The sequence below is a fragment of the Talpa europaea genome (genome assembly GCF_964194135.1).
Source record: "Talpa europaea genome assembly, chromosome: 7".
In the NCBI taxonomy this organism is placed as follows: domain Eukaryota; kingdom Metazoa; phylum Chordata; class Mammalia; order Eulipotyphla; family Talpidae; genus Talpa; species Talpa europaea.
The window spans coordinates 107,210,645-107,281,144 of record NC_140074.1 but is presented as its reverse complement, the minus strand read 5'-3'; the positions used below and the strand labels follow the sequence as shown (position 1 = coordinate 107,281,144).

The 70,500-nt window shown below is 43.8% G+C and overlaps 4 protein-coding genes across 7 annotated transcripts in view; 3 read left to right on the top strand and 1 right to left on the bottom strand.

Moving 5' to 3' along the window:
- Positions 1-6,076, bottom strand: part of MYO19 (myosin XIX) — a gene marked incomplete at both ends in the record, with an annotated part of 13,782 nt that extends 7,706 nt beyond the window's left edge. The window contains 8 exons of the mRNA XM_084237235.1: positions 90-242; positions 448-624; positions 828-941; positions 1,140-1,261; positions 1,913-1,986; positions 3,574-3,745; positions 4,149-4,239; positions 6,002-6,076. Coding sequence (XP_084093361.1) covers positions 90-242; positions 448-624; positions 828-941; positions 1,140-1,261; positions 1,913-1,986; positions 3,574-3,745; positions 4,149-4,239; positions 6,002-6,076 — 978 coding nt within the window. The remainder of the gene's footprint in view (positions 1-89; positions 243-447; positions 625-827; positions 942-1,139; positions 1,262-1,912; positions 1,987-3,573; positions 3,746-4,148; positions 4,240-6,001) is intronic.
- A 14,158-nt stretch (positions 6,077-20,234) lies between these two features.
- PIGW (phosphatidylinositol glycan anchor biosynthesis class W) lies at positions 20,235-21,743 on the top strand (the record flags this gene model as incomplete). The annotated part of the gene is made up of 1 exon (XM_084236863.1): positions 20,235-21,743. One exon carries the CDS (start codon positions 20,235-20,237, stop codon positions 21,741-21,743), a length of 1,509 nt encoding a protein of 502 aa, XP_084092989.1.
- Positions 21,744-28,192: 6,449 nt separating this feature from the next.
- On the top strand, positions 28,193-60,314 carry GGNBP2 (gametogenetin binding protein 2; the record flags this gene model as incomplete). 4 transcript variants are annotated; one of them, XM_084239090.1, is made up of 14 exons in its annotated part: positions 28,193-28,300; positions 35,409-35,489; positions 37,350-37,603; positions 39,887-39,985; positions 43,865-43,990; positions 44,080-44,193; positions 51,218-51,427; positions 52,525-52,699; positions 54,304-54,498; positions 56,695-56,842; positions 57,291-57,416; positions 57,500-57,648; positions 58,160-58,408; positions 60,048-60,314. In XM_084239090.1, 14 exons carry the CDS (start codon positions 28,208-28,210, stop codon positions 60,249-60,251), a joined length of 2,223 nt encoding a protein of 740 aa, XP_084095216.1. In that variant the 3' UTR covers positions 60,252-60,314. The 4 variants fall into 4 exon arrangements, with proteins under 4 accessions (XP_084095216.1, XP_084095213.1, XP_084095215.1 ...); XM_084239087.1 differs by having other exon boundaries at positions 28,208-28,300; positions 51,218-51,421; XM_084239089.1 differs by lacking the exon at positions 43,865-43,990 and having other exon boundaries at positions 28,208-28,300; positions 51,218-51,421.
- Positions 60,315-63,244: 2,930 nt separating this feature from the next.
- DHRS11 (dehydrogenase/reductase 11) overlaps positions 63,245-70,500 on the top strand; it is a gene marked incomplete at both ends in the record, with an annotated part of 7,630 nt that continues 374 nt past the window's right edge. The window contains 5 exons of the mRNA XM_084237692.1: positions 63,245-63,391; positions 66,265-66,474; positions 68,963-69,057; positions 69,597-69,726; positions 70,340-70,432. Coding sequence (XP_084093818.1) covers positions 63,245-63,391; positions 66,265-66,474; positions 68,963-69,057; positions 69,597-69,726; positions 70,340-70,432 — 675 coding nt within the window. The remainder of the gene's footprint in view (positions 63,392-66,264; positions 66,475-68,962; positions 69,058-69,596; positions 69,727-70,339; positions 70,433-70,500) is intronic.

Sequence of the window (70,500 nt, the reverse complement as noted above, 5' to 3'; positions counted from 1 at the left end):
GCACGCAGCACCAGTCCTGGGAAGTGCTTGGCAAACATTTGAGCTTGGTGAATAAACCGAGCACTTGATGTCAGCATCGCCACACCTACCTTGAACTTGGACACCACAGTCAGCACAGGGGCCCTGCTCTGGCCAGAAGGCTCTTCCTGGGACTTCTCTTTGGGGTCAGTAGGAAACAGCACCTTGAGCAGGGGGTCCTGGGACTGCTGCAGGAGCCTAGTCAGCTCGGGTGGCACAGGGTCCTATTGGTAAAGGACAAAAGCAGTGGGTGAGGGCAGGTGGCGTGTTACCAGGTTCTGGGCAGATCCTGCCCGATTAGTAGACACTTCAAATAGATGAGCCCAAGAGGTGACCATGGGTTCTGGGAGGATGTGCAGGAGCGGGGACATACAACAGGAAACTACTCAGTGTTGTGCAGACCCCCACAGACCAGGGTGGGGTCCTTGCCTTGTTCTTCTCCACCAGGCCTGCGGTGTGGTACTGCACAGGGCCCGCATAGTGCACCACGATGAAGCTGGGCTCCCGGCTGAGCCTGTTGTGGCGCAGACAGGGGTTGGTGGCCAGGGTGCTCTCGATGCGCGTCTGGAGCTGGGCGGCACTGCTTGGCCGATTAAGGCGGCACTCCTGCGGGACAGGATGGGAGTCAGCCACAGAAGTGAAGGGTCTCCCCACAGCCCTCGCAGTCCCCACCTGCCGTCCCTGTGACATAGTTGTCACACAGGCATCATGGTGGCTTTGAGAGGGAGGGATGATAGTGACCAGCAAGCCCACTTGGCAGCTAGGGAGACAGACCCAGAGAGGGCACAGGATAGTCTTCAAGGCCCCACCTCATTTATGAGGGAGCAGATGCTGATGGGGCTCCCCTCAATGAGATCCAAACAGTTCTGGTTGTCCTGATAGCTGACAAATGACCACTCCAGGCCCTCAATGGCGTATTCTTCCTAGGAGGCAAAGGTGGTTAGGGGTGGCAGGAGGTGGCAGCTGCTTTGGTCTGAGGCCCAGACAAGCCATCAGTGGCTGGTCTCAGTACCACTGCATCTTCCAGAACAGCATCAAAGAAGTAACAAAGGGTTCCTGGTCAGATCCTGGGATGGGGCTGAGGGACCAAGAAGAAAAAGGATGCAGAGGGCATCCCTCACCTGCTGAGCCCGTAGGTAATGAGCCACAAAGTGTTGCTGCAGCTTCTCGTTGGCGTAGTTGATGCACAACTGTTCCAGACTGTTGTCGGGAAAGGACTCAAATCCGTATACATCCAGCAGGCCTGGGAGGACAGGGGCGAGCCCGTGGGGCTGCTCAGGGAGCAGGTGGAGGGTGGGGGGCTACAAGAGCTCGGGGTGTCCAAGGGTGGAGCCTCACACTTGGCAGTCTGGGGATGAAGGTGAGACGGCGTAGCTCCCACTCCACCCCAGGGCGAATCCCATCTTCACCTCGCACCCCCGGGAACTCAGGTGGAATGAAATATGAGGGACAGCCAAAGGCACTAGGTTCACTTCTGAGTCTGAATTCTCTGGTCCTAACTGGCGCGCCTGTGAGAGCATGAGGTCCCAGGAGCATTTTCTGTGTCCAATCCAGTCTGCAGGCCTTGGACTCGCTGGCTAGAATCCTATCATGCCCTGAGCAAACTTCCCTGGTTTCTTTGAGCTTTACTTCCTCCCCCACCTGTGTCATCTGGGTCCCAAGGATGTTATGTTCCTTGTGTCCTTTCTAATTTAGCCCTTTGACTCATCCCCTCGGTGCTCCTCTGCAGGGGAGACTGGAGCTGGGTCTCCAGGGAGAAGGGGCCGGAGAGCACAGACACCTCCTTGCACAAACAGTGGTGGGTGGACAGATGAGATGGGGCGCAGAGAAGGGAAGGTTCTGCCAGAGTCTGCTGTTGTCCTGAAGGCGCGCTCCTAGCTGGCAGAGCCCCTACCTATGAAAGTGGCCCAGGAGTCGGGGTCCGCGCAGATGCTGCTGTTGATCACCGATACCAGCCAGTCGAATAGCCTGTTGGGGTGGGGATTGGGGAGAGTGGAGTCTTGTGAGAGGGGGGTCAGGCTGCCTGAGGGGTGGCAAACTCCTCTTCCAGCCAGGATGCCACACTCTGGAGGGCCTGTATTCTGTCTGACAGGTCAGGGCTAACCTCAGTTCCTGTCCCTGTCTAGCCTGTCGTGACTAACTCCAAGGCAGGCTGTGGTTGTGCATGTTCCCAGGTACACACACCTGGCTGTCCTCCAGGCACAGGACCAGCTAGACTGCTAGGTAAGGAGTGGGCCTGCGTTAGTCACGTGGCCCAAGAGTCAGCGAGCTTGTGCTGGACTAGAAGAGTCTGATGGGCAGACCTGGGTGGAATATTTGTAAAGAACAAGTTCACTGGACTCCTGTGAAGCTCTACCTATGCAGCCCAGCGTTCAAGGCCCTGAGCCACTGAGGCCAACAGTGGCAGCCCTCTAGAACCATTCCCACCCAGAGAAGATGAGGTCATTACTGTCCAACTGTGTGTGGCACATACACTATCAGTGGGCTTCTTCCTTACAATTTTTCTTAAAGTGATTGCTCTGCAACTTTTTTCAATTCTACTTAATTTCTGTTTTTGAAATTTTGAAATACTGGTTTCTATTTTTGCAACAGGAGCTTCAAATATATATTTGAGGTTCTAAAACCTAATGCCCTAGTGCTCCAACAACCTGTTTACCATGTGAAAATGTTCTGTGGTTAGAGGCTAATTCTGATTGCTCGTTTTGCTGTGACTTGACACAAAGGCTTTAAAAATGCTTTGTCTGGAATTCTGACCTGAAATAATTAACTTTGAGGCAGTGGGAACTGAGCTTCTTGCTGAACTGGATTCAGTAAAAGATCTTACTCCCTCAGCAGTGCTTCTGAGGCTTTTGAGAATTTCATTGAAAGCAGGGGGATCTTCTCCTCAGAAGGGTATCATAGTTCCCAGGTGTACACATGTGAACGCGCATACACTTTTGTTCCATAATTTCAAAGGATCCTGATCTAATACCCTTAGAAGGCAGATTGAGATTCTCAGACTCAGAGCAAGACCACCCTTCACCACAAGGCCAGAGGGGGTGATGTCCATGGAACCAATAAGGAGGCCAAGACCCCACCCTCACCCTGCTCTGGGCTCCCACTTGCTGCACACTGCGAGACTGGGCTGGCCAGGCTCCACCACTGCCTATCAAATTCCCTGGGTGACTACAGAGAGCTGAAGGACAAGGGTACCTGAGACAGGGGAGCCTGTTTATTCACAGGTCTGAACTGGGAACTGTGAGGCCCCAGATGACCTTTGGGACCTGCTCAGCAGCAAAGAGCTAGGAGAACTTTCCTCACCCGCTGCCAAGGTCAAGATAGGCTGCTGTACTTGTAATAATGAGTTGAATCATAGCCAGAAAATCCCAATTTTACAGACTTTCCCACTCAGAGCACCTCTCGATCAAGGCCAAGGGCTTTGCTGGTGAAAAATGCACTCCCTGCTGTCCCCAGGGGTTTGTGCCCCTCACCCCAGATCTATTGCCTGACATGTCTGAGCCAATCCCCGATAGGCTTGAGAACTTGGAGGAGGCAGGGCCCAGAGTAACTGCTCACCGTGCATAGACCAGTTTGGCCAGACAGTCTCTGCGGGTGTCACACTCAGCTTGTGAGCAGGGCTTCTGGAACACTTGCTGTTGCCTACCCGCCCGGATGGTTCTAATCCGTAGTGTCTCCACGAGTGGGTCTTCTGCGAGCAGCAGCAGCGAGGAGGATATCCTGACAGAGCCTGGAGGGACAAATCACCCTCTGTCCAAAGAGCCCTCTTCAGAATCATCACAGGGGAACCATGACCCACCTGACAGGACAGAGGAAGCCTGGGTTCTGGTGGATGAAGAGATTTGCTAAGGGCCTAGAGCCCAGGACTTCCATGACCCAGTCTACACAGCCACATATGGGACAGTCATAGACCCTCTGACTCATTTTCCCATCTGTAAAATAGGGACGATGCTACTTGCCTCACCAGGACAAGGAGTAACTTATCCAGGAGGGGAGGGCCCGACAGCTGATGGTTTCATCAAGGGTGTCAGATCCCAAATGTCACCCTCTGGCCTCCCACCCAACCACATCGATGTTGGCTCTTTTTTGGGCAGGCCCTGGATGTGACCAAAGATCCGAGGCTCAGGCCTCACCCTCAGCACCGTCCATCAGCTGGCAGGGCTGGGCTTCGTCGTCAGAGTCAGCAAACTGGATGTTGCCAAGGTGCAGCAGTCCCGCTAGGACCTGCGGGGGCAGGAGAGGGTGCCACGTGGACATCTCCTTAAGGGCTGGAGCCTAGTCTGAATACAGTCAGGATAACAGAGCACTAACAGTGGCTCTCGGTGATGGCCCGCTTACTATATGACTCCGCCAGGCACGGTCATAGACAAGTCACATGCCTCACCTTGTTTAATCTTTTAATTGTCTATGAGGCATGTGCTGTGATGAGGCCATGCTAGAGATGAGACAGGGAGACTGAACCGCAAGCCTAAGGCCCACACTTAGTGAGGAGAAAGGCAAGGTGAGAACCCAGGTAGTCTGGTTTCAGATGCTCCTGGGGCAGCCAGTGGGGCGCCGTGTCACCCCCTGCCTATCTCCCTGCCTCCCATTCTCCAGAAGCAGACTGTGGGGACACCACTCCTGTTACTTGTGGACTGGGGTGACTTTTGTGTGTCCAGTGGGGGCTTGGCCCTAGCTTCCTTTGCCCTTTCTCGATGCTATTGGGCTGCTGATGGCCCAGTCTTGGGGAGGATGTGAATGTGGTCCCTGGTTTGGTCTCTGCCTTTGTACTTGCACTCAGCGATCCACATGGCTGTAGAAAGGAGACTCCTATGTTCAGCGACTTGGAAGCACCGGGTATCAGGAAGCAGGGCCTCTCCTGCAACCCTTATCTACATGCCACTAGCTCCCCATCACAACCCACTCGAGGGGACGGCTATGCTCAATGGGCAGTGTGCTGCAACACGGGGCAGTGCCATCCCTAAGACAGCACTTGTGCCCGAACTTCTAGTCTACTTGCCGCGGGCCTGTCCCCATGTGCTGTCTCTCTTACCTGGGTGCTGCTCATACTGCCTGTGAGCCTTTTCCTGCCCGAGCAGCCTCCAACTAGAGGTGAAGTTCACTTTTCACAGCTCTGTCACCTCCCCACAGGGGGTTCCTGGTCTCTGCTGCCAGCCCCTCCTGTCTGTCTCCTCCCATAGCTTTGCAGGGAGGGGCGTAAAGGGGAGGAAGCTAGGCCTGTCATCAGACGGAAGGGAGAAGCGAGGGCCCAGATCATCTGGATCAGCACTGAGTCCCCAGAGGGAGGCAGGAGGTCAGAATTACTATGTCTGATACTAACTTTTAGTGGTGTCTGACCTGGGAAAGTCTCTTTATCACTAATTTTCTCAAGGATAAAATGGGCATAATCTTCACACAAACATAGGACTGCCAGGAAAAAAACAAGTGAACTAAGAGTTGTGAACACGATTTTTAAAATTAACAAACTAGACAAACATGGTAGCATTATTCTCTGGTGAATGCAGTAATAACCCACCCAGCACCTTGCCCTGACTCCCTGATGGCTGCGCTGTGTCTGACACCACAGCACCATGTGTTCCTTCACTGTCTTCTGTGCCCTGTTCACCCTGACACTCTGGGGCCAGGCCCAGCCACACAGAGGAGTGGAGATTACAAAGTGAGCCAAACTCTTAGGTCCTTAGGAAGAGAGACCCATGTTCAGAGAAGGGCCCTATGAATGGAGCTGCCCATCATCCCTGCTAAATCCAAGTGGCTTAGCTTTTCTCCTGACCTTAAAGATGTTGTTCTGGGTGGGGTTGTCGATGCCCAAATGAAGCATGGCCTCTCTGGTCACCTCGAAACAATCCTCTGAAAAGGAATTCAAGTCACAGCTCAGTGTCAGAACCAGAGCTCAGCAGGGCAGCAAGGAGTGAGGAAGGCAGGGCTCCTGTGGAGTGTAGGTGGGTATTGCTGGGCTAGCCAGGGAGCTGTGTAAGGCTCCCCCTACCTTCCAAGGTCCTTTCTGAGTTGGGTAGCCAGGAGAAGGCTGCTCCCTCGGGGAGGTACCACTGGAGCCTCTCATCTGCACTGGCTCCTTTGTAGATCTGTGGGGAGTAGGGGGCTGGCTGAGCTAGGGTTACAAAGGAAATAGGCCTACGCAGGTCTGGGGCTGGGATGAGAGTAAAATGGCAGCAACATAACACAGCTGAGAGGTCTCTATGGAGAGCTGAGGCAGGCACAGGGGCAAAAGAAGCAAACAGTTCTAGATGTTTCAACCTGATGCACAAAAGTCCTGCTGGGGAGGACTTTACTATGAAGAAAGCACAGCTTCTGTCTGGGGAGTCTCTAGTCTTGCCCAAGGAGGCATACCCCTTACCTAAGGGTGCTCCTAATCTGATACCAGAAAGACATACTATCCATGTCTTGGGGGACCCCCAGTCAGATGGATGAGGCAAGCTCTAGGGAAGTCCTTGTTCTGTTGGAGAAGGAAGGTACATTCTACAAGTACCTTAAGTCTGATAAGGGTGTCGGTGTTCAATCTAGTGACTTAATTCCAGCCTTAAGGACCTTCTAGTCTGATAGAGGCAGTAAAATACCCCCATGCTAAAACCATCCCAGGAGCCATGGTCCAGTGAGGCAGAGTGCTCACAGTCTGCAAGAATCTGGTGGGATCACTGAAAGTCACATGCAGGGGCATTATGAAGCATGGTGGGGGTCGTGAGACTGGAGGAACAGACCCATCTCCACCCTGGATCTGGGTAGCTGTGGGCCCCACCTGGAACAGACCTGGTAGAAGATGTGGAAGTTCCTCTCACTGGAGGCCTGGCAGGCCACTCGAGTTTTCTCTAGGAGGTAGGTCTGGACTGCAGCTCCAGTCATCTGCTGGGCCCTGGGCACATGCAGGCCGGAGCCCATTAGTTGCCCATTCATTTCATAGCCATTTATTAGGCACTTTGTGCCAAAATACAATATAGCCATCTTCCCCAAGCTCTTCCAGTTAGCCAATGGGGGTCTATGAGGCCTAGGGACCACTCAGTAGGCCTGTGGGTGACCTGAGACATTTCTCTTGTAACCAACCCAGGTGGACATGGCAAAGGCCTCTGCACGTCATATCGTTTTCTCCCCATCCCAAGGCAGAAGAGCCAAGCTTCAAGGTCGGGGTGTGGGTTAGAGGTGGCAGTTTAACTGAAAGTCCTGGAGCGAGAGCAGAAGCCAAAAGGAACACACAGCTGTGACAGTGGCAAGAAGACTGCCCAGGGTCCCTAAGGCTGGAGTGGCTACAGTTCTAGTTCAAAGATCATCCTTAAGCTTCACTGGTATTAAAGAACCATATGCATGCAGGGAGTAGGGTTTTGCCACAGGGAGGCCCAGGTTGGAAAGTGCCCTGGCCACTTTCAAACTCTCCACCCCCATCCTCCTCTTAGCCAGGGCATCAGCAGCAATTACCTGTTCAGCTGGAGCTGGATGAACTTCCCAAAGCGACTGCTGTTGCTATTCCTCAGTGTACACGCATTCCCTACAGATTAGACCGAAGTTTATACCACGTAGTGTTCTCGGGGATCAAGGGGGCTGCAGGTCGCCTTGAGCCAAGTCTCTATCCTCAAGTCACCCAAAGGGCCTTCTATTCCCTACCATAGGAAGGCGAGAGAAAGGGCGCTCTGGGGTTAGCAGGTGCAATTCAGCAGTTAAAATTTCCTGACAGTGAATGGGAACGAGCAAGTCTAGGTGGTCAGGGACTGTCTTTTTGAAGGGAAGGGGGCTAAAGACCATCATGTTGCCTTTAGACTGTAAGGCCCAACATCCGGGCTCAAGTCCTAGCATTGGTACTAATTGTTGTGCATTCTTAGACAAATCCCCTTCTTTTCTGAGCCATGGGGAAGCCATGTGGAGGGATAGGACTGGGTGGGCCCAAGCTCCTCTCCAGCATCATGAACTTACACACATCATGTTACATGTGCCTAGGCTGGAGCGAGGGGAACCACAGAAGGCATCACCTCTACTGGAATGAGGTTAAGGGTCCCTGGGAGGAGTTTGGAGGTCTAAGGTAATGAATGATACACTCATCCTCCAACCCCCAAACACAGTGGGACTGAAGTATTGTGCAGAGAACACTGAGCTCACCAAAAGCTTCCATGACAGGGTTAGAGTTCAAGATTCGCTGTTCAATCCTTTCTGCAATCTTGTGGCTCTCCCAGGACGTGGATGAGGTGGCTACCACGGCGTAGAATTTCATCAGGCAGCGGGACGTCCATGTCTGTGGCAGAGTCAGCCTTGTGGGAGCTGTCTACATTCCCCCCCACTTCTGAGCCTGTCTGAGGGAACAGTGCCCACAAGCGCCCTCCTCGCCACTGTGTATTGCTGGCCAAGCTGAATTCAGTGGCGTCTCCCTGGACAAGATGCTTCCCTCATCTACGAAATGCGGGTGCTCAGTTCTGCTTCTAGCTCCAGAGGAGATATTTAAGAAATGATGATGGCTGGGATAGAGAAGGGGACCATCCTTACTGGAGTATGCTACTCAGTGTGTCTGAGGGCTCACAGCTAATTCTGGTAACTCCATGGCAGGCATTGAGCTATAGGTACTTTCTGTGCAGTTTCTTACTAACTACAGACACAGGTAGAATCACACACCTGTTTTCAAAATGATGAAACTGAAACATAGAAATTAAGTTTTACGGAAGATCATATATTTAGTAAGTGACAGGGTCCTGATTTACATTGTAAAATTTCACATTGTAAAATACTGTTCTGTTTTTTTATCTGCTGAAATGAGGTATAAGTTCATTTAAATTTCTAGTTGTTTGTAGTTAAGACAGAAATACAACTGAGCTACCTATAGTGAGAGCTCCTATCCATAGAGATTCTAGTCAGTCAAATTAAGTCTTATTCTTAAATATGAACAGAAACTCAAGGATGATTACCTATTTGATAAACTTCTTTTACATGAAATAAGTGGATAAAAAATAAGATAATTAAATTTCCTACTAACAAATTCTAGAAAGGAAAAGAAGGGAGGAAATTTTTAATTAGATATAATGCAAAAATATTTTTCTGAACAAAAGCACATGAGTTTCTAGGCTAAATAGATCCACACATAATACCCAGCACAGCAGGCAGAAAAAGACCATAGGTAGACACAGCATGTGATCTTAATGCCTATGGATAAAAAAGCAAACCTTGAAAGCTTTTGGAAAGAAAAAGAAATCACTATTTGTGAACTAGGAATCTTAACAATAATTCTCAAAGAATATATAAGGAAAAAGACCAAATTTGAAAATTATTTCTAAGATGCAATTATAAAACACAGCCAACATATCTAATGTGAGGCAGAATAAACATTTTCATATGGACAACAGCTCAAAAACTTGCCCCCCGCCCCGACCCTGTACCTTTCTCAAGACACTACTAAAGAATGACTCCAAAAAGTAAGCGAGGGATTTATTACGGGACAGAGGACAATCTGATTCTCAGATTGAAGCATAAAAAAAGCTCCTGGGTATCAGATGCAGGAGCAACCCTAGTCAGCCACTAGTCCAGAGGAGAGCTCTAGGGAGGGGTTGTCAAGAAAAAAAAAAGACCTATACTTGCCAGCTGGGTAGGTGTTTTCTAGGTTTGGTTATAAGCTTGGTGATGAATGAATTAAAGGTATGTAGAAATTAAACAACTGAGAAAATAGGTCAATTAAGTAGAAGGAAAGTGGAAATTATACAAGAAAGGAAAAGTAATCATAGTATAATACCTGGCTCTGCTATGAACAGTATACATATGGTTGTAACATAAGTACTATATAATAAGTTAATTAGACGTCGCCATATAGTTACACACATATTTGGGAGCAGGGAAATAGGGCTAAATCTTCATCAAAGTGGGAAGTGAACAGATAAGATTCAAAACTAAAAAAATTAGTAACAGTATAAACATGTGAGTTAGAAATAATGCTAACACCCAAATAAAAAATGTGAAAGTAGCTTCCTCTGGAGACAGGCAGAGTTGCTGTTTTTCTTTGGAAGCCTTGTAATATTACTTGATTTTTGAACTATATGACTATATATTAAAAATAAATTTAAAAAACATCAGGCTCAGCTTATGACCACAGGGCCTGCTCAGTAAAGGGTTATTGAACTCTGGTTGCATGAATATTGGGCTAGGTTTTGCCTTGGGTGCCCAGAACAAATCTATGGGACAGTGGGCTTTATTCCAGGGGCTGGCTACTGTCCTGGCCTCCGTAATATAGCTCTCAAAGATCCCTTTCTCATCCAAATCCAGCGCCTCATCTCTGCAACTTACAGTCTTCATCTATTTCCTTGCCTGTCTTTACCAGTGGACTAAGAGCCTCTTGAAAGCTGATGTTACATCTCTTCCATCTCTGTTCCCCTCCCTGTCACTCCTCTGCGACTGGCCCAAGGCCTAGAAATGGCAGGTGCTCAGTGTTCAGCACTTCTCTCACATACGTGTAGGCAGAGGAAATTTATAGTGCAAAGAATCCCTTGCCAAGTACTGTGGAAAGGGTTGGGTGGCTGGGTGAGTCTTGGTAAGATGGTGGCAAGGTTTGGCTAGTAGCCTCCTCTGACTACTTGTGCAACTCCTCAGCCATTCTTGTGTAATGTTGTATTTCATCTCTTGTGGTTCTGCCACCCAGGGGCTACATGACCACAGCAGGAGCATCTGTCCTTCCCCATAGCCAGTCCAATGCTACGACCTTGCCATCATGGGCAACCCAGAGGGTACAGATGGGCCACTCCAATAAACATTTTCCCACAGGTAACCCCAGTTACTCTTAAAGGAGTGCTGCCATGTACCAAGCATGCCACCAGGCACCTGATGTGCACTGCTTCATTGAACCCCCAGAAGTCCTGTAAGTTAGGTCTTGGTCCTCCCCTCCTTGCCTTTTTAAAAATGAAAGAACTAGGGCCTACTGAAGCTAAATATTTTTCTGATGTGCTCTTAACCATTATGTTGGAATCCCCAACAGTTCACATTTGTTTCCAATGGTATCCAAGCTGTGAGAAACCTTTGATGAGAAAATGAAGGCTTGAAGAAGATAGTATCTCACCCAGGGTTACATCAGAAGTGGTGGAAGAGCCTGAACTAGATCCCTGCCTCATCTTGCAGGCCAGCCCAGTGGTTGCTCACCACTGCACACTGACTCCCTGAGGAAAACTAGTCAGCAAATAACCTCATAAAGAATGACCCCCTTCTTCTGTTCCCACCCAGCAAGTCATGAAGTTGACAAAGTGGGAAAGATTCCTACCTTCCCAGCACCACTTTCTCCACTGACAACAATAGACTGGTTGACTGGCTCGATCAGGCTCTTGACATTCCTATAGGTCTGTTCACCCACAGTGAAGATGTGGGGCTTCAGTTTCTAAAAGATCAAAGGAAGAAAGGTCACATGCGGGGGAAGGTGTTTCTAAGGAGTAGTTGCTCCAATGATGGCTAAGGTGGTGGTGGGGGCTGTCAATAACAATGCCAGGAGGCTTCCTGTAGAAAAATTTCCTGGATATAACAGTATTAGGACCAACTGTGAGATCCCCATGGATCTCTCAGTTTGGAAGTAGCCTTGGCCAGTTTGAGACAATATCTTCTCATTTTACCCTTAATGGTCTTATTCTGATGCTTATTATTTTATATTATTGTATTTTACAAAGTAACTTTCTTATAAGTTACTGCCTAAGAAGTCTGTGTATTAGTGGGATAGCTAATCCTACTTTATAGATGAGAAACCTGAGGTTCAGAGGGTTTAAATAACCTTCCCAAAGCTACTCATCACATAAGTGAATCTGTGTGATTTGAATTCCAAGGACACTGTTTTCTTCTCTATTAGCAAATATTGCCTTCAATGTGCTGGGCACCAAGCACTAGGGAATCGGAGGGGACCAATATATGACTTTCGCTTTGAGCAGGCAGTTTGTGAGCTATGTGCTTCCACTTGGAACTTAGCCATGCATGGTCTTCTAGAGAGCCAGGCCATCTGCATGATGCCCAGTCAGCACACACTGCCAACCCAGCTATGGTCATCTACTCAAAGGTCATTTCCTAAAAGGACAAGTACTGTTCTGTATGGTGGTGGAGCCATCCTTTTCTCCACCTGCCTTGCTCCAGTCACCTCTCACCCAGATAGTTACAAAGCTTCCAACTGGTCAACCTACCTCCTTTCTCACTTTCCTGAACCCAGCGCCCCCAATTTCTAGAGTAATTATCCCCAGGGTGGGCTCCATTCATAGTCCTACCTCCACCTTTGGTGAAGCAGCTTTGTGAGCTCTGTTTGCTGTGGTGCTTCAGACCTTTCACCAACAGCCCTGGTTTATCTCATCTTCCTGCCCTCATCCATTTCCTCTCTGCTCGGTAGTCCCCTTCCTGCCAACATGCTTGCTTTTGCTTCTCAAAACACATCATGCACTTTACCACCGAGTCCACCCCTGCCTGCACTGCCCCCATAAGAACCTGTCCCTCTCAGCATGTAATTTTATTTTCCCAAGAAGTGCTTTGTTAAATACACAAATATACTTCTATAAATCTTTTCCTATTAATAAATTCACAAACCTATTTTAGGTTTTAAATTCAGTTAAACATATTATCTCCCACTATGCTTCTACTGTCATGTGTCCAAAATTCTGTGAGCTCCTGGTGGGCAGTGCTGAGACCCCAGCAGACTCTGAACAACTGCATGACTGGTGAATAGATGAATAAAAACTTAAAGCTTCAAGGAGGTCCAGGGGGAGGTAGGGTGCTCTGAGGCCACAGGAGGTGACTGTCTTACCTGGGGCTGAGGAGCAGTGTGGTATTCTCTCATCAGCTCTGGTGAGTAGAGCTGAGGGACAGGCTTGAAGGGGTTCAGAGCCACCAGGGTGCAGCCAGCATTGGTGTAGAACGTGTCTGCTGTGTACCGGGCCTGCAGACACCTCAGGACTGAGGCAGAGATGTCTTTAGCGAACTCTGACTCAAACGCAGACACAACCACACAAACATATATCGGCATAACAGTGCTCCCTCTGCAATTAGTCAAGTGCCATTAAATTAGCTCCCTGATGAATAGTTACAAGATCTAATTAAGATGAGCCCCAAATCTGGAGCAGAGCCTGTGCTGGGGAGCCTGGGTGCAGCTGCCAAGCAGAGGTCTGGGGCAGCCCATCTGGCTCTGGGTTGAGTCATGCCTGCCTCTATCTGGCCAGAGAAAGCTGTGTTAAATATCCACACTCACCTCCACCCTTTTGGAGAGATGCACTTGAGGGGAGAGAGGTTCATACCTGTCTCCAGTGTAACAGGATTCACCTTGGTGAGGTCATCTAGCTGGTGCAGTGGGGCCTCCCCATCCAAGAACTCCTGCAGCTCTTCTCTGAGGGATTGCCTACCATAGGCATCAGAGCCTGAACCGTGGCCATTGACCTGGGCGGAAATAAAAGGGACATGAAAGCTGGGAATAAGACCAGCTGGCAGCTGTGTAGGGGTGGCAGTCTCTAAGTAGAAAGAGAATAGACCTCTAGTATCACAGACTGATGAGGTTCAAATTTCAGTTCCGCCACTTACTAGTCCTGTAAGCCTGGGCAGGTTACTTAACGGCTTTTTCGTTTGTAAGTAAAGGAAAATAAAATCAACCTACAGGGCTTTGGGGAAGAAAAATGAAAGATACACAAAACAATCAGTGTTTGGCACTGTATGAATTCAATAAATACCATACAATACAGTATGAATTCAATAAATCAATAAATGCTGTCTTCTTTGCTCTTCCATGAGCTCTAGTTTCTACCAGCTATACCAGACCTGGCAGCGGTGGGGTCCGAAGTAAGGGGCTGCTACAGGAGGATAGCAAAGGAGAAGAAACATAGCTTGGGCCTCTATTCAAAGAGACCATTCAGCTTGTGATGAAAAATCAGCTGTGAGGTGGCCCCATGTCTTCATCACCTGCCTCCCATAGCTTAGATTTAACCTGGTTAATTAATTAGCTCCTTTTGCCCTGGTCTACTTGAGAGGAAATCTCAGTCAGGCAAGGTGAAGAATGGGCCCCAAGGGGAATAGGCCCTTTCTCTTTCTCCCTTGCCTGGCTTTGATGCCAACATTTTCCACAGAAGTTTCTGCTCCCCATTTTCCTCTCATGCTCCATTTCTTGTCTCCTTGGGGACTGCAGAGAAGATGAGGTAGAAAATAGAAGATAAGAGACTGGCTGAAATTTGCTTTTGGATTGAATGGGGCCATGATATGACATCTATGGATTTCCAATGAGACCAGTGAACCCTAAAAGCTCAAATCTCTCAAGCCAAGGTGATAAACGCCATCTGAGAGGTCCAGTAACAAGATGTTGTCTGTTCTCTGAACCTGGGCATTCAGAGAATGCCTTAATGCACAGGCAGCACCTGATCTTTAGGATGAGTGCTGATGGCATGGCTGGATCCATGCAAATCCCTCTTCTCTAGGGAGACAAATAATCACTCATAAACCTAGTCATAATTTTCGAATAGCTCTGACCCAACCAGAAAGGTAGCTGAGCATAATGGTCAAGAGCCTAGACTTGAGAGCTGTATTACCTGGGTTTGAATCCTCATTGTACCACTCACTAATTATGTAACTTTGTGTAAAGTTCTTCATCTTTTTGTGGTTCAATTTTTCTCACCTGTAAGATGGGAATGATGATAGTACTTAGCTCATAGATATCAATATGTACATAAAGTGTTTGGAAAGGCACCTGGCATATGGGAAAAGAAAGTTAGCTAATAATATTCTTCAAAAAGTGGCTTTTCTAATTAGGCAATAATATATCAAGGGCCTCAAAACTACTCATGTCTCTTAAACCTGCAATCAAGCTTCCAGAAAGTGGTCCTACATAAAAGCCATAATAATGTTCAGTGTATATAGAATAATTTATAATTGTCAAGAAAATGAGAACAACCAAAATCTCCAAATAGCTTAAATTATAGTACACCCAAACAGTGAGCAAAATAGGATACAAAAAAGTATGATATTTCTAAATATTAAAAAAATATATATTTAGGGTAAAAAAAACCTCTGGGTAGTCCAATTAAATGTGATTTTAATGTTCTTTTGTTTATATATTTCTCACATTTCTTAAAATGAATCTGACCTTGAATAAGTCACTTAATCTCTCTGAGCCTTACCTACAAAATAAGGGCATAATAACACCTTAGATGAAATACTATATCTTTCTTGAAGAGTAAACAAAATTACATAGGTAAAATGCTTAGCATAGTTCCTACTACACAGCAAGAGTTCAACAGTACATCAGCAGCCAGTAGGGTTAGGATGACCATTCCTGCCTTTTTTTCAGGAAAAAAAAGTTAAAAATAAAAAAGCACTGCCTGTTTCTCTCAGTCTTCAAGCCTGTTTCATGATCCAAAAAACTAGAAGGGGAGCCTCCCTGGTGGTGCAGGAGTTAAAGTCTCGGCACTATCAAGCTGTCGCCAGCCACTGCAGCCTGAGTTCGATCCCTGGCCAGGGAGCTAACCCACATGGCACAGCAGACCTTTCCTGCTCCCCTCTGCAGTGTATTTCGGTAGATCTGCCTGTTCTGGTGAATCTTCTCACCCCTGCACCTCTGGCCTACACCCCAGTTCTTGTATGCATAAGTAAATAAAATAAACCTTTAAAATAAAACCTAGAAAGTAGCCAAGCAATAGTGTCTGCCATGGCTCCCTTGAGACTGGCTAGCCTTACACTAGGGCATCCTGCTGAGCCACAGGCAATTAGCTGCCAAGGACTCCACTACACTCTGATCTCCTTGAGGACATCTGCTTAGGCCTGTGCCCGGTAACACTTAATAAATTAAAATTCACACATACCTACTAGCATTCTCTGTACACCAGGAGTTGCATGTAAAGGATACTGATATAAAATGGGGCTCCACAATGAAGGCCCAGGAGCATGAAGGGCATTTTTCAAGTCCCAATAGCAACTCCTCCTATCCCCATTGTTCAATCCTTTTAGATTTCCACATAGGTCATCCTCTCCCACATTTTTACACAGGCTGACCTCTTTGCTTATTTTCCTCTTCCACTTGGTTAATTTCTATTTATTCTTTAAGGCTCCACTTTAAGGAACATCTTCTCTTGGAAGCCTTGGGCTTCCACTGTGCCTTGACAGTTGGGGTTGGCAGGGACTTCTCTCATGCCTATCTCTTTAGGCTTGCAAAGTCACTAAAATGCCTGAAGGATTCCCTCATCTATCCCAAGGAAAAGAGCTAAAAGTCACAAGAGGAGAGATTCAAATTGGTAGAACTTGATGATGGGTGAAAGGCACTGGAGTGGCTATCTGAAGATAGATAAAGAGAAAGACCTTTCCAGGCAAAGGCAGAGGAACCTTCACCAGGCAGGCAAAGATTGGAAGGGCCTCAGGTTGCTTGGGATTCTGGGTTGACTGATCGTGATATTTTACCTGCTGGAGCATCTTGCCTCGATGTAGTCAGCCAGGGTTCTGGGTCTCAGGCATGAAGAGTGCTATCCACTTGGTCATGGGGGCATAGGCTGGGGCATGGGTCCAGCAAAAGGCTCAATTCTGGAGAAATCTGAGATGAACAACCCCAGAAACTGTAGTGTGAGAGAGAAGACAAGGGCCACACACAGGTAAGGGCTTCTCCAGCGTGACTCATTCCTGCTCCTCCCCACCAAGCAAGAGGAACCAAACCAATGAGAACACAAGCGAGCCTGGGCAGAGAGGGAGAGTCTTTCCCGTCCCCTGCCAATTAGGGAACAAGGAAAACTTTTACAAGCGCCTCCAGAGGCCCCTCAGACTCCTTCAGGGCCAGTTTTACTATAAGGAGTGGGGTGGAACTACAAATCTTTCAGGTCAATGTGCTAAGGAGGATGAAGACATTGGCAGACAGACAAGTCTTATGTCCCATCTTCTCCACTAGACAGAAATATCCTTCTTTAGTAGTTGTGGACAGTAGTTGGTGGGGAGGGGAGCTGGAGTCAACTCTTGATGCTCCAGGAAAGCTGTCTTGTGGGAAGGAAATCACAGCTGGTGTACTGGTAAGTCACATCACCTTCCTAGCACACCTTGATCCCTCACCTTGAAAATGGTGATAGTAAAATCTACCTCACAAGGAGTGGTTGTGAAAGTCAGTGAGGCCATGGATTGAAAGCATCCCACAAAGTACAAATCTAAATATTCACACAGAGGGGGCATACTGTACTACTAAGGATGGCTCAGGGGCGCTAATCAGTGCAAAGGTCCAACGTTAACTTTTAGGTGAGATTTCAGAGGAGGGGAATGCGTCTGAGAGAGGGGGTGTCGTGAGGCTGAGCTAAGGTCAATCTCTTAAAAACTCTCAGGTTTGGAATTTTCCGGCCCTCAGTGCCTTCCCTTAGCAAGAAGAAATCAGGATGAGGGGCTGTTTGTAATGGATTAATTCTGGGCGTGACTACATCTACCTAACCTTTGAAAGCCCTCAGGGATAGGGTTTTCATGGCTGCTGGGGAAAGGCCCATTCAAGCAGATAAGGGCATCAGGACTGTGTTGGGCACTAACTGTGACCTGTCTAAGGGTCAGCCATGCACAGGGCTTGTAAAACAGAAGAACAAAGCTCCCTCCACCAGGTGTTCATCTGAAGAGAGGCCCATATGGGGAGCACAACTAGCTATGGGGTTAGACTTCCAAACTCACAATCCCCCAAACTCACAACACAAGAGCTCTCTAAACCTTATTGTTTCCACCCTTGCAAAAAGGAGTAACATCCAGACCTAACAATGCGGAGCTCACATCAGATGGGTAGTACCTCTGTGAACGCTTTGCAAATGTTACTGTGAGATGGTTTCGGCTCCCAGCAAGAGTCAAGTCAGATTAGAGTGGTTTTCTCCAGTTCTCCCAGCTCATGCTCCCCCCGCTGAGGTTACCAGCCAAGAATTTCTGGAAAGGGTGTGACCTCTGTGGGCAGGAGGAAGACGTAATGAATAGATGAAACGCCGAGTCGAGGCAAGTGGCAACCTGATCACCAGCGCTTCCTCCTCCTGAGCCTCAGGTACTTTCTCGGCTTGGAGGACAGTGGAGGGCAGATGAGAAGAGTTCGGTAAGGGTTCTAGGGGGGCAGCTGGCCCCGCCCCCAGGTGCCAGGCGGGAACCAGGACTCCCCGGCCGGGCAAGGTGGCGCTCGGTAAGCACCTGGCACGGGGAGAGTATGTCCTTCCCGGGAAGGTGGACGTGACCCCTCCCAAGGGCGCAGCTGTCCGGACACCTCCTTGGGCCAGCCGCCCCCTTCCCAGTTTCCAGGGAGTGCAAGGAGAGGGCTGGAGCCGGGCCCCAAACTGCCAGTCGGGTCCTCTCTACCCCCCACCCCGACCCCCGGTCGCCCCCTGCCGGCAGGTCAGAGAGGTGGAAAGTGACCATGAAAGGTCCTTGTTAGGGGCCAGGGCCAAGAAAAGCAGGGCCACCTACTCCGGGGATACAAGAGGGCCAGCAAGAAAAAGGGAAAGGGAAGGGAAATAGCTCTGTGGAAAGGAGAGGAGAAACCACCTTCTTCCTCGGCGCCCCGGGACAAACCGGCCTCCCTTGTCCCTCTGGGGTCGCCCAGGGCTTCGGGTCTGGATTTAGGGGGGGTCACTCACCGATCGCTCGACTTGAGCCGCCAAGCGTGGCCCCCAACTGGAAGGGCGGGCGGGCGGGCGGGCGGGAAGAGCCCGGGAGGAGAGAAACGAGAAAGGGGCGGGAGCGAGCCGGGGAGGAGAGAAAGCCGGCACCGCGGGTTCGCAGCCGGCGGGCAGGCGCTCCGGTCAAGTGGCCGGGAGCGGACCGGCTCCTCCCCCGGGGCGGGGCGCGCACCCGGCGCGGGGCGCACGTGGCCGCCGGGGAGGCCGGGGCCCGCAGTGAGGGGCCCCACCTGGGGGAACACGTTTTGAGGGCGTGGGGGGAGACGGGGTTGACACAGCGGCCTCCCTGGTTCCCGGGACCCCGGGCCCTGATCGGGGTTCCCTGGGCCCCCAAGGCCCCCGGGGAGTCTGTCAGGAGAAGCCGCGGCCGACCCCTGCGCGGCCCTCGGGCCCCGCCAGAGTGACAGGGCCTCGCCGAGGGGTGTGGGGGGCACTGGAGCGCCTCTTCCGCCCCGGGCTCCGGGGGCGGCGCCATGGCCGCGGCCCGAGAAGACCCGGGCTGGGCAAGCCCACGGCGGAGGCCGACGCGCCGCGCCGGCGGGTGTGACAGGCCCGCGGCCGCCCCGGAAGCGCCGTGCGGGGGGCGGAAGTGGGTTGCGCCGGCGCCGCGCGCTGTCTGCTGTGGGACCTGCTGTGGGACCTGCTGTGCGGCCTCGACCCGCCCCGCCGGGATCGTCCGGAGCAGCGAGGACGCGTCTGTTAGGGAAAGGACTCATTTTTAAAGGCCTGCCGGTTCGGATTGGTTTGAGGTATTCTTGCTGGGCGCAAGCATGTCCGGCGTGCTTTTATTCAGTATGGTTCTTGTCTGGCCAACAAGTGTGCCCTTCATGTGCTACCGCGCCCCTTTCCATGATCAGCATCCATCCTACCTACCCTAACCTGAAAGAGTGACACTGTACATAAGGTAAGGAGCAGCTTGGGGCTCAAGACATCACTGGAGGGCTGACATTTTGTTCCAGAGACAATAGGTTGAGAGTGGATCTGAACAAAAAGCAAGGTCCCCAAATCCAAAGTCTGCTTAGATGCCTTCTCTTCCCCCGTCCCTCTTCCCGCCCCTCTTGCATTTGACTTACTCCTAAATTAGGTGTATTAGATTTTCGTTACATAATCATCATGACATCTAATGGAATTTCTGTGTGACTTATGAGTCCAGTCGCAAAGTTTATATTCCAGCTTCATTTTTTCGAGTCTGCAGTATGCTAAGAATAGCTCAGATTTTTAAACAATTTCATATTAGTATGACATTCTTTTTTTAACATTTATCATTTAAAAAAATTTTTAGACAATATTTGCTTCCCTCCACCCCCTCAGATTGAGACCCCATAGAATTTCCTTCTCCAAAAACACCCATTCATCATCACCACAATCCCCTGTGCTCCTCCCTCCCTCCCTGTGATCCCTCTCCCACCTCCTCCCCAGTATGACATTCTTAACCTAATGTGTTAGTATTAGGCTCCTTCCCATAATCCATGGAAGGGGAAGCAAAAGTCCTAGGTTCTGCTTTGATTTGAAGTCACTAAGGCCTGAAGTTCTGCTCTGAAACGTCAGAGACTAGAGTAAAATCAAGTCAGGTTAATATATATGTTAATTTCACAGAATGTTGCTTTCCATAAATGCATTCCTTTGCTCTTGTTTTCACAGGAAGAAAAAATGTCTCAAAAGCAGATGAAGGAAGCTTTTGTCAGTAACCTCAATGGAACCAGTGTACTGGAAATCACCCAGGGCTTGTGTTTGCCTGCACTGTGTATCCTCATCAGAGGGCTCCTGATCATTCTTTCACAGCACTTATGTTTTTCACATACCTGGAGAACTCGATTCTTTGTTGACTTTGTTGTCCTCATAGTTCCTATGGTGGCTACTTTGACCATTTTGTCTTCATTTGTCCTTCTTGAGTACCTTGCCCTAATTATCTTTGGGGCAGGGCTGCTCTATCATATATATTGCAGGAAGACTTGCTGTGCCAGAATGCCTATCCAGAAGATCCTTGAGAATTTCTCGAAAATCAGTCTAGAATCAGAATACATTCCAGCCATCTCCTGTTTCCGTGTAATTAACAGTGCATTCACTGCTATTGCCATTTTGGCTGTGGACTTCCCAATTTTTCCCAGAAGATTTGCCAAAACTGAGCTCTATGGAACAGGAGCAATGGATTTTGGAGTAGGTGGCTTTGTTTTTGGAACTGCAATGGTTTGTCCAGAGATTAGGAGAAAATATACGGAAGGGATCACATTTAATTATTTTATAAAGTCATTGTACTCTGTTTGGCCATTAATCTTCCTAGGAATAGGGCGATCAGTGATTATAAAATCCATAGACTATCAGGAGCATTTAACTGAGTATGGAGTTCATTGGAATTTTTTCTTTACCCTAATAGTTGTGAAATTGGTAACATCACTGCTTTTAATTATTTTTCCCCTAAATAAATCCTGGGTTGTGGCCATTGGCATTAGTGTATTATACCAGTTAGCCCTTGATTTCACTCCACTGAAAAGATTACTTTTATATGGCACTGATGGCAGTGGCACAAGGGTTGGTTTGTTAAATGCTAACCGAGAAGGAATAATTTCTACCGTGGGGTATGTGGCAGTACATATGGCTGGTGTGCAAACAGGGTTATATGTGCTTAAAAAAAGATCACAGGTCAAAGACTGGATAGAAGTAGCATCTCATATTCTACTGGCAGCTATTAGTCTCTTCATATCTCTTTACATAGTTCAGGTAAATATAGAAGTGGCATCTCGAAGAATGGCCAATTTAGCCTTTTGTATTTGGATAGTTGCTTCTAGCCTGATCCTTCTTAGTAGTTTATTATTGGGTGATATAATTTTGAGTTTTGCCAAATTTCTAATAAAAGGAGCTGTAGTCCCATGTTCTTGGGATCTTATCCAGTCACCTGTAATAAATAAGAAGCGTTCAGAATCATTAGTTTCTGAAGTTAAAAGAAAGGAACCCAGTTTTTGTTTAATCACAGCTATTAACAGAAACCAGCTTATTTTTTTCTTACTATCAAATATAGCCACTGGCCTGATCAACCTCTTGGCAGATACATTACAGAGCAGTACCTGCTGGGCCTTATTTGTGCTCAACCTCTATATGCTTACCAACTGTTTAATTATATATGTGTTACACTTGCAAGATAAGACAATAAAATTTTGGTAACCACTAGGAATAGGATGGATCTGTGAGCAATACTATTTTATTGAGGAAGGATAAATATTAAATGTAAATAAGATGTGCTGCTGGAAGAACAGTGTTAACTAAATTACAAAATTGAGTTTTTAATCTTTTATAACAGTGGTGATGCTTAATATATGAATGTATTTAACATTTATATAAAACAATACAGAAGAAACAAACCCTTGCAACTTGTTAGAATATTTATTAAATTTCGGTATTTTAAAGAAACTGGTTATAGTTGTGACACTGAAAGGATAGTTAACTTCCCATCTTAAATCACTTTATACCGTTCTATATTTTTTATCATTTGTATTACTATTATAAAGTTTACATTAAATATCTGTGTTAGTTGTGGAATTGTCAACATTCTTTACTGCCCAATTTTAATCTCTATACTTAAAAAAGTTTAAGAAACCAGATGTATATAAAGTTGAATACTTTAAAAATCAGAAAATAGTGAAACGTTCCAAAGGATAGACTGAATGTTGTGATGTCTTTACATGCCTAAAAGTCTTGAGACAATAGGTTTGTTTTGGGGATAAGTTTTTTGCTGGTGGTGGGGAGGGGGTTGTGGCGGCAGCTACTCTGTGCTACGGATGATAAGCAAAATTTCCTGATATCTTGGAGCTTGCAATCTAGAGGGGGGAGAAACAGGCATAAAATAACAATTATAAACTGTTTTAAATCATGAAGTCAGGTTGCCGATAGTGTCAAGAACTGACCTGGTGTAGTCAGTTTTCCTCATAGGTGGTTTTGTTTGTCTTTTAGAGCTAAAGGTAATGGATGATGTAAGTTTGCATTGGGAGTGGGAGACTGGTCTTGGTGAGGGAGGAAACAAATAGCAGAGAGAATTCTAGGGAGGAATGACTCCCTGAGGAAAGGTCCTAAATTGGGATGGAACCTAGCATATCTTGGAACTGAAAGGCAGCAAGGGCTCAGAAGCAAAAAAAAAAAAAAAAAAGGGGTAATGAGCTGGAGAGGAAGGCAAGCCTCATATCCCATGTTCAGGGGAAAGAACCAGTAAGAACAACACTTAGTTTAATAAAACTATGTCTATCTGAAAAGTTTAATACCTTACTGAGAGCTTAAGTAATTTAAAAACTATGCAGACCTTTGAATCCACTGTTCAAAATTAAGATTTAAAAAACACAAAATTTTTAGTTTTCAATTTTGAAGTTCCCTGTAAATTATTTAAATTGGGTGAAGAAAATTTAAATTTGCCTTTATTCTGTTCTGTTTTCAAGTGGAAATTGGATTATTGCAGAAATAGGGCTCAGATATTCAAGTAAATTTTGTATTAGGCAAGTAATTTGGATTATTTGGGTAGAGAGCGCCTCCGGACATTAAATGGTAAATTTGCTGTTAGTGTTAATTAGTTGCCTCTAAATTAGTTCAAAATTTATATTCCATAATTAGTTAGAGATTACTATGCAACTAGTTTAAACTTAAACTTGTTATATTGATGATGGTTAATTTTTTATGTGGCATTTTGTTTGCTATTTTTGGAGTTTTATTACTTAAAGGAAACCCCCCCAAAGAAATTAGTATTGAAGAGTTATATAGCTTATAAAACAAAACTTAGATTACTTTTATCTTCAAAAAAACTTCTGAAATTTAAACAATACGATTATAGTATGTAAACTAAGCATGACTAGGACAGGTGATTGGTTTTCCTGCTATGTCTCAGTGCTAAATTCCCACAACTTTATCTGTTCAAAGGGTTCAGAGGATGGCTTATAGGCTCTAACTATGTTGTTCTCTTGTTTGAAAAGACAGTAATTTGAAGTAGGTTATTTGATGACTTAATGAGCATGAAGTCTAACTGGTCTGCTGCTGCTTGTCAATAATTTACTTCATCCTTTTCTACATCTTAAATATCAGTTTATGTCTCACAACTAAAGATGATGAACCATAACTTATTTTTACTGAAGTACCATTGTTCTACATTCTTGTTAGTATTTTTTTTAACTTTATTTATTTATGCATACAAGAGCTGGGGTATAGGCCAGAGGCGTGGGAAGTGAGAGGATTCACCAGACACAGAGTGGGGAACAGACTGACGAAATAACACTGCTGAGGGGAGCAGTGGGGGAGACGGAAAGGTCTCCTGAGCTGTGTGGGTTGCTCCCTGGCCGGCAAGGAATCAAACTCTTGCTGCAGTGGCTGTGGATGGCTTCATAGGTTGCATCTTAACCCTTGCGCCACCAGGGAGGCCCTCTTGTTAGTATTTTGACAGTACAGGATTTCTCCCCTCAGGTGTAGTCACGTAGCACTCCCACCACCAAAGCACCTAGTATCTTCCACCAGCCCATTGTGCTCTCCTCCCCTCTTTGAATAACTTAAAAGAACAAAGTGTACTGTGTGTTTTTCCATATCCAATTATGAAACTCATTAAGAGAAAGCTAATAAAAGAGCATTCATAAACACAGGAGTTACTTAAACAAACAAAAAAAAAAAGACTTCTGACTTGATTCTAGTTTACAGAAGAAGAGATCATTCAACAAAGATCTCCAATATAGCAGATACATGTTCTGGGACTATGACAGGAAAAAAAAAAAAAGTCTCAGCCTTTACGGGGCTCACACTATAACTCGAGGACATTACTATCCCTTTTCAAAAATCTACTTGGGGAAAATGGATCTCTATTTTTTAAAGATACAACAGAATTTCCCATTCTCAGCTCATGAAAAAGAAAGCCCAACTTACAGATGTTCGTATTTGGACAACTGTTGTACATGGTCATTTAAATAACATTCTGCCATTGATTTTATTACCCCATAAAACGTGATTATTACAATGAAAACAACAGGTGTTCTAATTTCTAATTTTTAACTATCAATTTTTTTTTTCAAAGATTGATTTATTTGGCATACAAGAACGGGGGTACAGGCCAGAAGTGGGGGTGGTGGTGAGAGGATTCACCAGAGACAGCATGGGGAACAGAACAGGCAGATTGAAGTACACTGCTGAGGGGAGCAGCATGGCAAGTCAGGAGAGGTCTCCTGCGCCATGTGGGTTGCTCCCTGGCTGTGGATCGAACTTGTGCTGCAGTGGCTGCAGACAGCTTCATAGGTTGCGTCTTAACCCCTTGCACCACCAGGGAGGCCCCTTAACTATCAATTTTTGAGGACAGAGAAAGGAAGGGAAAAGAGAAGAAAGAATACAATCTGGTCTAGGACCTTATCCTATCTATGAACTTCTGAAAAATAACTCATTCTCATGACTTAAATTTTATACAATTATAAACTGGGGATATCTACCAACATGTGTTAATAGCTTTGTTTTTAGAAGATGAGAATTCTATTTTTACTGAGCATCAATGTCCAACATGTCCTATAGAAACACATTCTGTAGGAATCTATATATAGTCTAGGAAGGTAATATAAAGTAAGGATTCTTCCTTTTTTTTTTAAGCCTAAGTAACTTGGAGTAGTCATAGCTTACTGATACCTGAGTTTCATAGCTGGCTCCCACATGTTGGGGACATAAGAAAAAAAGGCATTTTGCTAATAATTTATCCCATCTCCATCATTCCATAACTTTTTTATTAGGTATCAGCAGTGTTCTTTGCCATTGATTACTTTCTGTCTCTTGATCATTCAAATCCTTCAAACTTGCCTTTGACAATGCTAATATCAAAGCTTAAAAGAGAAACAACTGACTTTTTTATGCAGTAATCACTTGTCAATTAGAGGTAAGTTCTCTAAAGACACTTAGTTGTGAACATTTTCTGTAGCATTACTGTTTATAGCTGAACATTGACCAATAGTGAAAATAAAAATAAATGCCTTTTCAGTGGACTTAAAAGACAAAACCTAAGGGGCCTCCCCAGTGGCGCTGCGGTTGAGTGTTGGGCTGTGAAGCTGCCCAAAGCCTCTGTAGCACTGGTTCGATCCCTGGCCACCAGACAGGGACCCACATGGTGTGCAGACCTCTCCTGCCGTGCTTGCTGCTCCCTGCTCTGGCTCTGGTGGATTCTCTCACCCTCCCGCACTTCTGACTGTACCCAGTGCTTGTATAAAATAAATAAAAATAAATTTAAAAAAAAGACAAAATTCAAACCAGGGAAAGGATTTCAGATGGAAAAAGATTGTTGTGGTCTTCTCATTTCATTATGCTTTTTTAATCTGGGTTTTAATGCCTCCAGGTTGAATGCTCTGTTCTTGACTAATACCCAGTGTGTGTACTCAGTAATAAAGTTATTAAAAATAACATTTTAATTAGCTTGTCATTTTTAATGGTCTCCACTAATCACAAACCAAGGGAAGTTTAAAACGTTCTAGAGTAGATACATTGATAGCATCTTTATAGGAGCACATTTAGATCTTAAAAGTCACCGTATCCTTTTTCCTTTCCTGTGTTTTTGATATAAAAATACAAATTTCTAAAAATGTTCAGATTTTGGCTATGTACTCTAACCTGTCAGAAGTTGCATGCACATCCTATATGCCTACTGGATCTAAGCAAATGGTCACACTGTTCTGTTACACGAACATGGCCAAAAGACATAAATACTTACTGGATAAACACACCTTTGGGAGTGAACAATGGTTCTTCCAGTTTATTATGTCACCCGCCCTAACAGTGACCACACAATGTCTTAAGTCAACATAGCTAAGGATGCATTATGGGGCATGTGTTGTGAATCTTCATGTGATGACAGAAATACTTTTTTAAAGGTCAGTATCACGGCTGTAGCTTATTCTACCAGGATATAGAGATCTATCATCAGGATTAATTGTAAGGGCAGCGTATGGCCTTACTCCTAAAATCGCCAAGACTTTCATAGGCAAAATACTTCCCAACAGCTATTCTGGCTTTACAACAGGCCTCCAAAGCCTTCAAGGTAGGACCTGGGTACTTGGTGGCACGCCGAGTGTAGACGAACTGCCCTTCCAGCAGCTGTGTCTCGGGAGCGTAGGCGCGAAGGGCCTTTGGCCAGCACTAGTACTTTGCCCAAGAGCGACGGTGTCCTGTCTGCAACCCTGTTAATATTAACCCAGACTGAGAAGTTTCTCCGATCCGGACACACGTAAGTCGCGCTCTACAGCCTCTTCTATTTGCCTCTAGTGTAACCTCACACCCGCCACCGCGCTGTCCGCGCTCGTGGTCGGCCCCCCGGTGGGACCCCGAAGCTGTCCGTCCGGGGGCAGGGACGCGGCCGGCTCCCGGGGGAACTGCGAAGGCGGCGCCGAGCGCCTGGAGCCCGCGCCCAGCGTCTGCCTCTCGCCCCCGAGGCTCCCCTCCCCTTCTCCCGCGGCCGCCGCCCGCTCGCCCTCCCCGGCTCGGGATCCTCAGCGCCTCGCCACTCCCCCCAGCCCTCCCCGGCCGCCCCCCTCGGGGCGCCCGCGAGCGAGCTCAGCTCGGCCCCCTGCGGCCCTCCGCCCCCGGGAGGGCGGCCCCCAGGCCCGCGCGGCGGGGGACTGAGGCTCGGGCTGACTCACTCCCGCCGGGAGCCCCGCGCCGGCGCCGAGGCGCTAGACTGGGGGACAGCGCCCGGCACGCGCGGACCGCGCCGGGGAAGAGCCCCCACCCCCGCCCCCGGATTTCGAAAGCGGAGACCCGGGAGCGGCGGCCGCAGTCTCGCGAGAGGAGGCGGGGCCCCACCCTGCGTTCGGCCCCGCCCTGCCCCACCCTCCCCACGTCCCCCGCCCTCCCTCCCCCACTCCCCGTGGCGCGAGCGGCTGACTGAGCCTGGAGAGGAAACGGCATTCGGAGCCGCGCTCCCGCCCAGGCCGGCCCTGACGCGGGCCTCGTCAGCCGGTAACGGGGAGCAGAGGTGGGGGTCAGGGAGGCGACCACGAAAACGGTGAAGGTCAGAACCGCGCGGCCTCCTCCGTGAAGGGTGAGGAAGGGGCGTGTGCCTCCCTCTCTCCCCCCAGGACTCCGCAGAGCCGAGGCGGGGTCGACCCCTCCCAGGGGCGGGATCGCGCTGGGCAACTGCAGCCCTGGGGACTGACTGGGCGGGGCGCGCCTGGCAGCGGGTGGAAGGGGTCAGCGACGGGCCGAAGCCTCCCCGGCGGGGAGCGGGCTGTGGAGTTGCGGCCGGGGGTGGGGTCCCAGAGCCGAGAATCCGGTGACGGCTGGGGAAGCCCCGAGGCCGGCACGTCCCTTCCGCCACTCCTTTGGCCCCTGACTGGAGGCCGCCGGGTGGGGGTGGGGAGAGCGCGGCGCGAGGGGGCGGGTCCCGGCGCTGCCGGGCGCTGATTGGCCGCGCGCGTGTGGAATCGGGTGATGGGAAACGCAGCGCGGCGCTGCCGGCCCTCGGCGCCTCGCTCTCCCCCCGTGGCGAATGTGCTGCGCGGCGGCGGGTGCTTACGCTCGCGGGGTTTGGCTGTTGCAGGCAGGAGCAGGGAGGAGGCGGCAGCGACAGCGGCAGGAGCAGCAGCGGCGGCGGCGGCAGCTGGGAGGAGGTGGTGACGGTGGCAACGGCAGCGTCGGGGACGATGGCGCGACTGGTGGCAGTGTGCAGGGACGGGGAGGAGGAGTTCCCCTTCGAGCGGAGGCAGATTCCCCTCTACATAGACGACACCCTCACGGTGAGCGGGCCGGGCCGGGCTCGCCGCTCCCCTGGCAGCTGTTTCCCCTCCTCCCCCTCCCCCAGCCGAGCGCTGCGCACTGGAGAAAGAGTGTGTTGCAACTCCTAGGCGAGGCCTGTTCTCGGCAGGGCCCACGAACTCGCCTCTGCGGTGGGGCGCCCGGTAACCTCCGTGAGCCCCGAGCCCGGCGCCCCGCCCGCCCTCGGAGCCCGTCTCCTCAGGCTTCCCCCGTGGAGGCGTCTTCCTTTCCCTTCCCCTCCCGAGGCGCCGCGGGTGCCGAAGCACGCGTCCCGGAGAGGGCTGGGAGGCTCGCGGGTGCTCGGGGCCTACCCCTTCCAGAAACCAGCTCCCCTCGGGGAGGCTGCGTTATCTGGGAATGTCGCAGCTGCACTACCAAGCTTTCTCTCTTCTGTGTTATTATGAGAGGTGCCAGTATGTGCGCCTCAGTGCTGAGGGCAGCATGACACGCTCTTTGCAGGTGAAGATTCCACTAAAATGAATTGATTTCGCTAGAGTGTCCTCTTGCCTGGTCCATTAAAACTCTTGGAAACGATTGTGTTGCTGGACCATGACTCTTCAAAATGGGCTTTCTTGGCATTAGTTATTTTTCAGTTTACAAGTAACCCCCCCCCCTTTTTTTTTTCTTGGAGGAAGCAAAAGTATTGCATGTGTGCGAGTGTCAGGAGAAGCTGACGGCTCCTCTTGAATGCCCAAGACCCAGTTGTTGGTAGTGTTCCTTTTGAGAGTTGGTGGGGATAAAGCCCCGGCGACCCTCTGCCTTGTGTTGCTGTACTATTTTCTTTAAAAGGAAATGGCAGATATTTCAGTAGATTCTGAACAGGAAATGAGTGCAAGTTGCTTGCCACTGTTTCCTAAATGAAATGAGTCTTTTCTGAATATCTTTTGAAATTGCCTTGTGATGCTGCTGCTGCTGCAGCTTTGGGTTCTCCAATTGTCAGTTTCCATAAGGTGTAACGAAGTCTCTTGATCGTGTCACCTTTGGCTTTTTATTTTTTAAAGGCAGCTGAGGTATTTTGTTCCTGAATTTTTTTGGTAGATATCTACTGAAGTTTTTTTCAAATTTTATATAAAATGCAAGTCATTGTAGAGATGCCACTGTATGCCTTTCTGCTTCCCAGTCTCAATTAAGACTTGATTGAGTTGCAGCAATTTAAAAAGGTTTAGAAGAGCTATTGAAAGACATATTTTGTTAGAACTTTTTAACTGAAAGCAACTGTAATTAAACAGTGCATTTTTTTCTCCCATGGAAAAAGAATGATATGGCCTAACATAAGGCAAATACAATTTGTGTGATGCTTTAGGTAGTGCTTGTATGCCTTGGTTATGATTTCTGCACTTTTCACATTAAAAGTATAATGCGTTTGTATTTTAAGTAGTTAAAAAAACCAACATTGATCAAATTAAATCATGCATTTCTCAATTTTAATACTGATATGAGTTCATTTGTTGCTGCATCTCTCCTTTTCCAACATAAAAACTTTTCTAGAGCATATGATTTGGTGTTAACCTTTTATTGTCCCCAGATGCCTTTGAAGTTAAAAAAAAATATATTCAAAACATAGGGAAAATTAATACAAACTTGAGAATTTACAAAATTTAAAAAGACTGGTTCTCTCCCACATTACCTACCTTTAGTATGAATACAGCATTGATACATTTGTTATGTAGTACCTTAAAAGTTACCAATTTGGGAGGTATTTTTATATTTTTTTGTGCAGTACTTCCAAAGGTTTCCATAGAAAAAGATATAATCTTGCAGGTTATTTATTACTGTACTTATTTTTTCAGAGAAATTGGGATCAGACTGAGCTTGATGGTTGAGTTCTGTTTTTATTGTATTGTGGACTTGTGACCAAGGTCAATGAAGTTTAGACATTCTAATTTGAAATACCTCAGAATAGCATTTTATTTAGGAAAAGGTGCCATGTTCACTTTGGGAAGGGCTTGGGAACTATTACTTTTGGGTTGAAACCTCTGTAAGGTCATTGAATACTGACCAGTGAAAATTCTGAAGAATGCATCATATTTAGGGAAACAAGTTTCTTTCAGAACCACTCTACCACATGCCACTTAAATGAACAGAACAAACACCTGTTGAGGAAGAGAGAGGGAAGATGCCTGTAGCAGTTATACACTGGTTCATTGATAGTTTGATGGCACTGTGTCCTTGAAGTTAACATTTGGTTGGTCTTTGTTCCTGGGGGTCCATAGATAATGCAGGAAGGAAACATTGTATGGTCTTTATTTCAAGTAGTCTTAGAGTCCTGGTTATGTCTAGATTTTAGTGTAGTTACAATATTTACAGTTTATAATCAGTTACAAATGTTTACAATTTTAGTAACAGAAGCTGAAGCTTCTAGCCTTAAGCTAACAATTTTAAGTTGAATTTGTAAAATGAAATTAAGAAACTTGTGTGTGAAGAAGTAGCCACATCTTTTATGTGGTATGTTTTATCCATGCTTAAAAGACTAAGGGTAGTTTAGTGGTTTTATTGAATATTTGAGTCCAGTGCTTATGCAGGTGATATGAGAAAATTCCAAATAAATAAGCTAGTGGCTCATTTAGGAAAGTGGTATGCTATATGGCCAAAATACATCTCAGTGTTAGAATTGTAAAAATAGCAGACGGATTATAAAATAATAAAACATTTTATTTGAGAGATATCTTTGGAAAAGTACATTATTTAAAGTGAGTTGTTTGAATGTACCCAGTGCATGTATAAACAAAAACAAATAAATAAAACATGCCTCTATTAAAAAAAAAAACATAAAAAAAAAAAAAAGACGTTGAAGAGGCAAAATACATTCTCATAAAGTAACCTTGAAAAATAACCACACGCAGCCTCTGCAGCGCCAGTTCGATCCCCGGCCACTGGCAAGGGTCCCACATGGCGCGGCAGACCTTTCCTGTCTCGCCCACTGCTCCCCTCAGCAGTGTATTTCGTCAGTCTGCCTGTTCTGCTCCCCACTCTGACTCTGGTGAATTCTCTCACCCTCCTGCGCTTCTGACTGTACCCAGTGCTTGTATAAATAAATAAATAAATCTTTAAAAACAAAAACAAAAAACAAAGTTTAAAAAAGAAAAGAAAAATAACCACAAAACAAATAATCTTTAATTCTACTTTCCAGAGATAACTAATGTTATTGTAGCATTTGGTGTAATTCTAGTCATACACACACATACAGTTGAGATGTATTGTCTTCTATAACATTGTATGTCTTGCTTTTTTTTTTTTTTTAAATTTTACTTATTTATTTATTTATACAAGCACTGGGTACAGTCAGAAGCGTGGAAGGGTGAGAGAATTCACCAGAGCCAGAGGGTACAGCGGAGCAGGCAGATTTACTGAAATACACTGCTACTGCTGAGGGGAGCAGCGGGCGGCAGGAGAGGTCTGCGCGCCACGTGGGACCCTCGCCGGTGGCTGGAGATTGAACCAGCGCTGCAGAGGCTGCGGGCAGCTTTGCAGCCCAGCGCTCAATAGCTGCGCCACCAGGGGAGGCCCTGTCTTGCTTTTTTTTTACTAAGTATAATATTGACACCATTTTCTCTATTTTAAGCATTTTTAGTGGCCATGTTGTTTGGCATTGCTTAATTTAATCATTTTTCCTTTGTTGGACACGGGTGGTTCTAGTTTTTGCCATAAATAGTGCATAAATCTTTGCATTAAAGTATATTTGTTATGCTTTGGAAGTACTGGATCAAACTATAAGAGCCTTTTACAAAATTCTTGATACATATTTTCAAATTGCCACAATATTTCTGGAACATGGTTTACCCTCCTAAATTCAAACCAATCTGATAAGGGTTTTTTTAAACTGAGACTTTAGAAGATGATATATGTTAGCATATCCACTTGGGGATTAGGTGTTTAGCATTTGTTAAAAGTTTAGTATTTAATGTTTTCTTTCAACTTTTAAGTCACCATTTAATTTTACCAAAAATGACAAATGTTACAAAAAAAGCTGCAAGGATGAAGAAGTAAATTAAGTAAAGTGACAATCATTTTTAATAATACCAACTAATGTTGGTTCAGCTTGTGAGAATGTACTAAAAACAAGTTATTTGTGGTTTGGAGAAACCAGAACAGGTACTTAAGAGTGAAAGTGGGTAATGGAGTCAATAAACTTTATAAAGCAGTAATTGCAGGACAATGACTCATTCTATTTTTAGCTAGCTTTGGACAGGCAACCTCATCATGAAGCTGAACTCTGTGAAACCACACCTGAAATACTTTACATGACTGTCTTCTTTGAGGTAACCTAGACTCTGAAGATTAAGTCCTGGAAGTAGTTTTTAAAAATGGGGGAAAAATAGTACTACTATCCTTTTTTGCCTTTCCCTATTTCTTTTTACCCTTTTTCATATCAACATTGAGGAGCATGTTGTGATTGACCAGGCGAGGAAGAAGGTAAAAAACCATTATCTTGAGAGTTCAAAAGGTAAGGACAGAGTAATTCATGTGAGTGCAAAGTTTCTAGCCAAGGTGGTGTAAAGGAAATACAAGAGAATATTTAGTATTACCTAAGCTACTAACAGTCAAGAAACACACAGTAATAGATCTGATTTTGACATCTGTGCTAGTTAGGTACAAATGAAATGGTCTGAAATGAGATTTTTTTTTAAAATTCTAACCCTGTTAATGGTTTTTAAAAAGAATTCCTAAAGTAGGTATTATCTGTTTACATATAAACAACAGGTTAGTTGATCTCAATGTGTTAGTGTTCTTTGATACCTGCTTTTATTATAAAATATAGTTCATAAGGATAAAAATAATTTACTTACGCAGAATCAGAATTTAGGGTTTCACCTGAGAGCCAAACTAGAGAAAAACTTCGATTCTTTGAATGTTCATTAAATCAAGAACTGGATTTTAGTATGTAGGTGATTATCTTAATTTTTTTTATGGTGGCAATTGATGTGTGGTGAAATGGTTTATTTTTATCAAGCACGAAGAAAGGCAAATCAAGTCTTTGGTTGCTTCAGTGGTCGATTTGGAGTGACCTTCAGTGTTGTCTTGAATAATACGGCTTTTAAGATTGTCTTGTACCTTTTTATGACTTGACAATTAAATTTCTTTGTGTTTTAAGCAATGTAGCAATTCCAGAAAACATGTTATCTGTACTATTAACTTTTTATGAGCTTATGGCTTTTTCTTGGGCCATTATTTCTGATAAGAATTTTACACATTTTAAAACATTTGAGCAGACGGTTAATAAATACAGTAGACAGTATGGCTCGTTAGATATTTTGCTTATTTATTTCAGTCATACCACTTAGAGCTACATTATTAAAGTAGACAGTGACCAATTTTATTTGTATTGGTGAAGTTAATATATAAAAGTTTTTAGAACAATGCCTACTATATATGAAATTGCATTAAATAGCTTTATTAGTACCACCACCTTTCTTTGGAGATAATTAACAAGATTATGAGAGGGAAATTCAGGAAAACTAGAGGGAAGTTCATAAAATTGAAAATTGGATGATTGATCCTTGAAGCTGTGAGACTTGAGCGTATAGTCTGTGTGTACGGGAGAAATAAAGTAAAAGCTATTGCGATGGAAGCATGTCTCTGACCATGGTTTAATGTATATAGAATTGGAAAAACAAGGAATACTATTTCCTCTGATAATACATGTGCATTGTAATAACTTTGGGAAAGATAGGAACACTACCTAGAGATAGCTACATCTAATATGACATGTATTTTCTTTTCCTGTAAGATAAAATATACTTATAAAAATTTGAGTAATATGTGCATACTGTTTTTGGTTCTGTGAAATGCAGTGAAGTCCTCTGGATGTGGGGTTGGTGTTTGCATCCTTGTCCATTGCCAGTATCTGCTAGTCTTCCTACTTCACATACCAGTATATTCCTGCCTTGTGATCAAGAAAAAGGTCTTGTATTTATTGCTTATACTTGGCTTTAATTTGTCAGCCCTCAGCTTATTTTTAGAACAATCATGTTTTAGGCTCTTATTTCTAATGTGAGGGTAAAGAACGGTTACCTCCAATAAACAGGTCCTTGTGTGTTGCTTGGTGAAGGGAGGGAATCTTTTTAAGGCCACATTCCTCTGGGTGGGTAGGTGTTTTGTTTTGCTTCAAAAAATTTTTTTTTAATCCTCAGTTCACTCTTTAGGTCTGTTGAAGTTTAGAGCCCTTGTCATCTGGATATAAAAGTTTTTGTCCTAGCACAATGAGTTTGATACCTTTAACAATGTTTTAGTTAAGATATGAGTGTGTTACTTTGTTTTGAAGGCATGCTTTTTTTTTTTGCATTTTAATGTCTCTAAAATTGGGATGGATTGCTCTTTTGGTGACATTTTAAATTTTTAATGTTTCTTACCTAGTGGTGCGTAAATGTGATTCTTAAAATCATTGATGTCATAGATTAGTGAAATGTTTTATTACTAATTCCCGTCATCTGACATGTGAAACACCCTTAAGGTTTACATCCTTCTTTTTCTAGTAGTGAGTTTCGATAATTGAATAAATATCTCAGTATATCCCTTCTGTTCATAAGTAGAGCAAGCAATTACTATGTCTGAGGTACTGTTGTGAGTATTTCATATATATAGTCATTTACATTCTAAGATTTACTATATCCCATATTAGGCAGAATAACAAACTATCAGGATACTTAGTGTAAAATAATCAGGTTATTTGACTTATTAAATGCTGTCATTGGCTATTGCAGCAATCATTGAAATATAATCTTCACATCCAACTGATAGAGATTAAACTTATTTTTTAATCTCATTTTACAAATAAGGGAACTGAAAATCAGATAGGCCAAGTAATATGCCCAGTGTTAAAACATAGATTGTGAGTGGTAGAGCAGAGATTTGAACTCATGTCTGCCTGACTTCGGTATTTTTGCTCCTAGTAACTATACCATTATACCATTTCTGACTTTAGAAACTTGTGTAACTTGGATTTTGTAACATTTTTTGAACAGGGAGTAGGGCAGGGTGGGCTAATCTGGTATTTTAAGAGTGATTTTTATCCTAAGAATTTATAAAATAAGCTGTATCATGGGTTCAAAGAAAACAAAATAATTGATTTTTATTCTTTTGCATATTAAGATGGTGATGGAATTTCCTGACAATGTATTAAATCTCGATGGGCATCAGAATAATGGTACACAACTAAAGCAGTTCATTCAGGTAATAGTTATAGCATGTGTAATATATAACTATAATAATTATAAATAATAAGTTTTGTTTTATCTAAGCTCTATAGGTCTTAAGAGTTTATTGAAATTGTTTTCTTTCATTGTCGTTATACTAATATATTTATGTACCTGTCAAGTAAAAGGGAGTTGATGGTATTATGTTAACATTTTACATGTCCATAAGACTTTCATTTCACTAGGCCATCTTTTCCTGTTCCTTAAAGATAAGTGTTAGATATCCAGGTTTTCTTTGAGAATGCATTGGTTTTCTTTTTGTAATTGTTTTTGTTCAAGTAAAAAAAAAAAAATTAATCCTGTGTTGTCAACTTACTGATTTTTATTTAATTCTTAAGCAGTATGGTACTTTATAAATACATAATCAAGGTAAATGAATGATTATTACTTGTAACAATAACAACTTTAAGCTGTTACTTAAATTCTTTTTCTACTTTTGAAGAAAATTTAAGTGAAAAGTTAATATAAGTATAAGAAAATCCTTCTTGGAGGTTATCTTTTACACCTGGCTTTGCTAAGGCTGGAGCTGTTGCTTGTGGAATAACTATGACTCCATCAAGGTAGAAGTTATTTATTAGTGATTTGCCCATTTCTCTACAACTGTCGTTCTCAGTCATTTTCCTACCTTGTCATAACCAGTAGATAACACTCATATGCACCAACCTTCTTATTCACTACAGGCCCAGCTAAAATAGGCCTTGTTCTCTCTCGCTAACCCGTAAGACACCTGTCCATACCTCTAGGTTGAGAATTAAAACTCTACATGACCACCATCCTAACTTGATTCCTGTAGCTAAACTGTGTTGTTAAAAGTTGAGAAGAAGAGGGCCTCCCTGGTGGCTCAAGGGGTTGAGTGTTAGCACTATGAAGCTATCCTCAGCCACTGCAGCACGAGTTCAATCCCTGGCAAGGGATGTGACCCACATGGTGCAGCAGTCCTCTCCTGCCTCACCCGCTGCTCCCCTCAGCAGTGTATTTCAGTCAGTCCACCTTTTCTGTTCCCCACTCTGTCTCTGGTGAATTCTCTCACCCCCCGTACCTCTGGCCTACACCCCAGCTCTTGTATGCATAAATAAATAAATCTTAAAAAAAAAAAAAGTTGAAAAGAGGTGACAAAGTTGCATTGTGTATTATTCTTTTGTTTTAAACATTTTTTAAACCTTAGGTGAGAATACTAAGCTTAATAGTCACTGAACAAGCACTGTGTTTCCAGATGCAGGGCTTCTTTTTTTGCTATGCCTTGGCATATACTACTTAGCCCTGGCATCATAAGCAGAATTTTTTTTTATTTTATTTTTTTTTAAATAGAGGCATGTTTTATTTATTTATTTATTTGTTTGTTTTGTTTATACATGCACTGGGTACAGTCAGAAGCGCAGGAGGGTGAGAGAATTCACCAGAGCCAGAGCAGGGAGTAGAGCAGGCAGAAGGACCGAAGTACACTGCTGAGGGGAGCAGCGGGCGGCAGGAGAGGTCTGCGCGCCATGTGGGACCCTCCTCCGGTGGCCGGGGAGCAGCCGGGGATTGAACCAGCTCCGCAGAGGCCGCGGGCAGCTTCGCAACCCAGCACTCTACCGCTGCACCACCGGGGAGGCCACATAAGCAGAATTTTTTATACTCTAGATTCTGGAACAAGGCAGAGAGATTTGTGCAGTAAACTCATTACAGCATGGACAAGGCTGTCCATTTTGCCTTTCTGATTCAGTTGCAGATAGAGTTTGCAAGCCTGTGCCAGGTTGTACTTACTACACAAGAGTAGGAACCAGAAGTAGTAGTAAAAGATTAATATTATGTCTTTTGTAAGGTCTCTTCATTTTTCTTTCCTTCTTTTTCTCAGCGACATAGTATGCTTAAGCAACAAGATCTCAGTATTGCCATGGTGGTGACATCACGTGAAGTCTTGAGTGCACTTTCTCAGCTTGTTCCATGTGTTGGTTGTCGTCGCAGTGTGGAGCGCCTCTTTTCCCAGCTTGTAGAGTCTGGAAATCCTGCCCTTGAACCCCTGACAGTGGGACCCAAGGGAGTCCTATCTGTAACTCGAAGCTGCATGACTGATGCAAAGAAGCTTTATACGTTATTTTATGTACATGGGTAAGTATAATCAATTAGGAAAAAAAAAATGAGTTTACTAAATCTTTAAATTTGGTGATGGTGGTAGCTCTTTTTTTTTAGTCAGATCAAAACTTGAGTCTAATTCAGTAATTTTTATTGGGTAACTTTTAGATGACAATAAATTTTAGGTGACGATAAATTTCTGTTCTTAAGTGGCGAGAGGCAGGCACTAAGCCAATATATAGTTTGTTAGGTGTGTTCAGTTACATAGAAAACCTACTAAGGAAAACAGAGAATGGGTGGGTAGAGCTAGTATAGAGAATTGTTAGGGAAGCCTTCTCTTGATAAAATGATATTCAATATATCAGTGATATTCAATATTCAATATATGTATTTTTTTACTCAAGCGCAGTGAGTGAGCAAACCATACAGCTATTTGGGGGAAGGCAGAAAAAGAGCCACAAGTAAAAGGTTTAAAAGTTTGACATTGTCTCCCTGTTTTTTTGAAGAACAGCAAAGAAACCATTGTGGTTTCTTTCCCTCTTTGAATGAAGGAAATTGTAAGAAAAGATGAGGTCAGAGGAATAATAAAAGGCCCAATTATTGAAGTGCCTAGTAGGTCATCCTGAGGTCCTTTTTTTATTTTTTATTTTTTTTAAACTCTGAGTAAGATGAGAAGATTTGGGAGAGCAGAGGAGTAACATGGGCTGACTTGAAGTTCAACTTAACTTTGACCTCTGTATTGAGAATAAACTGAAGGGGCTAGTAGAAGGGCAGAGAAGCAGGCTCTTTAGTTATCCATGTGAGAGATGATGGTGACCTGTACGGTAGCCAAAGAGTATTGAGAAATTACTGAATCCTGGATATATTTTAATAAATGAATCTGTAGGGACTTCTGGATAGAAAGGAGGACATCAAAGATGATTCTTAGATTTGGGGTCTAAAGAAAAGGACAAATGGTTTCCATTTATTAAAATGAGTAAAACTGGAAGGAGCAATTGTGCAGACCTCACTTTTGTCTTTTTTTTTTTTTAAGATCGATCTATCTATCTATCTATCTATCTATCTATCTATCTATCTATCTATCTATTTATTTATACAAGAACTGGGGTAAAGGCCAGAGGCGCAGGAGGGTGAGAGAATTCACCAGAGACAGAGCAGGGAGTAGAACAGGCAGAATGACCGAAAACACTGCTGAGGGGAGCAGTGGGCGAGGCAGGAGAGGTCTGCTGCGCATTGTGGGTTTCTCCCTGGCCAGCTGGGAATCGAACCTGTGCTGCAGAGACTGTGGACAGCTTCACAGTGCTTCGCTCAACCCGCTGCATCACCTTGGAGGCCCCCAGACTCACTTTTGGATGTTAAGTTTGAGATACAATTGGGCGTCCAAGTAGAGTTCAGAGTAGTCTGGCCTAGAGATATAAATTTGTATCATCAGCTTATATATATTAGAGTATGTGAATGATAATGAGTGTTTACATATATATGTGTATATCATTTAAATTGATGCGATTAGATATGACCCCCACAAAGTGAGTATAAATAGGAAAAGAGAAGGGCTTCAAGCCCTGGGACTTTCTTATTTAGAGGTAGTGATAGAAACTTTGGATCTTTACCTGAGGAAAGAAGCCTTGTTTTTGAATAGCATAATAACAAAATAATTTATATTTTGAAAAGATCATTCTACTAGCTAAGTGAAGAGCCTAGAATATAAAGACAAAGCATGGAAGGAAGGAGATCAGTCAGGAGACCAGCTATTGAAATTGACTAAACTGGAAAGGAGAGTTAAACATGGGCAATAATAGTGGAGGTGACAAGATATCATTTGATTCAGAATATATTTAAAAATTAGAGTTGACACACTTTACTGATTGGTTGGATGTAGGATGTAGAATGTGAATAGTAGTGGTATAGTAGAAGTGGTAGCATAAAATTTCTCTTGATGTCTCCTCTTCAAGAATAGTTACATTTAGATAATTTGTACAAGGGGAGTTGGTTGAGAGATTAAAATCCATTACAAAATAAACTTGAGTACCCGATACACTGCTGCATACAGTAGTGTCAGAGGGCTGATGAGACAGATGTGGTATAGGGGAAAGAACACCTTGAATAGAGTAGTGTTTCATCATTTTAGACAGACTGGGGATGGATGGGAAGACAAGTGTACAGGCTCTTTTGGGTTAGAATTTGATGAGAAGTTTTCAAAGTAAGTGAAATGTCTATAATGCTTAAACATAATTTTCACTGTAAGGCAGTAGATAGAGATTTTGAAAAGTCTAGGGGAAATGAATACTAATCAAACCATTAATGTTTACTTTTAATCAGGTCCAAACTAAATGACATGATAGATGCTATTCCAAAAAGTAAAAAGAACAAGAGATGTCAGTTGCACTCCTTAGATACGCACAAACCAAAACCTTTGGGGTAAGTAGACTTGAATATCAAGATGCTTTGTTATTGTTAAGATTGTAAATGTTGATCATATTTAGTAAAAAAAAGAGTACACACTGCTAATTTTATTTCATTGATTGGTTACATGTTAATGCAGATCAAAATAAATATGTCTCCTGGTTCTGCGGGCCATTTTGCATTGAGATTAATTCGGTCTGGTTTTTGAAGTATTTTTTCTTATATTAAATAAATTTCAAAGGAAGGAAGTTGAGATCATTGTAAGCAGTATTGTTTTTCAAAATTTGTGATATCATTCTTTCATCTATATAATAGTCATAACGTCTAAGTTATTCTTGTCTGTCTTGTCTCTACTAATAATTTATCAAGGATTTTGTTAAGGTCTTGAATTAGTTAAAGCAATGTGTATTCATGTAACTAATTTGCAGTTTTCTTCTTGGTTGTGTGCTATAATGTCCAAGATGGCCCCTTGGACTTCTGCCCCCATCTCCTAGCACAATGTCATAGTTGTCCCCTGCGAAATTGGCTGTGGGTGGTAAAGAGAAGTCAATGAATTTGAAGGGCATTTTTAAGAAGTAACTTTTATTTTAGAGAACAGTATGATGTAAGCCTATACTTAAAAAATTAACTTTTGACTGTGTCAGTCACACTTGACACCATTGTTATGTGGACATTTTCCTCCCTGATAAAAATACCTGGATGACCAGGTGGTGGCATGTTAGTAATCTATTAACAAGGGCTCTCCCTCACCCTCATCTTATGAAAATGTCAAACACATAGAAAAGTAGAAAGACTATACATGAACACCCCTCTCCCAAATACTTTTACCCAGATTAATAGTTACTAAGAGTTGACACATTTGTCTTTTATCCACCTTTTTCTTTGCTGAGGTATTTTAAAGTAGGTCCCAGGCATCATGTTATTTTATTCCTATATATTTCTCATGCATCTTTAAGTATATGAACTTTTTCTTTATAACAGCAGTACCATTGTATAATACCTCGCAAAATTATAATCTAATAGCCAGTTCTTTTTTTTGTTGTTTTAAAGATTTATTTATTTATGCTTACAAGAACTGGGGTACAGGCCAGAAGTGTGGAAGGGTGAGAGAATTCACTAGAGACAGAGTGGGGAACAGAACACGCAGACGGAGTGAAATACACTGCTGAGGGGAGCAGCGGGCGAGGCAGGAGAGGTCTGCTGCACCATGTGGGTAGCTGGCTGGGGATTGAACTCATGCTGCACTGGCTGCAGACAGCTTCATAAGTTCCGTTTTAACCCCTTGTGCACCAGGGAGGCCCTAATAGCCAGTTCTATTCAGCTCTTTTTTTACATTGATTTGTTTGAATCAGGATCCAAGCACACACTATCGTGCTATCTGCATGTGAGAGTACTCTGAACCCAGTAAAGCTCTATACAACATAAAATGGTCATCAAAGCTCTACATAACATGAAATGGTTATCTAAGGATAAGTGTTTCACTCACCTGACCTGCCAGTATCTCCAGAGATTCCTGACTTTCTGAATGCAGTATTCAGTCCAGTTTGTTTATTTTCAAATTAGACAGAATCCTTTATGTTGGCTAAAGATACAGAGTAGTATGGTATAATGAAAAGTATGCTTTCTGGGTTATTTGTTGTTGTGGATTATTTTCATTGAGGAACTAAAAAGCAACAGGTATCTTAAATTATTCATGCTCATTCAAGCACTCACCTTCCAAAGATCAGTCCTTCCACTTTTCCTCTAGATACTGTCTTCTCTTGTTCTCGATGACTTTGCTTCATTGGTTATCTAGTTTTGCTAAATCAGTACACACCTATGTTTTACCAACATTTAGCTTAAAAACAAAAAAAAGAAAACCTTCTCAAAATCACATTTCAGTTACAACCCCACCACATGGGAAGTTAAATGTTTTAGAAGGTTGTTTGTTGAATGTAGAATCAGTATAAGTGAAGTTAGTTGATCTAGAGTATTATCTCCTAAGATAGCTGCACTTATTCCTACACACCATATGAATTGCAGGCCAAGACTACCTTTTCTTCATTTTGGATGGTCACTGTATACTACTGTGACTCTCAATTTTATGTATTTCTACTGTTAGGCCACCCTTTTTCTATTTAGACTTTCTCCAGGGAGGTATATCATTGATTAGATTTCAGCTTAATGATAGCCACAGTGTAACTCAGCCTTCCTGAGAGTATTCTCATATCCAAGCAAGTAAAAGACCAAGTTATTGGTGGGGGTAAGAGTGAGATCTGGAAGAAAGGTCTAGGCCAGAGTTGTAGACCTATAGATGATTAAAGATTATCTTAGAAATGATACATAATATCATTTAGAGGAGAGTAAGAGACAAGAGTGCTGAGGAGTGCAGTTTAATGGTAGAAAACAAGAAGCCAGTAAAGAAACTTGAGAAAGTGGTCAGAGTCTGTTCAGGTGTGTTGAATGCTGCTGAGTCATCAAAGACCCTGAAGTGTCCATTGAGATGTTCTTGAGGAGCGGATTTGTTGTTGGAAGCAGAATCCAGATTAGAATGGGTAGAAAAGTGAAGGCAATGTAATGTAATGGATTAAGCTATGAGTGAAAAGTATGGTTGTAGAACAAGGAAGTAGAAGGACCTTCTTTTTCAGAATGTTTAATCTTGAAAGTAGTTTGAAGGTATTCTGTCCAGAGAGATTATGGATAAATCTTGACTTTAGCTGTAGATTTTTTAAAAAGCTTTTTTTAGAATAAAAATTTCCCATTCTGATGAAAATTTCACATTTCCCAGCCCTGATTTCGCGAACCTTTTCCTCAATCATGAGAGGTTTTTGAGTTTGAGAGTTATTCAGTTTTAGGAGGGATTATGGGTCCTTGAAGCATAATCAAAGAAAGAGGAACTATGGGAGTTGAGAATAGAAGAATGTAACATGGAGGGAGGGATTAGAGTTGAGGTTTTTGTCTAAAAAATGAGGGGTACTAACTGATCCCCTTGATCTGAGCCTTTGTGAATAAAGGAGCTAAATTGTATATGTGACCGTATATTGTGGGCAGGTGTTGAGAAAAACATTTGTAGCCATGTAGAGTAGGTTAAGATTGAGATTTTCCATCTCAAACATCCAAGGTAATGAATTTCTAGGAATGTAGTGAAACCTGCAGAAGAACAGGCAGGAGCCAATTGTTCAGAATCATGAGAACTCAAGAAGAGTATCATTGAATGGAATATGGACACATACTGCTCTTGGAATGCACATCAGCAAAACAAAGCAAAATACATGATCAGCGCCACATTGAAACCTGTGGGGGAGGGAGAATCTGGGCAGATTTTTTAGTAAGTTTTAAAAAACTATTTGTATTGTACTTAATACTAACTTAGGTTGTGTAAAGTGTTCATTTTAGCATAATGCCTTTAACTTAGTGGATGTAAATGTTTATTTAGATTAGATTAATTTGTGGCTTTCCCAGCTTATAAATGTGAAGATAGATCAGAGTTTTGTTGTCATGGGTTAGCTGTAAAATCACATTAAATAGATCAAAACTTGTTAGAATTTTCTCTGTAGATGATCTGTTTTTATAAGTAAAAATATTTTATGTATTTTTTCAGCCCTTTTAACCTTAAAACATTCAGATAGATTTGTTCATAAAACGTTTAGTACATTAACCAATTGCTATCTTGATAAATGTAAATGTTAAATTGTATCAGGGAAACTTAATAGTTGAGCAGAAGTTTTTTTTTTAATAAAAATAACATTTAAATAATGTTTATTATGGCTAAAGTAAATATATAATTGTACAAATTTACAAACTTATTTTACTAATATCTTAATGTGTTTTAAGAGTTCATAATTTTAATTTAGACTATAGAAATTACTCAGATTATGTCAGTGTCACTAAGCTTTGTACTATACTGTACTACAGTGAAGGGAGCAGTAGCAGTGTCAGTTCAGAGAAGTTAAGTACAGATAAGAGAAGTAGTGAAGACCACAGGAAGGACAGCAAGTGTAGGATCATTTTCCATTATGGACCTTTCCAGGGAACAGCCAGGTAAAATCAAGCAATCCTTTACTTTGCTTTTTAATAATGTTTTTCCTTATGTAGTTATCCTTTTCACTAACATTTATTTCTTTCTGCAGAGGTTGTTGGATGGACGTATGGGAACTAATGTCTCAAGAATGCAGGGACGAAGTAGTTTTAATTGACTCTAGTTGTCTTTTAGAAACACTAGAAACATATCTTCGAAAACACAGGTAAGTCTGAAGGTCATCATAGTATAGTTAGATGGAGCATTAGTTGTCAGTCAAGAGGCTGACCTGTCTGATGTATTTATATAATAGTACTCCTGTCTTCCTATTAGTATCTGGTACTCAGCAGAGTTCCTTTATGCGATGACTCAGTGTAAACCTTCTTGCATTGAGCCAGCATCTCTTTTTTGTAACTTTTATCTGTTAGTTCCAGGCCAGGCTTTCAAAAAACACAAAATGACTAAATCAAAGTGTACTTAATCACTTTTGGAAGCTCTAGTACTCCTTGTTTTTATGATAGAAGTATTATTTCATGGTGTCATTCTCAAAATTAAAATTAAATTAACAATTCTTAGTAATATTTTTAATATTTCTCCTATAATTGTTTGTCAAGACCTGAAAATAGAGTTGGAATTCATGTGCTTCGTGTACTATAAAAGTAACTTCAGATTTTTCTTTTTAGAATACTACTTTACAAAGGAATTTTCTAAGTGTCATTAACATTTGGAAATTCGTAGGGAGGGAGAGTGCAGTAGGAAAGGAAACTGGTAAGGGAGCCATCTAGAAATGGCATTCTTGGGGGGAGTGTTACTGTTTTAATATAAATTTGTCTCATGTCGGGTTTGTGGTTGTATGTTCTTTGACCTTGGGACAGATACACACAATTACTTTGGGGACACTTCTAGAAAACACACATGAATGATAAAAACAGGCATTATCAACATTGGTAATTTTTATATGGCAGTAATCTAAGGACACCACCTGTATACTAGGTTTATTAGGTGTTTTCATTTTATTAACTTGGTTTCCTTTTTGGTGGATTATACCCAACAGAGTAGAAAATGTGTCAATTATTTGGGGTTTTGGAAGGGAATGGGCACAAAACATCCAGATATATAGGTTCACTATATATTCCCTTTTCTTTCAAAATGAATTAGTGCACCCAAAAGGTAGCTTTTTTGCATCATAAATTACTAGTTACCAGAGCTAATGTTTTGGAGTTTCCTATAATTTTGTAGATATTTCCTGTGTTTTGGGGGCACTGTTTTTTATTTGTAAAAAGGTAGGCTTCATTTTATAAATAACTTAAAGGGTGGGGAGAAGCATAATTAAAATTAAGTAAGGAGACTACATTGAATTTGCATTGTACTTTTTATAACTGTACAAATTACTTCTGTGCCTTAAGTTTTCTCTTTAAGACAAAAATGATTAAAATACTATTTTACAGGACTTATTGTAGGATTAAATTTGTCATGGGGATTGATGATGTATAGTAAGATTCACTTATAACAGTATCTAGCCCATAGTAAGCATGTTGGTGAGTGTGTGCCAGATTTACAAGTCCTAGTTATTTCTATCTATCTCATTCTTATTTCAGGTATAGTTGTTTTGTTTTGTTTTTTAAAAATATTTTTAAAGATTTATTTATTTTTGGTTTTTTTATTTAAATATTTTATTTTATATAATTCTTATATCTTTCTTCATCTTTGCACAATGTATGCATTTTCATTTTGGTTATATTCCCCATACAATTGCACCTCCCCCCTTATTTTGACTCTAGTTTTTCCTTTCCCTGCCCCCACCCCCACCCCCCCACCCCATAGTGTGTCTCTGGTTTATAGTTGCTTGTTGATTTTGATTTTTACTTTGTATTGGTTAGTCTTTTTCCTGGTCTCTTATTTAGGTTTTAAAGATTTATTTATTTTTGCATACAAGAGCTGGGGTGTAGGCCAGAGGTGAGGGAGGGTGAGAGGATTCACCAGAGACAGTGGGGAGCAGAACAGATGCATCTACTAAAATACACTGCTGAGGAGAGCAGTGGGCGAGACAGGAGAGGTCTGCTGTCCCATGCTCCCTGGCTGGGATCGAACTTGTGCTGTAGTGGCTACTGATCGCTTCATAGTACTGCGACTTAACCCCTTGTGCTACCAGGGAGGCCCTCAGGTATTGTTTATTTCAGTTATTTTCCATTGAAAATGATTTCTCACGGCCTAAATATGTACCTTTTTGGCATTTATTTAGTGGACTTTTCTGAACATTTAATAAAGATTTGATAACACTAGTTAAGAAGTATTATGGCAGTACCTTATTAGGTAACACTAGTTAAATATTACAGTATAGTATATTATACATTATTAGACATGAAGTGTTAAGAAAGTGAAACCTTTTTTTTTCTTTATTTTCAAAGATTTATTTATACATACATGAACTGGGGGTACAGGCCAGAGGTACGACGGGGGCGGGGAGGGGGTGAGAGAATTCACCAGAGACAGAGTGGGGAGTAGACCAGGCAGATCTACTGAAATACACTACTGAGAGGAGCACTGGGTGAGACAGGAGAGGTCTGCTGCACCATGTGGTTCAGCTCCCTGGCCGGCTAGGGGATTGAACTCATGCTGCAGTGGCTGGCAATAGCTGGACAGCGCTGTCTTTAAACTCTGTACCACCAAGGAGGCCCCCAAAACCTTTTCTTTAAAAACATCTTTTTTTTTATTTATGTGCAAAGTTACCTTTGAAAATAGGAAAAATTGCTTTAATTCTTACAGCTTCCATATATTTTAAAAGTGCTGTTTATGCTTAAGTTACTTAAGATTATGTACAGTCAAACACATTAAGCTACTCTGAGGGTTTAAAGTTGTAATATAGGGGGAGAATGTTCATTTAAATTTTATTATTGGTACTTTATTATTGGTACATACCTGAAAATGTAAATTTAGAACCTGAATGTTCATGTCTCTTTCCCCCCATAAGAGGAATTTTTTTTTAAACTGTGTTAAAAAAGCACATAGCAGATTTAGCCTCTTAACAGTTTTCTTCAAGTATGCATTAACAGTTGTTAACTGTATATATTGTTGTACGGAAAATGTCCATAGAATTTTTTTCATCTTGTATGACTGAAATGATACCTATTAAATAGCAGCTCCCATTTACTCTGCCTCCCAATCTTGGCAACAATTATTCTATTTTCAGTTTCTAGGATTTGGATTACTTTCATTAATGCATATAGGTTGAGTCATGCAGTATTTTTTGTGTGTGTGTGATTGGTTTATTTCACTTAGTATAGTGTGTTCAAGGTTCATCTGTGTTGTAGCATATGACAGAATTTCCTTTTTTACAAGGCTGAATATTATATACTGCATTCATTTGTCAGTGCTCATACTTTTTTTTTTTTTAAGATTTATTTATTTTTTAATTTTTAAAAAAAAGATTTATTTATTTATTTATACAAGCACTGGGTACAGTCAGAAGCGCGGGAGGGTGAGAGAATTCACTAGAGCCAGAGCGGGGAACAGAACAGGCAGACTGATGAAGTACACTGCTGAGGGGAGCAGCGGGCATGGCAGGAGAGATCTGCGCGCCATGTGGGACCCTCACCGGCAGCCGGGGCTCGAACCGGCGCTGCAGAGTCTGCGGGCAGCTTTGCAGTCCAGCGCTCAACCACTGCGCCACCAGGGAGGCACAGTGCTCACACGTCTTGACAATTGTGAAAATGTGGCAGTGAACATGGGTGTACAGATCTCTCTTGGAACCTGCTTTCAGGTCTTTTGTGTTTTTTTTAAATTTATTTATGCATACAAGAACTGGGGTACAGGCCAGAGGTATGTGTGGGGGGGTGAGGATTCACCAGAGATGGAGTGGGGAACAGAACAGGCAGATTGACTGAAATACACTGCTGAGGGGAGCAGCAGGCGAGTCAGGAGAGTTCTGCTGCGCCATGTGGGTAGCTCCCTGGCCGGGGATTGAACTAGTGCTTCAGTGGCTGTGAATAGCTTCGTTGGTTGCGTCTTGACCCTTTGTGCCACCAGGGAGGCCGCTTTCAGTTCTTTTGGATCTGTACCCAGAAGTGGGATTGCTGGATCATTTGATAGTTACATTTTTAATCTTTCGAAGGAATGCTACACCATTTTTCAATTCCAACAACATTATGCAAGGGTTCTAATTTCTCTATGTACTTACCAATACTTGTTATTTTACTTTTGATATTGGCTATACCAATGGGTTTGAGGTGATAATTGTGTGGCTTTTATTTGCCTTTTCCTGATGATTAGTTCTGCTGAGCATCTTTCTATATACTTGTTAGCTATTTATGTATCTTCTTGGGAGAAATGTCTATTCAGGTATTTAACCTATTAAAAATATTTTTTAACTTGTTACTGAATTGTAGGGGTTCTTAATATAGTTTGGGTATTAACCTCTTATTTAAGTTTGTGGTTTGTAATACTTTCTCTATTCTGTAGATTGTCTTTTACTCTATTGTTTACTTTGCTATACAGCAGTTTTTAAGTTTTATTATTTTTTTAATGATTTTTAAAATTTTTTTACATCATTGTTCATTTTTAAACAATATTTGCTTCCCTCCTTCCCCTCAGGTGTAGTCCCCGTAGAGTTTCCTTCACCAGTGTACCTGTGCACCATCACCTCAGTCCCCAGCAGTTTTTAAGTTTAATGATGTCTCATTTGTGTATTTTTTGCTTTTGTTCTCTGTGCTTTGTTTTACATCCAAGAAATCACTGCCTCTTCCAAAGTCTTAATTTTGTTCTCCCCTCAGTTTTCTTCTAGTTTTATAGTTTCAGATGACAATACTTAAGTTTTTAATACATTCTGAGTTAATTTTTGTATATTTCTGTATTTTTTTTTAAAGATTTATTTATTTATTTATACAAGCACTGGGTACAGTCAGAGGCGCGGGAGGGTGAGAGAATTCACCAGAGCCAGAGCGGGGAGCAGAGCAGGCAGAAGGACTGAAGTACACTTCTGAGGGGAGCAGCGGGCGGCAGGAGAGGTCTGCGCGCCATGTGGGACCCTCCTCCGGTGGCCGGGGAGCAGCCGGGGATCGAACCGGCACCGCAGAGGCTGCGGGCAGCTTTGCAACCCAGCGCTTAACCGCTGCGCCACCGGGGAGGCCCCCTATTTCTGTATTTTTAAAGTATGAGTGACACACTTTACTTGAGAATATTATTGCTTCTCTTTCCAAGTAGGCTTACTTGAAAAACAGTAAGAAAAGAAAAAGTAAGTACGAGAAAAGCAGCTATTGGTCCAGAAAGATTACTGTATATGGTATTAATACATGGCAATATAAGGGTATACACTGTAGTAAGAAATGTATATCATAAATAATAGGAGCTCAAAAGAAATTGAATTCTAGTTAAGGCATTTTAGAAGACTTCTATAAAGATAAATATGATTTAGGCAAATGGAGTAGAAAGGAGTGGAGATGATGCCGAAGAAAAAGAAGCGTTTGAAGTAGAAAACACATCACTTACATTCAAAGTAATCCTTTGTATATATGGTGTCTCTGTGGGGGCATGATTGAGTGGAGGAAAGAACAGAGGGAGAGGTGAGTCTTGGGAAACAGGTTGGGTAAAAGAAGAAGTAACTTGAGTTTGTAGACAATGAGGAGGTTTATATTATGTTGAGGGTGAGATAATACAAATTCTTAAAAATTATTTTGGTGTGAGAGATGCATTAAGGCTAGGAAGACTGGAAGCAGAAAAAATAGTGATGATGAAGCTTTTTAAAAATTTGTCTAGGTAGTTTAAAGCAGGGCAGAGAAAATTGAAAAGAAGGGGATCTTCAAGAGATGTAAGAAAGATGGAATTGATGCTAGTTGACTCCACCCTTATAGGGGAGGGCCTAAAGAGAAGTGACATTGATTGAGGCTTCTATCCAGTGATTTTGTGAATGGTGGTGTCCTAAAGAGGAATGGAAAGGTGAATCAGTCTAATATGTTGCCTGTTGGACATATGTGATGTCCCCCATTTTTCAGTATGGATCTGACCCTCTGAGACAAGTACAGAGACTTGAATAGAGTTGTAGAGGTAAAGGACGTGTTGGCTGAAGTCATGAGAGTAGACGAGCTTAGCAAGGGAGATGAATTTAAATCTTAAGAGATCATAATTTCCTTGCCTCATCAAAGCCAGTCTTCTTAGAGAGCCAGTTATTAATATGGTGAGCCAGGTTTTTTCACCCAGTTTTTCCTTGTTTCAGAAATTCAAAAATAAACCAGATTTTTTTCTTTCTGATTGGACCGTGGCTTATGAAAGAAAATTTCTTTATCCTCTAGATTCATACACTCTACAGTTTTGTCACAGTATAGTAGACTTAAGTTTAAACCACATTTCTATGTATACATTATCTGTATTATGTCTGTGTTGAGAAACATGGATTTTTTTTGGAAGAAAAAACTTGACATTTTGAAATTTACCAGTAAATTAAAAATACATGTATCACTTTCCTGTTTTCCTTGCCTCTCCTCCTTTCCCACAGATGCTTAGCTAATGATGTATTAAGGAATTGTAATAAAAATTAGAATCAAGTTTTAACTAGCTGAATGTACCACCTATTTTCAGAGGGTGGAAAGAGAGGGATCCTGTGAGACTTTGGTTTGTAGCCTCTGTTGTTAATAGCTAAGCTGTACAAGTACTTGAAGTGGAGAAATCTACTAGTCCTTGACAACTAATATTATCTGGACATACATGCTTTATGAGCTAAGGTATATATCTACCTCATTCTTTTAGGGCTTGTACTCCTCTGGTTTAAACATAAGCTGTAAGTGGAGATCTCGGTATAATTATGTAAATTCTGAATTAGTATTTATCGTAAATGTATATGTTCTCTTTAAACAATTTTTTTTAAAGATTTTACTTTTATTTATGCATACAAGAACTAGGGTGTAGGCCAGAAGTGCAGAGGGTGAGAGGATTCACCAGAGACAGAGTGAGGAGCAGAACAGGTGGATCTATTGACTGCGGAGGGCAAGACAGGAGAGGTCTGCTGTGCTTTGTGGGTTAGCTCCCTTGCTGGGCATCAGACTCATGCCACAGTGGCTGGTGATAGCTTGATAGCATTGAGACTTTCCCCTGTGCCACCAGGGAGGCCCCCATGTGAATGTTTTTAATAGGTGTCTGGAGGCTTTTGTTTTTTTTAATATTCAGGATGGGATTATAGTGTCATCTTCTAGTACACTGTTACATGCCCTATGAAATAATTACGTATCAGTTCTTAATTTTGAGCTTTTTCTTCTCAACAGGTTTTGCACTGATTGCAAAAATAAAGTCCTCAGAGCATACAATATCCTTATTGGTGAACTTGATTGCAGCAAAGAGAAGGGCTACTGTGCTGCACTTTATGAAGGCTTGCGGTGCTGTCCACATGAACGACATATACATGTTTGCTGTGAAACAGATTTTATTGCACATCTTTTGGGTCGTGCTGAGCCAGAGTTCGCAGGAGGGTATGAGTATGTAATTTGCTAGAATGGGTTATCTAGCGCTTTGCTTCATTTTATTCCTGAAAGTTTATTTCCATCACTTCTGCCTCAGTATATATGATTATCAATTAAAAGTGTGCCTATAAAATTTTTGCTTTCTTTAACATATACATTTCTTAATTGTACAAAAGTAGGGAGAAAGTATTCTGTGGTGTTTGGTTTAGTCCTCTGCTTGTTGCTTGAAGTAGGTGGCAGGCTTCTTTTGGCTTTCATTACTGGAAACTATCATTTTCATTTGAAAATGATTAGAAGGGATTTTCCCATCTTCATCCATGCATTTCCACTTATAAATTTTGTTTGTAGTGATGGTTTTTGCATTGGAAGTGAGGTCTTTGCAGCAGGAGGTTAAGAAATGCTTATATTGGATGTAATTCATGAACTGTGTATTTTTTTATTATTAAATAGGAACCTAAAATTTTATCTCAGGCTTTGTGAAAATAAAATCAGAAAAAGTTCTTCATAGAATAAATCAAACTAATTTTCCTTTGTGTTTTGTGTACCAACTCTCCCTTGAGTCCCTACTTTCTGTTAGGCCTTTGGGAATATAAAGATATTTTTTATGATAAGTTTGTGAACATGTCTACTGAAGACTGGCCTAAAGGCATTCTGCCTGTGATTGAAACACTTTGGTGTTGCCTTCTGCATTTCCTCTCAAAAGGGGAATAAAAAAAACCCAAATAGGTAGTTGCTATAATTGGAAGATGAAAAGAACTGTTATGTCTACTATGAGCTGGACACTATATGTGCTTCTGAAGTGAGCACAGGACCCTTGCATATGACTGTTTTGTGCTAAGAAAATCGTCTCATTAGGGCCAGTTCCTGAATTACCTTATTTTTAGGAAAATTAAGACTTGAGTTCTACCTGCATGTGTATATCTCATTGTTAGATAAATGTGTGTTTGCATATCTGTATGCACATTGAGTTTGGATTTGTAACATTCTCATTATTAGGTTTTTAATAAGTATGCAGATTGTGTTTAAAACCTGAATTTGCAGACGTGTTATCCATCCTTTACTGTTTCAGTTAAGGGTATTAGGAATTATATGTGATCTATTCTCCTTTATAGGCGAAGAGAAAGACATGCTAAGACAATAGATATAGCTCAAGAAGAAGTTTTGACTTGCTTGGGAATTCATCTTTATGAAAGACTACATCGAATCTGGCAGAAACTACGAGCAGAGGAGCAGACGTGGCAGATGCTCTTCTACCTTGGTGTTGACGCTTTACGCAAGAGTTTTGAGGTGAGAACAGTGGGTTGCTTCGTTGTTCAAGATTGCGTGGTCAGATTATTGGGCTGAATCTTAATGTAAGCCTCCAGTGTGGCCTTGGCCTCAGTTGTGATTCACTGATACATCATCAAGGTCTTTGGGAGCTTGGGAGAGGGGTTTCCTGGCAAACTGATTAGAAGTTTGGATTTTTCTTTGTTTTCTGCTGGTCTTGGTTTTTAGGTTTTCTTAGAGTAGAAAATTGAAACTGGTGACTATTTAACAAGATGGTACTATGAAACATAACTAATGCAAAGTTAAAAGGAGCCCAAAAAGAAGTAACAAAAGTATTTTTTTACAAGCACAATGATTGATGGTCACTCTTTCTGGGCTTAGTGCTTATGGTTTAGTGACTTTTTTTTTTTTTTCAATTATACTCTGTAGAATATGAATTTTTGACTAGTAAATATATTGTTCTATTCTAGGGGGTGGTTGTCAATTCTTTAACTAGATTATCAGTCCCTTTTGAGGATGGTATGGAAACTATAATACCTTTCTTTTTAGAAGACCATACATGAATTTCAAATACTCTTCTGGGGAGTCTTTAGATTTGGACTAGCTCTTGCTGAACAGATTTTTTTATTTTACATTTTAAAAGGACAAGTGTATTAGGAAAAGGAGAAAAAGAGGCACCTGCATAGTCATAGGTGGACTGGGAAACTGGCTTAAACAGATTTCTTTATTCCTTTTCTATGTATAAAAGTAGTGTCTTCAATAGCACTATGAAGCTATCCGCAGCCACTGCAGCATGAGTTTGCTCCCTGGCCAGGGAGGTGACCCACATGATGCTGCAGACCTCTCCTGAATGGCCCGCTGCTCCCCTCAGCAGTGTATTTCAGTCAGTCTGCCTGTTCTGTTCCCTACTCTTGTCTCTGGTGAATCCTCTTACCCCCACATCTCTGGCTTGTACCCCAGTTCTTGTATGCATAAATAAATAAATCTTTAAAAAAAATACAAGTAGTGTCTTCAGAAACTTAGATCATTTGATCAGGTTGAATAGTTTTCTCATTGTGTGAAGAAAGAAATGAGTGTGTACATTGCTGTGTTAAAATTCTGATTTTTTTTTAAGATTTATGTATTTATGCATACAAGGCCAGAGGGGTGTGTGGGGGGGGAGGTGAGAGGACTCACCAGGGAGAGTGGGGAGCAGAACAGGTGGATCTCCTGAAATACACTGCTGAGGGGAGCAGTGGGCGAGACAGGAGAGGTCTGTTGCACCATGTGAGTTAGCTCCCTGGCTGGCTTGGGGATCAAACTCATGCTGTAGTGGCTTCAGATAGCTTCATAGTGCTGAGACTTAATAACCCTTGCACCACCAGGGAGGCCCCCAAAATTTTGATTTTTTAATGGTTTGGGATAGGAGTGTGTGTAATTATACCTTTATCATTGGGTTTAGTTGTATATTGACTTCCTGAGTAGGATTTAAGACTGTCATCATTTACGGTACTAAAATTTGAAGTATTTTGTGGGGATTACTGCAATGCCAGTTTTAGTGTATGTGGTATTTTAAATTCACAATTGAGAATTTCCATGGAAACTAAAGGAAGGTTTGATCAATTTGCTCTTTGTTTTTACATTAGATGACTGTTGAAAAAGTACAGGGTATTAGCCGATTAGAACAACTTTGTGAGGAATTTTCAGAAGAGGAACGAGTAAGAGAACTCAAGCAAGAAAAGAAACGCCAAAAACGAAAGAATAGACGAAAAAATAAATGTGTATGTGATATTCCTACTCCCTTACAACCAGCGGATGAAAAAGAAGTAAGCCAAGAGAAGGTAGTATTGCTTCATATTAACTCACCTGTGTATTATACTGCTTTGGATAGAAATATTGCTTTTTGTTAGGTTTGGGCATTTTTACTAAGCTCTTGCAGAAATGTGAGCTCCTGCAGTTTGTATACTGTACTCTGTGTATGCCAAAATACCTAATGTCATGTTTGTTTTATAAAGACAATGTTGGTTTTTTTCTTTTTAACTGACTTTAGTTTGTACTGATAGGCAGAGTCCAAATGTGGAAAGTTACCTCCTGTTATGACTTAGAACAGTTCTCAGCTTTTTGGTGTTAGGACTCATTTGCATTCTTAAAAATTGAGATAACCGGGCCTCCCCGGTGGCGCAGCAGTTGAGCGCTGGGTTGCGAGGCTGCCCGCCGCCTCCGCAGCGCCAGTTCGATCCCCGGCTGCTCCCCAGCCACCGGAGGAGGGTCCCACGTGGCGCGCAGACCTCTCCTGCCGCCCGCTGCTCCCCTCAGCAGTGTACTTCGGTCCTTCTGCCTGCTCTGCTCCCCGCTCTGGCTCTGGTGAATTCTTTCACCCTCCCGCGCTTCTGACTGTACCCAGTGCTTGTATAAATAATAAATAAATGAATCTTTTTTAAAAAAAAAAATTGAGATAACCAATGAGCTTTTTTGGTAAGTATTTTCCAAAAGAAAAAAAAAGGAGAGAAGGGTGGCATTATTTTGCATTTTTCATAAATCTCTTTACTGTTTGGTTTAAAAAGTTTCAGGTGGATTCTCATATCTGCTCTATAGTCAGTCAGTTTTCAGATGTTTCCCATGATTGAAACATGTGAGAAAGGTCTGGCTTCACACAGATACAATGTATATGTATATGTAGGAGTATTTTAATATTGAAATTATTAACTCTCCAGACAATTGCAGCTGTTCTTTGGTACTCAACAAGGGGTAGTTTATTAAAGATTAGTTGCAATGTGGAACTTGAGACCTTATCAGTGACCTTTACATATGCTGTTAAATAAAATCCATTGGCTTGTGTTGTATTTTGAATAGATCTATTACTAATACATGATTATGGATCTTCCCAGAGAGTCACAGCTCGTTACGTAATATCTGACAGCCATTAAAATCAACACTGATTTCATCAAGAGAATCTTTACTATTGGGAAGCTTCAAGCTCGCTATGCTTGCATATGCAAGTTCTGAAAATTCTTATTATAGTTTGAAAGTTTGAATTTTATCAGTGACAATTTCACTTGGTCAGAGGGACTGACTTCATTCGTTTTTGAGAAAATGTCTTTTAAATATCCAAGTCTCAATAACCTTAGTTCGTCTTTCACTCTTTAAAATAAAATTGATACTCCAGGAAAACAGCTAGTTCACCTTGCAGTTTACACATTTGCAAAGGTATTCTTCCTTGAGACAGCCATTGTACTTTGGTATACAGTAGAAGTGCTTTTGTCTCACTTTCCATTTTTTCATATAGACTGTTAAAAAGACATCTATCTACTCATGGGTAGATACTTATTTTTCACAGCCTGCTATTTGGTGAAATATTTTTATTTCCTCACTTGCTTGACAGGTGTGTACTACAGTGATAGTACATGTTAGTTGCCATTGTTAGTACACTGCCTTGATTTGTGCTAAAGCACAACTTTTCCCACCATTCATTTTGTACCACCAGTGTATTTGTATTAATATTATGCTGAAAATAATTTTTTTAAGATATTTATTTATTTATTTATACAAGAACTGGGGTACAGGCCAGATGTGCGGGAGGGTGAGAGGATTCACCAGAGACAGAGTGGGGAACAGAACAGGCAGACTGACGAAATACACTGCTGAGGGGAGCAGTAGGCGTGACAGGAGAGGTCTGCCGTGCCATGTGGGACCCTCGCTGGCGGGCTGGGATGGAATCAGCACTGCAGAGGCTGTGGATAGCTTCACAGTGCTGCGCTCAACCGCCTGCACCACCAGGGGAGGACCTGAAAAAAATTTTGATCTACCACTGGAGTCAGCAGATCACACTTTGAAACATGCTATCCTACACATACCTAATACCATTAACTCCTGGTTTTAGTGGTTTGTAGTCTCACAGTGAATTAAATTGGTGAATTTTCATGAACTTGTTTTCAAAATGTTAACCTCATAACTCCTATCTTGTTGGTTAATGATAAGAAAAATTAAATGTAATTGTTATGAAGGTATTTACTATTTCTTAATGTTGATCCTTAAAGGAAACAGACTTCATAGAAAACAGCTGCAAAGCCTGTGGCAGCACTGAAGATGGTAATAGCTGCGTAGAAGTGATTGTTACCAATGAAAATACATCATGTACCTGTCCTAGCAGTGGCAATCTTTTGGGGTCCCCTAAAATAAAGAAAGGTAAATGCAGTTTTTATTATTTATTTTTTATATATATATAATAATAATTATAGTTTTAAAAAATTCCAGTGTAATTGTTATATAACAATTTTAGTTTCAGAAGTATAATGATTTGGCATCTGTGTATAAATTAACTTTTAAGTCCATTCTTTCTTTTAAATTTAAGGGTTTTAAAAGATTCTATAATCTTAAAATTTAGGAACTGCTTTATTGCCCCAAGAATATCATATACTTTAGTGAGATAGTTACAATTTCCTTTTTCATTATGGTGTCTGATTTGTTGTTATTTGACCCAAAAAATCTATAAATACTTAATTGTATTTTTATTATATATTTATATTATTAATTTGCTTTCTACTTTTAGTTTTGAAATTTTTCCCAGTTGGTTCACTTTATTAAATATAGTTACTGGTATGTTAATTGTGACTCCAACCTGATTTATTTTCAGGCTTATCTCCACACTGTAATGGTAGTGATTGTGGATATTCATCTAGCATGGAAGGGAGTGAAACAGGTTCTCGGGAGGGTTCGGATGTTGCGTGCACTGAAGGCATTTGTAATCATGACGAACATGGTAGGTTGAGATTAAACTTCCCAAATATTTCTCCTACATTGCTGATTTAGAGCATATAAATAAGAAATTACCGATGTTTTTAGGTGATGACTCCTGTGTTCATCATTGTGAAGACAAAGAGGATGATGGTGATAGTTGTGTTGAATGTTGGGCAAATTCTGAAGAGAACACCACCAAAGGAAAAAATAAAAAGAAGAAAAAGAAAAGCAAGATGCTGAAATGTGATGAACATGTAAGAGTCATAAGTTGTGTTCTTAAATCTTTGCTATTGAGGGGAGATCAACCCATTTTCTTTGGAGTGGTAAATGTGCAGCTTCAGTTGCTGGGATTTAGATTTTAGAATCAGTACTTATCTTGTGATGTGTGTGTATGTGTATCTCTGTAATGTGGCCTTTCGTCTGACAGTCATGTGTGTCAAATCCAATTCATTCTCTTCATAATAACTTCAAATTTATCAGCTGCGTAATCTTGAACAGTTTTCTTTTTTTTAGTTTTCCCATCTATAAAATAGAGGTAATAGTCCCAATCAGATTAGAATCTATGAAGATGAAATGGGATTATATCTCGATGGGTTAGCATAGAACCCAGCATTATGTGTAATGATCTTACAAACTCAGTTGCTGCTGTTACTCAGTATTCCTTCTAAAAGGTTAACACTCTGCCCAGGCTTTTTATTTTCTTTGAAGAATATTTGCTCTTAGTTCCTCCCTGTTTATCTGGGAAATCCTTTACTGTGGTTTCAGATTCAAAAGCTTGGAAGCTGTATTACAGATCCAGGTAATCGAGAGACCTCAGGAAACACCGTGCACACAGTGTTTCACCGCGACAAGACCAAAGATGCACATCCTGAAAGCTGTTGCAGCTCTGAAAAGGGTGGGCAACCACTGCCTTGGTTTGAGCATAGGAAAAGTGTACCACAGTTTGCAGAACCCACGGAAACGTCATTTGGTCCTGATTCTGGAAAAGGTGCCAAGAGCTTAGTTGAACTCCTTGTAAGTAAGCCATGACATCTCCTAGATAACTCTTTGTTCATTTGGGTAGACAATATTTGTGGGTTTAAAGTGAGCAGTAGGGTAGGCTTTTAAGAAAGTATGGGCAGTATTTCGTTCTTGATTTCATTTCTGCTCTTCTGCTCTTGGTTTATGCTGTTGCTCTATCACATTTCTTTGTCCCCCTATGTCTCAAAGGTAAAGGGACTAGTTGGGAGAGAAGAATAGAGTTAGCAGAATGTTCAAGATTCTGCCCATTGAAGAGGGTTATTATAAGCAATCTGCCTTCCTGTGTGGCAACCTTTCCAGACTAGGAAAGAATAAAGAATCTGAATGAGAGTCCATTTTCTAGGTTATTTCTTCTAGATGTCAAGTAGGTTAAATCTTACCAGGATTTGGAAAATCTTTTAGAATTTACTCCAATTATTGATACTTTAGATGAGTTATTCCTGATTTTAAGTAATCTAGTCCACAGTTTGTGTGAGGCTTGGAGGAAAGAGAAGGAAGATGGGTGGTATTTTTTCTATGGTAATTAGTATCCTGCTGGAACCAAATCCTTTTGAATACTAGGGTTTTTTTTCCCCCCTTTTTATATAGTTGTAAAGTTTAATGATGATACTTTATAAGTTTTATAAGTTATATTTTACTTAATTTTCAACATAGGGCTAGTTAAAATAAGTTGGTTATTTAAAATGTGGTAACTAGGGCCTCCCCGTGGCGCAGTGGTTGAGCGCTGGGTTGCAAAGCTGCCCGCGGCCTCTGCGGCGCCCGTTCGATCCCCGGCTGCTCCCCAGCCACCGGAGGAGGATCCCACATGGCGCGCAGACCTCTCCTGCCACCCGCTGCTCCCCTCAGCAGTGTACTTCCGTCCTTCTGCCTGCTCTGCTCCCCGCTCTGGCTCTGGTGAATTCTCTCACCCTCCCGCGCTTCTGACTGTACCCAGTGCTTGTATAAACAAAACAAACAAACAAATATAATAAATAAATAAATAAAAACATGCCTCTATTAAAAAAAAAATGTGGTAACTAGTTGTAACCATCTAATTAGTTACTATTTTTTTCAACATAGCTTTTTTTTTTTTTTTTTTAAAGATTTATTTGTGCATAAAAGAACTGGGATACAGGCCAGAGGTGTGGGGGCGGGGGAGGTGAGAGGATTCACCATTTAGAGTGGGGAACAGAACAGTCAGACTGACTGAAACACACTGCTGAGGGGAGCAGCGGGAGAGACAGGAGAGGTCTGCTGTGCCATGTGGGTTGCTCCCTGGTTGGCCGGGAATCGAACTTTCCTGCAGAGGCTGTGGATAGCTTCACAGTGCTGTGCTTAACCCTTTGCGCCACCATGGAGGCCCTAATTAGTTACTTTTTAAAGATAAAGGTATATTGGTTGTCTGCTAGGTTATTGACATCCAGGGCAAATTATAGAAGTAGAGTTTTAAAACCAGGTTGGATTGGGTTTTATTCTTTCTTGTCCTTCCTGGGACAGAATGACATGATGCTTATTCTGTCAACATTCCAATTCAAGGCCTTTATGTGAGTGAAGTGAAACTGAAAAGGTAGCTGCTTTAATTTTCAGCTATTCTCCATCAGCATAGCATTGTGCATTCTTAAGTCATAGTCTTAACTACTGTTTTAATTTGCAGGATGAGTCCGAATGTACTTCAGATGAGGAAATCTTTATTTCACAAGATGAAATACAGTCATTTATGGCTAATAACCAGTCTTTCTACAGCAATAGAGAACAATACCGACAGCATCTGAAGGAGAAATTTAATAAATACTGCCGCTTAAATGATCACAAGAGGCCCATTTGTAGTGGCTGGTTGACAACTGCTGGAGCAAATTAAATAAATAAAATAGCTCTGTCTTTCAATGAAACACTCAAGATGACTACTGCGCCTTCTCTTTCAAAAAAAAAAAACTCTTAATTTAGTGACATATGGCAAAATTTTATCTTAAATCAATGTGATTCGTTCTTGTTTTGGGAGACGGTGGAGGTAACCTCATTAGTTCTTTCTTCAGGCTTGTGTCTTTAGTTGCGTGCTGCGCAGGCCTGCCATATGATTTAAGCCATCTCTTTTCATTAAATGTTTCTCTTCCTGTGAGACTTTACTAAAGCAACTTAGTGGCAAAAAGTAATGTTGTACTTATACTTCTGTACAGAAATGACAATGAGCTGAATATATGGTTTTACAAAGTAGACATCCACTTGCAAAATGTTTGGATGTAATGTTAAAGCGCAATGTGCAAAATTTAAAATAAAGAATATTTATTAATATGCATAGTAAAATTTGGTGTACATGTTTCTACTTACTGTGTGGCAGTATTTTTTTGCCACTTGTGGACTTGGTACTTGGCCAATGTTGATGTTAGAGAGGATGAAGAGCAGATGAGGATAGATAGTTGAAGGCAAACTTCTTCCCTTCATCAGTGTTGACAACTAAGAAAAGCAATTTCCAGACTTCTGTTTTGAAAGGATGATTGTGCCACAATACCTTGAAATACTGGCTGTCTTCCTCCTGAGACTTTTAACTGCTCTTTATGTTAAAAGATACCTGGTACATAACACAAAGCACATTAAATTCAGAGGTTCATATTGACCTTTGAATGAAGAATAAAAATACAACTTGGCAGATTTTCAACCAAGGGGTGACTGTTAAGTAATTACTCAGCATGTGGACCCGGGATCAGAAGGCTGCACTGAGAGCTAACCACTTTGCGGTCTGTGTAAGTGCATGTTCCTTATCTGGTTTCCAACAATAAAGTCACTCACTATGGCATTACATTTTACTGCTTTCACAAGCTGTCTGAGTACTGAGAGCAATTCCCCCTGGAGTAGCATTTGGCTGTCACTTAAAAGGTTTGAGTCAATAGAATGGATGTGTGCTTATAGCTTTGTGCCTGTAACTTGATAATACTTGGTAGGCAGTAGACAAGTAGTAGGACAGTCAATTCCTCTTTGTAAAGGAGGATAAGAGTTGAATTTTATGGACTTTGTACCAACTAGTCAGATGGCTAATCAGATTTCAAGTGGGCAACAGCAGAAACTTTTATTTATTTTCAAAGATTTATTTATGCATACAAGAACTGGGGTACAGGCCAGAGGTGCAGGGGGGTGAGAGGATTCACCAGAGACAGAGTGGGGAACAGAACAGGTGGATTGACTGAAGTACACTGCTGCGGGGAGCAGTGGGGAGACAGAAGAGGTCTGCTGTGCCATGTGGGTAGCCCTCTGGCTGGCCAGGGATGGAACTCATGCTGCGGAGACTGTAGATAGCTTCATAGTGCTGTGCTTAACCCCTTGTGCCACCAGGGAGGCCCAGAAACTTTAGATTCAATTTTTGTAGTTTGGCATTCCTTTCATCCACCCCTTGAGATTGTCTTCAAATCTAAGTGTTGTATGGAGATTGGAGCAGAGGTAAAAATGAGTCATGAGTCCTCTCTAACCCTGTGTTTTCCTCCTAAATCATAAAAACCGCTTCAGGGCTCCCACAGCCCTTGGCTCATCCCACTTGCCCTCTACACTACCTGTTGCAGTCAAATTTTATCTTAGGATCCCTAAAAGCAAGGGCAAAAGGTTTTGCCTCGATTTCATCTTTGCCGTTGGGGTCAAACATATGAGTGCTTGTTGAATTAATAAGCCAGCCACCTTTACTGCTTTATTCTGTTGCTTGCAGTGGAGAAATTCCAGTAATTCAGAGATGATTTTTCTCTGGAAAGATGGCAATATTAAGAATGCACAAGTGAGGCAGTTTTCAAAACTTGGATGGAACGACCTGAGCTGAGAGAACCAAGCGAGCTCTCCTCAGAACAAAATGAACAACCCAAGAAGAGACAAAAAGAATGGATTGAAGGTAGTTTAGGAGCATGTTCCCTCGCCTAAGACTGGACTGCTTATGGTCCAAACCATGTTTTCGCCCCTTTTTGTCTCAGTATACTCATCTGCAAAACGACATTAATAGGTACAGTCTCATAGGGCTGTTGTGCATATTTAAAGTGCTTAACAGCTTCTCACACGGTAAGCACTCTAAATATTAGCTATTGCTTTAATCTTTCGTATGCATGGTGCTACATGTATTCCAGTGGGAGAGGGAGAGTCTAGAACAGTTGGACACAGTTGACCTTTAGGGATACGCTACCCCCGCAATACAGGTGTACTTGGAGGTGTTTCTTTTTATAATCTTTCAGTTCCTACTGTTCAGGCACAGGGGGATCAGGTAGGGCTGAGTCCCCCTGACGCAGCCTTGGCAGCCCAGATGGCCTTTTCGGAGCTAAATCCTGCCGAGCCGCACCAGCTGGTTGGAGAGGGCGCTGGAGTCACCTTAAATGCTCTTAATTTCTCTCCCAGGCTTTTAGGTCTCAGGAACAGGGACGCGAGCCCGAGCAACAGGCGAGAGCACGGCCCCAGGGGCAGAGCCGGCTCAGGCCGAGCCCGGCTTTCCCTGGCCGAGGCGGAAGCGCGGGGACGGGGGCGGGGCCGCCGCGCCCAGGGCCCGCCCCCGCCGGGGCGGGGCGCGCTCGGCGGGCCGGAAGGGGCGGGGCGCGCCGCGCAGGGGCGGGCCGGCGGGCCGGAAGGGGCGGGGCGCGCCGCGCAGGGGCGGGCCGGCGGGCGGCGGCGTCCTCCGGCGGGATGTGGCCGAGCTCCGAGGAGCGGAGGGTGGAGTCCCGGGCGGGGGCCGGCCCAAGCGGAGGCGGGCCCAGGCGCGTCCCGGACGGGGGCCGGCCGGCGGCGGCCGCCTCCGCGGTGATAAGAGAGCGGCCGAGCGCCTGCGAGCCGGGGCGCAGCTCCGCGGTCTCGGTCCCCAGCTCGCCGGGCGGCGCGGGCGGGCGGCTGAGGATCATGGCCAGGGCCGGCATGGAGCGGTGGCGCGACCGGCTGGCCCTGGTGACGGGGGCCTCGGGGGGCATCGGCGCGGCGGTGGCCCGGGCCCTCGTCCAGCAGGGACTGAAGGTGGTGGGCTGTGCCCGCACCGTCGGCAACATCGAGGTAAGGTCCGCCCCGAGCGGCGGGCTCCGGGAGGCGTTTCCGCCGGGCTGGGGTCCGGTGGGGGAGGGGTGGCCGGGGTCGGGCTGCGGGCGCTGCCCCCGCCGCCCGCCCCCCGAGTCATGTGCTGCGGGCTCGAGGGGTGGAGGGTGAGGGGCCCCGGGATCCCCACATGGGCCTCTGCTTGGCTTTTCTGAGTCCCGTCTGCTCCGGAGCTGTGTCTCCTGACAGCCCACTCCACTGTAACAGCCTCCACTCCTCGGAGTCTCTCTTCCCCCTGCCTCCTGGCCAGGGTACGGGGCTTGGGCAAGGGGAAGCCGGAGGCCGGGCGCCCGCTCGGCAGCCAGGGCGAAGGAAAGACAGCTCTCTGGCCTCAGCGGCCGGGCTGGCTGCTGGACTGCTTCCTCTGGCTCGCGCAGGGGGCCCTCAAGCCGAGCAGTGTCCGGCCAGCCAAATGAGCAGGAGCTACAGGTTTTGATCATGATCATTTTTTACCCAAGATTGAAGGTGGGTCGGGAGAGAGTGGAGCTTTTCACGAGGCTCGGCCTCTCCCCCAAATCTGAGAGTTAACCCCTACTAGTTGGCATAAGGGAGGAACGGGGTGGACTGAATAGGTGGAACAGGGCATCCGAACATGTGAGCCCTGAGGGGATAAATCAAGATGGAACTGGAACTCCTGGCTTTTTTTTTATATAATTTTTTTTAAAGATTTATTTATCTATACAAGCACTGGGTACAGTCAGAAGCGCGGGGTTGGGGGGAGAGGGGCGGGCTGAGAGGATTCACCAGAGCCAGAGCCGGGAACAGAACAGGCAGACTGACGAAATACACTGCTGAGGGGAGCAGCGGGCGAGACAGGAGAGGTCTGCTGCACCTTGTGGATTTCTCCCTGGCCAGCCGCTGGGATCAAACACACGCTGCAGAGGCTGTGGACAGTTTCACAGTGCAGCGCTCAACCGCCTGCACCACCAGCGGAGGCCCTCCTGGCTTTTAACATGGGTTGGGAGCCCCCAGAATTGTGAGCAACAGGAGCTCAGAGAAAAATGAAATGAAGTTGACCACATGGGATCGGGGAGGAAGGGGAGAGAAATTTTCATCTTTGCCACTGATCACTCTGAGGGTTTGGGCTTTATTGCCACCACTGCTCAAAGTCCCTGGGCTGGGATGGGATAAGGAGACTTTGTGTGGGGTCAGGGGGACAAGGTGGATGGGAAGGACTGTCCCCGCCCCTGCTGCTTACCAAAGGTATACTTTATAACCTCCTAGACAGTCCCAAGGTCACCTGGCCACACCGTTGTGCCACACTGCCCCTCCCTTTTTCCCATTCTGAGGTGCTCAGGTTCCAATCCCAGCCTTGGAGCCTAAAGGATCAGGACAGGAATTAGAACAGTGTATTCCTTAATTTGAAAGCTGCTATTGCTTTCTCTTCCTATTCCCTCTACCCCTAATTCAGGAAAGGAGGTCCCTGAGTCTCAAGGAAATCCCTAGGCTGCTCACTCAGATCTGTGATGACTCCATGTAATGGGGAGAGACTGAGGAGACTGACATGATTTCAGGTCATTTCTGAGGATAGGTGAGAAGATGGTCCAGGAAACACAGGTGGGGCAATGAGGAAGGAGTGACAGAGAAATATATCAGTCCCTCCTCCATTCTGGCTTTTCTAGGGTGCTTTGGAGTCTGGAGGAGGAAGAGAGAATATGCACGTTAAGGGAGAGGAGAATTCCAGGTTTCCTTGCTCATTGTCTGCTTTTATTAATTGATTGATATTAAAAATTGGAGTATGTAACTCCTGTTTCCTAAGGTGGTCCTGAGTAGGTGACATTGAGTAAAGGGGGGCTTCTGGGCCCCAGAGGACTGTACCTTTTAAACTCATGGAAAGTTAAAGCAGGAAAGAATTTCCTAGGTCATCTGATCCAGCCCTTTATTTCCAGCTTGGTTTTGGGGAAGGAAGGGACTCCAGGCCAGGGCAGCTAGCCAAGCTAGCCTTCCTCTAGGGCACCTCACACGCCCCAGCCCTCTCCCGTCCACATATGTACACAGTCACCTTCACAACGCTCGTGCCCAGTCACTGGACTACATGGCCACACAGCTTGTTTGCGTCCTGCTTCTCACTGTCAGCATGCCTCGCAGTCTTCTCAGCAGCTCCGCTTTCTCAGTTCTTTCTTCAGGGCTCTTCAGAGTTGGGGGCCGTAGAGATACACAGGGGCTTTCTGATGTTACATGTCACCTGACTCACAACACAGTCTCCAGAGAAACTTTGGGGCTGGGAGGAAGGGGTCAGAGGGAAAGAATCTGTCCTGACTTCCTGATCCTTCCTATAAGTAGGGAGTAGCATCTGGACTCGATTTGAAAAGTTGTATGTGGGAACTCCAAGCCAACTAGCTGCACTCTGTGGAAGGGATTGGATGAGGTGATAGCAGAGTCGAGGCTCTGGCATAACCAACAACTTGACTCTCGGCACTGCTGGAAGAAGAACAGGGTGGGGTAAGAGGTGTGACTTACCTGTGAGTAGAGAAGGTGTTTCCATTGGTAGAAAATGAACTCAGCTATATGTGAGGCAGAAAAGAGATTGCACTCCAGTTTCAGGATCTCCAGCCGTTTGCCCTTGGTAGAACTGAAGGCTCGAGTTTGTCCGTAAGGTTCCTCCATGGATGATTCCATTTTCCCCCTCCCTCACTCAGGGAGTGCTCTCATCCCCTGGACTTTGACCAAAGAAGACAAGCTTTGGGGATGGGCAGTCCTAACATCCCTATGGCACAAAGGTGGCCACCAAGGAGGGAGTCTATGAGTGGTGCCTGTGGAAGGAGGTTGTCTCTGGGTGGGGAGGTGTGGGCATGAGCAGCTCACCCCAGTTAGACCCCTGTTGGGTTTCATAGGAGCTGGCTGCTGAATGTAAGAGTGCAGGCTACCCCGGGACTTTGATCCCCTACAGATGTGACCTGTCAAATGAAGAGGACATTCTCTCCATGTTCTCGGCTGTCCGCTCTCAGCACAGCGGTGTGGACATTTGCATCAACAACGCCGGCTTGGCCCGCCCTGACACCCTGCTCTCAGGCAGCACCAGTGGCTGGAAGGACATGTTCAATGTAAGGGCGCCAGGTGGCTTTGGGGGGCTGGGGGGAGAGCTGGTGACCAGGGCTTTGTGAACCAGAGGGCTGCTGGAGACAACAGGGGCACCTTTGGGTTCCTACCTGGGGCACTGTAACTCACTCCACTGGAGGGACAGCAAGTGGAAGAATGGCTGTGTCTTTTCCATACTTTTCTGTGAACCCCTGGGGGCAGTTCTTAAAGTCTAGACTGATTTGCCCTTGTGGGAAGAAAGACTGGTGGGGGGAGAGCTGCTGTTTTTTGGATGTCCCCCAGGTGTCAGTGCCATTCTGAGTGCTTGGGAACATGGTGTTATGGGAAGAAAAGAGACAAGGGATGAAGTTCTCCCCCAGTCCTGCCAGTAACTGGTTATCCTCTCTGAGCCCCAGTATTTCACATTTAGTTGGGATGAACACACACTATCATATGTGGGGTCCAGTAGGTACATAAGCGAGTGACTGGGGTCGGGTGGGGCCTACAGTAGGTGGAGAGAGCACACAGCCACAGGGGGAGGCCACTGCTGAAGCCCAGCCTTCTTGCTATGTGGCAGAGTGAGGCTGGTGTGGCCAGAACTTATGATTGCTTTGAGAAGTGGGGAGCCCTGATTTTTTTTAAATATTTATTTATGCATACAAGAACTGGGGTATAGGCCAGAGATGTGGGGGGTGAGAGGATTCACCAGAGACAGAGTGGGGAACAGAACAGGCAGACTGACTGAAATACACTGCTGAGGGGAGCAGCGGGCCATTCAGGAGAGGTCTGCTGCGCCATGTGGGTAGCTCCCTGGCCGGGGATCGAACCATGCTGCAGTGGCTGTAGATAGCTTCATAGGTTGCATCTTAACCCCTTGTGCCACCAGGGAGGCCCCAAGGGAGGATTTATATGTGACATCCCACACCTCTCCCTCACTCAACCCTCAATTCCACCAGGGCAAGGAGTTTTTATTCTCTGGCATAACCTCAGCCCATAAATACTCAATAATAAGTTGGTATAGAAGGAGGGAAACCTTCGAATACTCGTTGGAAATGCATTTTAAATGTTTTTTAAATATGTATGGGTCAAACACAGCCTTTAGAACATGGGTTTTCAACCTTTAGATTATACTGTGTGGTAATCTTAAGATAGGAAAGTAATCTGAGAAGTAGAAGCCAGTGTGTCAATGGGATGTGTTCCCCCCACAATCCTTTTCATATTTGCTGACAGTAGGTGCTTGGGCCTGGAAATAAAACAAGCAAAAAATGAAATTGAAGCACTGTTCCTGCCTTTAGAGAGCTCTCTGGGAGATCTGAGTTACAGTCTTCACCTGCAGCAAGTGGGTCTCTAAGTCTGGGCCTTACCTTGCCCGTCTGTAAAATGCCCATCTGTAAGTAAGGCTCCTTTCAGCCTACACATTGGGTAATTCTGTTAGGGTCTTCCTATGAGGCATCTTCTCTATTCCCAGCCCTGGCTCCCAGACCTGGAAGATTCACTCCCTGGCTGCAGGGGTATCTGTTTCTCCTACTCTATCTGTCCTCGGGAGCTGAGTTCTCTGCCCCACAAACCCACATTGCTTAGAGGACCAGAAACGGCTGAAAGCTTCTGGGTTTTTCTGCTGTGAACACTGTGGCAGGTTAACAGGGAGGGTATTCTGTCCTGATGCTTGGCTCTCACACCTGATAAAGAAAAACATTTAATCTCCCAGCTGGAGCCCTCTCTTCCCAAGAGGAGAGACACGAGGACCTGCTGAAAGCTTTATCTCTGCCTGTCCTTATGGCTGAGGCTAAGGGGTGGGGCTGGGCAGGAACTTTAGAGCAGAGACACTTCTTTACTCCATATCATGAAGGGTGGGGATTTAGGGTCACCTCTGCTAGAGTGTGTCTGTGTGTGCAGAGGCCAAGGAAGTCCCCCTCCCCATGTCCTTGTAGGTGGAACAGAGATTAAAGGAAGGCATGGAGAAAGGTGGGCCAGGCCTTTTTCCGCTTGTTGTCTCAAGGGAGGTGATTCGGAAGGAGCAGGAGGAGCTGAGAAAGGTTGGGAGAGTCTTAAGTTCTGTGCTTAAATAGAGAGATTTTGAAAACCATTTTAGGAAGAATTTTAGGGTGTTCAGTAGAGCGTAGGCCAGGGACTCTGTCCTAGAGAAGAATGGAGTATTTGGGGAAGAAAAGGAGATGCCTCTCTAAGGCGGAAGTTTTGTTTGTAGAGGGGATGGCCAAGACAGGGAGTCTTTTGGATCCTGGCTAGGTTTGGCTCAGGGGTGGGGTGGAGGGGTGGCTTCCGTTGGTGGGGGGGTCACCTGGGAGAGGAGCTGCCTCTCTGCCAGCTGAGACTGGAGGCTTCCAGGGAAGAGGCATTGAAGGCAAGGTTCCTGGGCCCCATCATCAGTGTCTAGGAGGACCTGGACACTATTTTGGAATGCCAGTACCCCCTCCCTGGGGGTGCTCTGGGGTTCCATCAGCTGCTGAGATGGGCCCAAGCTGGCGACATCCCAATGCCATTCCTGGCCTGCAGGTGAATGTACTGGCCCTCAGCATCTGCACGCGGGAAGCCTACCAGTCCATGAAGGAGCGGAAGGTGGATGACGGGCACATCATTAACATCAACAGGTGAGGCCACCAGCCAGGGCTGGGTGACCTGCTGCAGCTCATTTGAATCTCTTTGGCCCTCAGTCTCCTTGGTGGTGAAATTGGGGTTTAATACCCAGTTAAAACCCAAATGGCATGATCTTGGTGGGGGTTCTCCTGGGACTATTTCTCCATTCCTCAGGCCTGAGAGTGAACCCCACCTCGTGGTACAAAGGAAGCTTACACATCTGGGAGGGGAGGCATGGCCTCCCTTGGGGAAGAACCCTAAAGGGAGTAGATACACCAGTTGACGCGCAGATGAAATTGAGAGGTTCTCACAGCCTGCATGACCATGAGAGTAGATTATATGGTCCGTGTAGGGAGGACTTCTAGGAAGAGTAGGGCTTTCAGGAGCTGCTTGAAGAAGACATTATTGAGCCATGAGGAAGGTCTCTAGAGGGGCCCTTTAAAAGGTTTCTCTGCTAGCATCTAGGTAGTGGGGTTGACAGGTAAGCAGGGGGCACTGCTGTTCTCTTGCGAGCTTCACTCTTTCTTCTTTTCCTTTCCCTCCTTCCACCCAGCATGTCTGGCCACCGAGTGGTACCCCAGTCTGTGGTCCATTTCTATAGTGCTACCAAATATGCCGTCACCGCGCTGACTGAGGGACTGAGGCAAGAACTTCGGGAGGCCCAGACCCACATCCGAGCCACGGTGAGGCTGTGGCCCGGCCCTGGTGGGTAGGCCTGGGGCCTCCCCACCCCATATACTACTGCCCAGGATGCCTGTGTCCAGTGTGTGCTGCTTAAAGCTCCTGGGAGTGCACTGGGTACAGATCTGACTCTGCTGCTACTTGCATCGCTCTGCCAGTGCTTGACTTTCCTCATTTCACAGACTCTGAGGTGGGAGGTGGCTGACCTAAAGGGAATATGAACTGGCGAGTTCAGGGAAAGCAAGTGATTGTGGGAAATCAGGTGCACTGTGGCAGAAATTTGGGGTTTTGGGCCATGAGACCTTGGGTAACTCACTCAACCTCTCCAGGCCTCTGTCTTTGTAAACTATTGATGATAATACCTATGAAGTTTTGAGGGGCACCTTTTTGTAAAATGGCCTATTCGGGCTTTGTAGATAGTAGTTACCATTGTGGTAGCAGCCAGTGGCAGTTCTGGAGGGAAGAGTTAGCTGCTAGACATTGGGCAGCCATCACTGTGAAGCTGGGCTCTGGTGGCTCCATCCTTGCCCTCTAATTTTCCCAAGGCCCGGCTTTTGACAGGGGCAGGGAGGGGGCAAAGCTCAGCCCCTGACTAGCCCCTCTCTGTTGGTCCAGTGCATATCTCCAGGATTGGTGGAGACACAGTTTGCCTTCAAACTGCACGACAAGGATCCTGAGAAGGCAGCTGCCACCTATGAGCAGATAAAGGTGGGGACTCCCTCTGGGCCTGGCAATCTCCTCACTCCCTAAGTGAAGGCATAGAGTACTCTGGCCTT